The sequence below is a fragment of the Xyrauchen texanus genome, chromosome 39 (assembly GCF_025860055.1).
Source record: "Xyrauchen texanus isolate HMW12.3.18 chromosome 39, RBS_HiC_50CHRs, whole genome shotgun sequence".
Lineage (NCBI taxonomy): Eukaryota > Metazoa > Chordata > Actinopteri > Cypriniformes > Catostomidae > Xyrauchen > Xyrauchen texanus.
In genome coordinates this window covers 10,715,545-10,776,492 of record NC_068314.1, presented here as the reverse complement: position 1 = coordinate 10,776,492, position 60,948 = coordinate 10,715,545, and the positions used below count along the sequence as shown (strand labels likewise).

At 38.6% G+C, this 60,948-nt stretch overlaps 2 protein-coding genes and 2 long non-coding RNA genes across 5 annotated transcripts; 1 reads left to right on the top strand and 3 right to left on the bottom strand.

Annotated features, from left to right (window-relative positions):
- Window positions 1-7,942: 7,942 nt before the first annotated feature.
- On the bottom strand, window positions 7,943-14,187 carry LOC127632884 (uncharacterized). 2 transcript variants are annotated; one of them, XR_007969145.1, is made up of 7 exons: window positions 13,447-14,187; window positions 13,226-13,258; window positions 9,575-9,619; window positions 9,378-9,398; window positions 9,074-9,218; window positions 8,624-8,696; window positions 7,943-8,023 (listed from the first exon to the last, which is right to left on the bottom strand). It is a non-coding gene; the product is annotated as an uncharacterized LOC127632884 (long non-coding RNA). The 2 variants fall into 2 exon arrangements; XR_007969144.1 differs by lacking the exons at window positions 13,226-13,258; window positions 13,447-14,187 and having other exon boundaries at window positions 9,575-9,712.
- A 347-nt stretch (window positions 14,188-14,534) lies between these two features.
- Window positions 14,535-15,262, bottom strand: LOC127632886 (uncharacterized). Its single transcript, XR_007969147.1, has 3 exons — window positions 15,073-15,262; window positions 14,753-14,946; window positions 14,535-14,645 (listed from the first exon to the last, which is right to left on the bottom strand). It is a non-coding gene; the product is annotated as an uncharacterized LOC127632886 (long non-coding RNA).
- Window positions 15,263-20,210: 4,948 nt separating this feature from the next.
- Window positions 20,211-38,845, bottom strand: cnpy2 (canopy FGF signaling regulator 2). Its single transcript, XM_052111706.1, has 6 exons — window positions 38,708-38,845; window positions 38,390-38,483; window positions 36,402-36,517; window positions 36,090-36,287; window positions 32,813-32,909; window positions 20,211-21,901 (listed from the first exon to the last, which is right to left on the bottom strand). Exons 2-6 carry the CDS (start codon window positions 38,481-38,483, stop codon window positions 21,858-21,860), a joined length of 549 nt encoding a protein of 182 aa, XP_051967666.1. The 5' UTR covers window positions 38,708-38,845; the 3' UTR covers window positions 20,211-21,857.
- Window positions 38,846-58,073: 19,228 nt separating this feature from the next.
- On the top strand, window positions 58,074-58,984 carry LOC127632880 (zinc finger BED domain-containing protein 4-like). The gene is made up of 3 exons (XM_052111704.1): window positions 58,074-58,233; window positions 58,328-58,516; window positions 58,624-58,984. Exons 1-3 carry the CDS (start codon window positions 58,119-58,121, stop codon window positions 58,947-58,949), a joined length of 630 nt encoding a protein of 209 aa, XP_051967664.1. The 5' UTR covers window positions 58,074-58,118; the 3' UTR covers window positions 58,950-58,984.
- Window positions 58,985-60,948: the final 1,964 nt, after the last annotated feature.

The window sequence follows — 60,948 nt, the reverse complement described above, 5'->3', positions numbered from 1 at the left end:
GTTGAGCAGATAAAACAGATGCAAGATAATGGCATTATTCGTCCATCATGTAGTCCGTGGGCAGCACCTGTGGTTTTGGTCAGAAAGAAAGATGGCAGTCTTCATTTTTGCATAGATTATCGGAAACTAAACAACGTTACAAGGAAGGATGCATACCCCCTTCCTAGGATTGACGATGCTCTTGATAGCTTAACAAATGCCTGTTGGTTCTCTACTTTAGACTTGGTAAGTGGCTACTGGCAGGTGGAGGTTGACCCTCAGGATAGAACGAAGACTGCATTCATTACTCGTCAGGGTTTATTTTAATTTAACGTTTTGGGTTTTGGGTTATGTAACTCTCCAAGCACTTTTCAACGTCTTATGGACGTTGTTTTGGCTGACCTGCAGTGGACCACTTGTTTAGTGTATCTAGATGACATTATTGTCTTTGGGCGAAGTTTTCAAGAGCATCTTCAGAGATTGGATGAGGATCTCTTGAAACTTCGTCATGCTAGTCTTAAGGTTAAACCTTCCAAGTGTACTATTTTTTCCTCCCAAGTGCAATACCTGGGCCATGTGATATCATCTGAGGGAGTAATGGCAGATCCATCTAAGGTAGAAGCAGTACGGGCTTGGCCTACACCTAAAACTCAGACAGAGGTGAGAAGTTTTTTAGGATTAGCCTCCTATTATAGGAGATTTATCAAGGGGTTTGTGAAGACTGCTCGCCCTTTACATCAGCTCACCGAAAAGGGAAAAAGATTTGGTTGGGGGGAAGAGTGTCAAGAGGCCTTTCAGCAATTAAAAGTAAGTCTTATTAGTGCTCCAGTCTTGGCCTATCCAGACCCTAAAAAGCCATTTATTTTAGATACTGATGCCAGTGATGTAGGAATTGGGGCTGTATTGTCTCAAGAGGATGGGGGTTTGGAGCGGCTGGTGGCGTATGCGAGTAGAGCCTTGACTAAACAAGAACGGAAGTATGCTACCACAAAGAAGGAGCTGCTTAGTGTGGTAAATTTTATGAAGCATTTTAAGCATTACTTGCTTGGGAGGGAATTTTTGTTGAGAACGGATCATAGTTCATTGCGTTGGCTGCATAATTTCAGTGGGTTGGAGGGAAAGCTGGCTCGCTGGTTGGAGCAACTGGCCAATTTCCAATATAAGATCATTCATAGACCGGGGAAGCAGCATGCTAATGCTGATGCTCTTTCAAGGCTCCCCGGATCTGTGAGTGAGGGAAATTACCACCACCCTCCCGGTTGCCTCCAGTCTAAGGTGCAAGCTACAGTAGTTCGAGTAGTGAGGGAGGCTGATGATATACAAGAGAGTGAAGATGATTTGGTTAAGGCGCAGAAAGAGGACCCAAATATTCAGCTGCTTATTCAGTTGAAAAAGGGGTTAGGGGATGATCGTAGGGAGGCTGAGCTAAACCCGGCCCTTGTGAATTATTTGCCAGTGTGGGACCAATTGCAGATTAAAAATCAGCGGTTGGTGAGGATACCTTCAGCAAATTCGGATGCAGCTTCTGCAGTACAGGTGGTTTTACCTAGAAGTCTGGTTCCAGGGGTGTTGTCCATGTTGCACAATACATCAACTGGGGGGCATTTAGGGATTCAGGAGTTACAAGCTAAGGTGAAGGATCGTTTTTATTGGCCTGGGTGGTTCGGGGATGTAAAAAAAATGGTGTAGGGAGTGTCATGATTGCGCATCCCGAAAGGCTCATGGAAAGGCCCCTTGTGCTCCTCTTCAGATGTCTGTTGTATCCCGCCCATATGAACGTGTGGCTGTAGATATATTGGGCCCACTACCAGAGACTCTAACAAAAAATAAGTACATTCTAATTATTGGTGACTATTTTTCCAGATGGACTGAAGCATTCCCCCTTCCTAATCAGGAAGCTCAGTCCATTGCTAGAGTGTTGGTAGAGGAGTGGGTGTGCCGGTATGGAGTACCCCGCAGTTTGCATTCAGATCAAGGAAGAAACTTTGAGTCTAATCTGTTTAAGGAGCTGTGTAGATTGCTGCAAATAAACAAGTCTCGGATTTCTCCGTATCGTCCTCAGTCCGACGGACTAATAGAATGGTTTAATCGCACTTTATTATCAATGCTTTCATTGTTTGTGGATGAAAACCAGATGAATTGGGATAGATTGTTACCGTATGTGATGATGGCCTATCGTAGTAGTGTGCAGGCAAGCACCGGGTTTACACCGTATAAGGTGTTATTTGGGCAGGAGATGGTCCTTCCAGTGGATATTATGTTGGGAGTAGATCATATGCAGAAATTTCAGTCTGTAAATGAATATGTGACTGGAATAGCAGAAAGTTTATCTACTGTAGTAGAAGCAGTGAAAAGGCATCAGAGTCAAGCTTCTCAGCGACAGAAGACATATGCTGACGTTCGAGCAAATTTCCACTACTACGTTATTGGCGAATTAGTTTGGATTCAAAACAAAGCTCGTAAACGGGGGGTGTGCCCTAAGTTGCAGAGACGATTTAAGGGGCCATTTCAAATTTTAGAAAGGGTGTCGGATGTGCTGTATAGAGTGCAGCTATCAGAGGGGGGTTCGGAGAGTGTTGTGCATTTTAATCGAATGAAGCCTTATGCTGCTTGTTCTGTTTCAGAGTCTATGGGGCAGGATAGCCAAAGGACCCCTTTGGACCGGACTGTTGAAAGGCACCCGGAGTCCCAAAGCCGTGTAGAGGGACATGAGTTCGTATGGGGGTGCCATCAACCTGCGGTTCCAGAGGTTGTCCAGACAAGGGAGAGGGCTGCTGCAGCTAGCAGCAAAAGCAATCCACTATCAAAGTCTGCTGTGGAAGGTGGTCCTTCCGGTGGAAATTCACACATTGTTCCTGTGGACGCCGGTCTGGGTGAGAGACAGCAGGGGAGTGGGGACCAGAGGACGGAAGTGGGAGGCTCCCGTCCAGAGCCGTGTCCACAAAGGATGCAGCCAGCTCGTTCTCGGAGACCACCAGCCTGGGCAAAGGATTATAATTTGATGTGACTCGAGGACGAGTCCCGCTTACCTGAGGGGAGGGGATAGTGTGATGAATGGTGGGGATTTATATTGTGTGTGACTTTGGTCCCGCCGATCTGAACGTTTTGCAGTACGTTCTCTTTGCATGGACTGGAGGTAGAGATAATTGAGCTCACCTGGAGTAGATGATAAAAAGAGAGGGAGACGTGAATGGCGGGAGTGTGCTTGGGGAAAAACGGGGAAGCTTCTGGTTGCTCGAGACCGTTAGGGTTTGTCCGGCAACGAAGATAGCTAGATAGATAGAGTATATCTGTGTAGTAAGTAATAGTGGGACGGGGTGGGTAGCAGCGCTGGCCACATGTTCCCGGAGTGATTTTAAGAGCTGTGTTTTCATAAGAGACCGCAGTCAGCCCTTGTGATTCCCAAAGAGAAGTTGTATAAGGAGGACTCATTAATGCCCGCGCCATTGTGATCAGCTGTGACTGCGGGACAGGAATAACGCGAAGAAGAGCGCGTGCTTTCTCTGTGGACAACTTGGCACGGCTGATTCCTTTCCCGAGAACCCTGGGCGGGGTCTTGCTTCCTGAAAACGGGGAAGTGTTTTATACTTTACTTATTTCATGTATTTTTGTGTATGTGTATGTTGTTGTTGTAAGTTTTAGAGGTTGTATGAACATTGTCTTGGGTACGCTGGACTGGGGACGCGCTAATGTTTTCCACGTGATAAATGGATTGCTGTGTAATCACGATTTCTATTGTGCTGTGCGGGGCTGGGGAAATTTATCAGAGTGCAGTGTAGTGACGTGGAGTGTTCATTTGTGTGTATCACCGGTGGTCCTAGTGTGAGTGTATCAAGTAAATGTTTGGGTGAACCTCGTTTTAATGGTTATTTATATCATGGTAATATTTTGTTACAAGAACTTAAATAAAGTGATATTTCTCCCTAATGGTTGGTGTGTGATGTAACCTCTCTATTTAAAAAAATTAGAAAGGTTTACTACAGTACCAAGATTGCAGTATACCTACTTAGACTTAGCAGGTTTACATAAACTTCTATACCTATCTTATGCGTTTCTTTCACCTTTCACCTGGGATGTTCAGCATACCTGGAAAAACAAACTATACTACACCACTGATTGCTGTTAGTGAAAACATAGTAGTAACGTAGCACTAAGCGTACACTGGTCGTTTTTAACGTGAATGGGGGACATGGTCAACCAAATGAACATGGTTAACCTAGAGCAAAGAACCAAAAAGAACATGATTAACCCAGGAACATGGGTAACCATCTTAACGCTACACTCATCCTACACTTAAACTGTGAGGTGGTTTAGATCGGTCCATTGACGGATGACATAACGCCCTCACACACACTACTGTCACTGGATCTTTCTTGGACACTGAGAGGAAATACAAAACCCAAATTAAATATACACAACCAGTTGATAATCATATCAACATAACAAGGTATTTAATAACACTAATAAAGTATGTCGTAATATTGACACGATTTGATGTGAGTTAAAATACTAGCTAGTCAATGTCTAACAGCTGATCTAGCCGCTAACAGCTGAGGTAACGTATCGCTACTCACCCTCAAAGTTGTGGATGTAACTTGATATCCATCCATCCATCCATCCATCGTCAACCGCTTATCCTGTGTACAGGGTCGCGGGGGGCTGGAGCCTATCCCAGCTAACATTGGGCGAAAGGCGGGGGACACCCTGGACAGGTCGCCAGTCCATCGCAGGGCCACACATAGACAGACATACACTCACACTCATGTAACTTGATATGTACAATCTAAATCCTTTTTCACGCTTGCAACCGGGTGCAGGTGAACAGTGATCGACAATCCTGTGGACGTCAATTTTCGGGAGGCCTTGTAGACAACGGGTGAAATATGCCATCTTTCGCAATCAAAACCTGCAGTCTCGCTGCTATAGCAATGTAGCCTATTGGTTGTATTTTGTGAAAAGAATATTACCAGATAATTGAGAAGGAGCAAGGATCTTTGATATTACTGTACTGAAATCGTAGCCAGCTAACGTTAGCTAGGCTATGTTTACTGCACCAGCCAGTGTTCACCCGGCATGGAGAGGTGGGGTAAAGTAATAATTACAAGAGCTTCTCGGTTATCAGATACAAGCATTCAACGGCCCTGTTGTATAAACATAGGTTATTTGTGTTTGCGCACGTGATATCAGGAAGCAATGTAACTTAATACACGCATGACGGCGATGCGCAAATCGAGTTACCCCTCCCACTTCTGCTAGTTTTATTGATAACCTATATTTATTATCCTGTGCGAATTGGCCATTAATATTACAGACGTCCTGTGGTAAAATTACATTATTACTCCATCTAACGTTACCCTAAAGTTAATCCCGAATCCGAATAGGGCTTTAGATTACAATTGACACAATAATTCTATGTAGGAATAAAACAATTATTATTGGTATAATAACAGTGGCCAGTGAATTTTACACAAGTGTCATAGACTGTATTATTGGGCAGTCACTATTTGTAGCTTAGCTAGTAACGTAGTATTTTGTTGTTAGCTATAGTTTCTTCAACTAATTAAAATATCTTACTTTACTGATTCTTTATCATATTTATAGTGTGTGATTTATTAAATACCTTATATCCTACATCACATATTTTGATTTTGGACATCTGGTCACTTTATCTTATATCAGAATATTATATATCACTATAAAGTGCCTTTGGTGTCCTCATCAGAATTGCTCAGTCATCATGATCATAATGCAAAATAATGAAATTCTGAGGTTTTATTATAAATGTCCAAACACTTACACACATACAAGTACAATGATAAGTCTCTTGAAATGTGTTTTTCTGATTTTATACCATTTTCTTTGATTGGATGTATGTGATTTTGGCATGTCCCACACGCTACTCAGCTAAATTCAGTGAGTGTAAAAAGTGGTTAAATGACATAAAATTAAAATACTTTTTGAATGTTCTTATTGTCCTCATCAAATTATTTAATAAAACAAGTCATTTTGATTATTTATATTTTATTTTCATAATAATATTAAGCATTTTGCATGTGTCCCTGAAATTGCTATCCACCCTGTCATTATTGGGGAAACGCCCCTTTAAGAAACCAACTGATGTACACAGTGACATCTCCTCCCCCATTTGGTCTTTCTTCAGTGGAGGTTAAAACATCTGATGCACACACAGTAAATATCTACACTTATATTTCCTAATTTTCATCATATTGTGTTTGTAGTTGCGTGTTGTCAAGCTTAATATGTCCACCCTGTCATTGTGAAATATTAATTAATATAAAAACATTTCAGAAATTCAAAATATATATTTTAAACAGTGCACAGTCAGCTTCAGTCAGTGAATCACTTTGCTAACTGCTACACACCATGTGCTCATTAAATGCTAACTTTAGCCAAAAAATGTCCACCCTGTCATTGTCCACCCTGTCACCAAGCCTTCCAATGACAGGGTGGACATGGTTCATGACAGGGAGGACATTTACAGTTTTTGCCACATTTTTATTTTTCATATCAGAACAGTTATAACACGTTATAACACATATTATAACAGTAGATTATATACATGTTCCAGTCCATAATCCAACGTACTCCATAAGGGGCTTTTGCACCGCATAGCTCTAGCAGGGTGGTAGGGGTAGGGTTAGGGTTAGAACTAATTTCCCCCTGGACCATATTTCTGGTTGCATTTGCACTGGCAGTAGGAATTAAGGGTTTCTTGTTGTTCCTGTTGTTTCTTTAATGTTCCTGTTCTCTTCTAGTTCACCCATTAAAGCATTTGTCCACCCTGTCATGTTCAACTTTTATGAAAATAAACAAATTATTTTAACTAATTAAGTTAACAAAACCTTGTGTGTAATTTCTTAATAAACAAATGAGGCCCAGTTAGTATTGTTTTAAAGTTTGACTAAATATATTTGTTGTTAGATTTTATTTAGAAAAGAATCCCTGCTGAAAAATCCAGCTTAAACCAGCCTAAGATGGTCAGGCTGGTTTTGGCTGGTCTCCCAGCCTGGTCATAGCTGGTTTATCAGGCTGGTTTTAGAGGGGTTTTGAACACTTTTTTTAGCTGGTCAGGCTGGTCAGTGTTGGTTTTGGCTGGTCTTAGTTGGTCAGGCTGGTTTTAGCTGGTCAGTGTTGGTTTTAGCTGGTCTTAGTTGGTCAGGCTGGTCTTAGCTGGTCAGTGTTGGTTTTAGCTGGTCAGGCTGGTCTTAGCAGGTCAGGCTGGTTTTAGCTGGTCAGGCTGGTCTTAGCTGGTCAGTGTTGGTTTTAGCTGGTCAGGCTGGTCTTAGCTGGTCAGTGTTGGTTTTAGCTGGTCAGGCTGGTCTTAGCTGGTCAGGCTGGTTTTAGCTGGTCAGTGTTGGCTTTCCCAGCTTGCCAAATTACGTGACCATTACGTAACGGCAACATAATCACGTTACAAATCTTTCGTCGTGGCAACGTAAGTGGTTACGTCGTGACAACCGGAAAAGTGAAATTCCTGGATTCGTCGCCACAACGTAACTTTGTGACGATGCCTGTTTGTCGTAGCAACGTTGTGGCAGCGTCATGAATCAATAGTTGTGTGTTGGTAACCAGTTGGTAATTTTAATCTTAATTAATATTATATGGGCGGACTTGCAGTACCAATCTAATTTCTGTCCTCATTTGCCCAAAACTATCTTTTGGGCAAATGAGTCTTTTTCAAAATATACAAAAAATATATTTGCTAAAATATTTGTCTTAATACATTTACAAATACATTTTTTGGGCATTTTTGAAAATATATTTTAAAAGCATTTAAAATATATTTTGCCCTCCATATATTTCAATACAAGAAAATACACACATGTAAGATTTGAAGAAAATCTTTATATGATGTCTAAAATGTGAACATGTATGTAACACATTTGAATAAAAATCAAGCAACGAACATACTTTACATTTCTAAAAATTAACTTTTTTTCAAGCCATCTCAGTTCCCCCATCTTAGAATACACTGCAAACCCCAAAGCTCCTCTGGACACACTGGGAAACTTCTTCACTGCCACTGTGAGAGACAAAAATCACAGCTATATTTTAAAGGGATGGTTCACCCAAAAATGAAAATTCTGTCATTAATTACTCGTCCTCGTGTTATTCCAAACCCATAAAACTTTCGTTCATCTTCGAAACACAAATTAAGATATTTTAATGAAATTTGAGAGATTTCTGTCCCTCCATTGACAGTCCACGGCAATTTAACTACCAATTTAACGCTTCAAAAAGTTAATTCATAAAAAAAAAAATCTTCATTTGTGTTTTTGAAGATGAACTAAATAAAGTCTTACAGGTTTGGAACAACATGAGGGTAAATTATGAAATTGTTTTAATTTTTTGGTTGATTTAATCCTTTAACTGAATTTTTCTAGTAAATTTTCCTTTCACCAACTCTGTATCCAAAATCAAATACTTATCTACTATACAGTATTCGAAAAAAAGTATGCCGACATGGTAGTATGTCCGAATTCATAGTATTTAAAAAATAAATAAAAAAAAAAGTCAAAATTTAATTCATATAGAACATACATTTTTAATGGTTGTGAAGTAAATTCAAATACAAATGTAGTACCTACTCAAACAGTATGATGCACAGCAACTATTGACTTACCATATATTGCTGCCATGGTGTCCTTGTCAAGGGCATTCCTTCTCTCTGCACCAGTCAGTTTTACTCATTCCTCCTACAAAAGACAATACACGATACATGAACTTTTGAATAGGGTACAGAGGGCATGCACCATTGTCTTCAAACTAGTTTTAAATTTCCAAATATTTTTGTTCACCTTAACAGTGGAACTGAAGAAAAATAACTATAGGTATGCTGGATTTGATGGATGTTTTGGACAGTAAAAAAAATAATGAAGGAGAGGTAGAATTAGCCTTTTTTTAAACTACTCTGTAGTTTTTACCCAGCAACGCTGCAATGACATAATTTGTGTGCGAACCTTCGGCAACAAGCAGCTGCGTAGAGCAGGCTTAAGCATTGATGCAAACTTCACAATTTTGTTGCTAGATTTAGCAACTTTTAAACTATGACCTGGCCTTCGAAACTGTTTACCTTTCAAATTGCTGTGGATCAGAATCTCCAGTGGGAAGGAGGCCATTAAAAGAACATGTACCATTGAAGTGGCTGTTTGGGTCTGCACGGCAGAAGTCCATTGATGCTTTAGAATGGTTATACCTGTGCCATGTGCTAACTCCACCTGTGGTTGTGATCACATAAAAGAGATTTACAATATACATTATTTTCAAATAAATTATTTAAAACTCAACTTAAGTTTTTATTCAGCCATTTCATCCATCACAGAAATGCATAACAAATCTGTATGTACAGACCTAAATCCTCAGCAAAAAGTACTTACATAATTAGCATCACTGCAACACTAATAAAAGTAAAAATGACAAAAAATTATAAAATTAAATGTTATTACAGATGGACAGTTTACAGACAGGAAGAGCTTACCTACAAACATTTACACACTTTATTAAGAATTAACAAAGCAATGACACTGATGTAACTGCACAATGTATTTTTGCAAGGTGAAAACAAAATACTTACTTTGGCAGAACCAGACAGAGAAGACTTGGATGGAGCCTTTGGCACCTGTGAAGCAAAATATTGATAGATTAAAAACAATACACATAACACTGAGCATCATAAAATCTTTGTAGAAGTATCAGAATATCAGAACTTTGCCCAACTATCTAAACATTACTGCTTTTAAGTCATGTGACTTATATTTTGATGGATGTATGATGTGAATACACCCATAAAATGCAAGTGAATAGGAGTTTCATGTTCTGAAAAAGACAAAAAGCTTAATTGTAACCATAAGACTCCAGTAGTTTAATAAATGTGTTCTGAAGCAAATGTCTTCATGATTTTGGGTGAGAACAGACCAAAACATTCCTCCAAAATTTACCTCTACTGTAAATCTTGACATCAGCAATCAACTTAATGATCATGATTAATTAAATAACTTCCTGGTTCTACCTAGTGCTCTGTGCATGTGTTAAGCACTAGGACTGTATGTCTACAGTGCATCCGGAAAGTATTCACAGCGCTTCACTTTTCCACATTTTATGTTATGTTACAACCTTATTACCAAATGGATTAAATTCATTATTTTCCTAAAAAATCTGCAAACAATACCCCATAATGACAACATGAAAGAAGGTTGTTTGAAATCTTTGCAAATTTACTAAAAAGAAGGAAAAAAAATCACATGTACATAAGTATTCACAGCCTTTGCCATGACACTCAAAAGCTCAGGTGCATCCTGTTTCCACTGATCATCCTTGAGATGTTTCTACAACTTGATTGGAGTACACCTGGACATGATTTGGAAAGGCACACACCTGTCTATATAAGGTCCGACAGTTAACAGTGCATGTGAGAGCACAAACCAAGCCATGAAGTGCATGGAATGGTCTGTAGACATCCGAGACAGGATTGTATCGAGGCACAGATCTGGGGAAGGGTACAGAAAATCTCTGCAGCATTGAAGGTCCCAATGAGCACAGTGGCCTCCATCATCTGTAAATGGAAGTTTGGAACCACCAGGACTCTTCCTAGAGATGGCCGCCCCGCCAAACTGAGCGTTCAGGGGAGAAGGGCTTTAGTCAGGGAGGTGACCAAGAAACCGATGGTCACTCTGACAGAGCTCCAGCGTTTCTCTATGGAGAGAGGAGAACCTTCCAGAAGAACAACCATCTCTGCAGCACCCCACCAATCAGGCCTGTATGGTAGAGTGGCCAGACAGAAGCCAATCCTCTGAAAAAGGCACATGACAGCCCACCTGGAGTTTGCCAAAAGGCACCTGAAAGACTCTCAGACCATGACAAACAAAATTCTCTGGTCTGATGAAACAAAGATTGAACACTTTGGCCTGAATGTCAAGGGTCATGTCTGGAGGAAACCAGGCACCCCTCATCACCTGGCCAATACCATCCCTACAGTGAAGCATGGTGGTGGCAGCATCATGCTGTGGGGATGTTTTTCAGTGACAGGAACTGGGAGACTAGTCAGGATCAAGGGAAAGATGAATGCCGCAATTTACAGATACATCCTTGATGCAGAGTGCTCTGGACCTCAGACTGGGGCGAAGGTTCATCTTCCAACAGGACAACAACGCTAAGCACATAGCCAAGATAACAAAGGAGTGGCTACAGGACAACTCTGGGAATGTCCTTGAGTGGCCCAGCCAGACCCCAGACTTGATCCCGATTGAACATCTCTGGAGTGATCTGAAAATGGTTGTGCACCGACACTCCCCATCCAACCTGATGGAGCTTCAGAGGTCCTGCAAAGAAGAATGGGAGAAACTGCCTAAAAATAGGTGTGCCAAGCTTGTAGTATCATAATCAAAAAGACTTGAGGCTGTAATTGGTGCCAAAGGTGCTTCAACAAAGTATTGAGCAAAGGCTGTGAATACTTATGTACAGGTGAAACTCGAAAAATTAGAATATAGTTCAAAAGTTCATTAATTTCAGTAATTCAACTTAAAAGGTGAAACTAATATATTATATAGACTCATTACAAGCAAAGTAAGATATTTCAAGCCTTTATTTGATCTAATTTTGATGATTATGGCTTACAGCTTATGAAAACCCCAAATTCAGAATCTCAGAAAATTAGAATATTACATGAAATCAATAATAAAAAAAAGGATTTTAAATACAGAAATGTCGGCCCTCTGAAAAGTATAATCATGCATATGTACTCAGTACTTGGTTTGGGCCCCTTTTGCATTAATTACTGCCTCAATGCGCGTGGCATGGATGCTATCAGCCTGTGGCACTGCTGAGGTGTTATGGAAGACCAAGATGCTTCAATAGCGGCCTTCAGCTCTTCTGCATTGTTTGGTCTCATGTCTCTCATCTTTCTCTTAGCAATGCCCCATAGATTCTCTATGGGGTTCAGGTCAGGCGAGTTTGCTGGCCAATCAAGCACAGTAATACCATGGTCATTGAACCAGGTTTTGGTACTTTTGGCAGTGTGGGCAGGTGCCAAGTCCTGCTGGAAAATGAAGTCAGCATCTCCATAAAGCATGTCTGCTGAAGGAAGCATGAAGTGCTCTAAAATGTCCGGTAGACGGCTGCGTTGACTCTGGACTTAATAAAGCACAGTGGACCAACACCAGCCGATGACATGGCTCCCCAAAAAACACAGACTGTGGAAACTTCACACTGGACTTCAAGCATCTTGGATTGTGTGCCTCTCCATTCTTCCTCCAGACTCTGGGACCTTGGTTTCCAAATGAGATGCAAAATTTGCTCTCATCAGAAAAAAGGACTTTGGACCACTGAGCAACAGACCAGTTCTTTTTTTCTTTAGCCCAGGTAAGACGTTTGACATTTGAAGCCCATGTCCAGGACCCGTCTGTGTGTGGTGGCTCTTGATGCAGTAACTCCAGCCTCAGTCCACTCCTTGTGAAGCTCCCCACACATTTGAATGGCCTTTTCCTGACAATCCTCTCCAGGCTACGGTCATCCCTGCTGCTTGTGCACCTTTTTCTTCCACACTTTTCCCTTCCACTTAACTTTCTATTAATGTGCTTTGATACAGCACTTTGAGAACATCCAACTTCTTTTGCAATTACCTTTTGAGGCTTTCCCTCCTTGTGGAGGGTGTCAATGATGGTTTTCTGCACAACTGTCAGGTCAGCAGTCTTCCCCATGATTGTGAATTCAACTGAACCAGACTGAGAGACCATTTAAAGGCTCAGGAACCCTTTGCAGGTGTTTAGCTGATTAGAGTGTGACACTTTGAGCCTACAATACTGAACCTTTTCACAATATTCTAATTTTCTGAGATTCTGAATTTGGGGTTTTCATAAGCTGTAAGCCATAATCATCAAAATTATATCAAATAAAGGCTTGAAATATCTTACTTTGCTTGTAATGAGTCTATATAATATATTAGTTTCACCTTTTAAGTTGAATTACTGAAATTAATGAACTTTTGCACGATATTCTAATTTTTTGAGTTTCACCTGTACATGTGATTTTGTTATTTTTAATTTTCAGTAAATTTGCAAAGATTTCATACAGACTTCTATCACGTTGTCACTATGGGGTATTGTTTGTAGAATTTTGAGGAAAATAATTAATTTAATCAATTTTGGAATAAGGCTGTAACATAACAAAATGTGGAATAAGTGAAGCGCTGTGAATACTTTCCAGATGCACTGTATATGCATATACTCACCATATCTCCATCAGAAAATATCTTGCTGTTATGCTGAAGAAAAAAAGTCATACAAACTTGAAACAACACAAGGGTGAGTAAATGATGAGAGTATCTATTTTAGGTGAACTAATCTTTATCTACCACAGTCATGTTCAAATCACTAGGATGCTATGAATAATGTTCCTAACTTGTACAAGTATATTTATAATAAAAACAATAGTTAAAAATGCATAACTTACATCAAGGAAATCTGCATTTGATTCCAAAAGCTAAAATTAATACAGTAAATGGATATATGTTAGCAATAGTACTGGACAATTGTTGTTACAATATAAGTTTATCTAATGATCTCAAGAAAACAGTCATTATTTTAATAGCTATGCTTCGTATGTGACATAATAGCATGTGGCACAGACATTACATAAAAAGCAGCAAATACTTACTTTATGAGCATGTGAGATGGGAACATGAGATGGAATCTTTGACATTTGTAAGAGAGAAATTCATATATTCGAAACAAGTCACTTAATACTGTACATCAGAAAAACCTTTAGAAAGCAGACTATTCCTTGTTCAGATGCAAGAACAATCAGGGACGTCACAAGCATGGTGCGGGGCCCAGTGCAAGGGCCCTGCCCCATCCATCCTTTGTGATCGTGGTCCTGAGTACAATGCACAAGTTTGTTTTGTTTTTTATCTATATCATATGTTCATAGATATGAACAACATGTAAAATGTACATCATGAACATCTGCAACAGACTCCACAAGCTATTGTAAACTGCACCACAACAACAACAACAACAACAACAACAACAATAATGATAATGACAAACAAATTAATGAATTAGATTTAAATCTTATTTCAGGGACATCTGCACTTGATTTCATGGGCTGAAATAAATAGGCAGAAATATTACTACTGAGCAACCAAAAAACTCTAAAGGTCTTAAGTTTAAAAAGGCAAGGAAATGTGGAACATTGTCATTAGTCTGTGCTTTATATTATAAAACAATTCTAACCTCCCTAAGTGGTCTATAGCCAGAAGGAGAGATGGGATTTCTGTGAAAGTAAAATTAAATGTGAATATATTTTGAAAAAAATTAAAAAACAAACAAAACAAAACAAAAAACAGTTGAACACTGTATATACTGTACTAATACAATTTTTTTTGTAGTACAGTATATACAGTGTATATATATATATATATATATATATATATATATATATATATATATATATACTGTATATACTGTACTAATACAATTTTATATATATATAAAATTGTATTAGTACAGTACTTACGTTCAAGCATTTCATTTTTCAGCCTCTCATTCTCTTTATTTAGATTCGTGTTCTCTTCTCTGATTTATCACAAGCTGTAGAATTTTTCTTTCATTCCATACCTTTAGATCATTTGGTAGGTCTGTGAGGTGTACCTTAAACATACATCATTGACTGTAAACAAGTACAATTATATGTAATTATAATTATGTAAATATATATCTGTACACACACACACACACACGTTCTGACCAACACTAACCTTTTTCTTAGCTGCTGGTTCCTCTCTCATCTCTGCGGCCTCTATGAGATTCATTGAAGGTTTACTCTTTCTCTTCAGTGTCTGACTTGGGTAGCTGTTCTTCAGTTTCCTTAAGTTTCATTTGTAAAGTTCTTTCCCTTTCTGAGGAGGTAGAATAACGCTACATAGGCCTACTACCTATTAACTGATGTTATCTAAAATAAAAAATAACAAAATGAATAGTTTACTGACGTTTTGTTATAAATCTACAAACGGTATACAGAATAATAGATGATAATATAAGAGTATTATATTGGAAATAGCATAATAAAAATAGGCACCTGCTATCTTGATGATGGAGGCCTCATAGGACGGCCACCCACCCCCCTTTCGGCTCTTCGACGCCTTGGCGCAACTCCACCAAGTAAACGTAATTTTCGTCCATTCCCGCTGTGTATTCATCCTCATAAAATTTTCTAATATGTTCAGTGGGCAGCATTGGGAATTTTTCATCCTCCACCCATTTAATGAACGCGAACATAATCGCCTTGTGTCTTCCAGCGTGTGGTCACTGTCGGAATTCGCGCCTCAGGCAACGGTTATTTAAAAAAAAAAAAAAAAAAAAAAAGTAGTTAAACGACGTAATCAAGCTGCTTTTTTTAATGAACGGAAATTTTGATATTTTGTTTTCCTTTGCATTACATTATTTTATTTTTTTTGGATTCTATAAGCATTTTATTTTTTAAATCTAATTATGTCTCTAACATCACAAGACAATGCGAATGCGCACACTGTGCTGCGTGCGCGCATTAAGGTACGGATCCTGATCCTGCAATCATTAAAGTGTATCCCTTTAAGTAAAATTTGTGTACATAGCAATTTTGTGCATCGTGGTTCCTTTTCAAAATGTCATATCATACAGTATACTTACTGCCTTGTTATCATTAAATGTCCTACTGTATCCCTGACAGTTAATGTCAAAGTCAACTTTGTTCCCCCACACAAAGTTAATGTGTGGGGGAATGGTAAAAATGTCAGTGGGCACTCTTACGTGTGAAGATCCTATACATTGCCTAAATTTAGGTCAGACAATAGGGGGTTAAGTTGGCCAATTTTTTTACAAGTTACTACAAAGCACACACCTGTAGCAAATTAATATGTGGATCATATCAAGTGATAAATATATTTCAACCTTTAAGAAGCCTGTTTGATACAGAAATTGTGTATCCTGGTCTAAATAAAGTGCCTTCATAAAGTTGAATATATGTGTGTGTTGTCTTTATCCAGAGGACCTCCACATAGCATAGGAATTTGACATGTCAGGATCCCAAATTGTGGTTTGTATTCTGTTGCAGAGGATTAAAAAATGTAATGTCCAAATAATTAATCGTCTGAGACTGTAAAGCAAACGGATACAAAACAAAGAATGCATGAAATACATTACTATTAACATTTTATTTCATATGACCCCTTTTTGCAAAATGTAACTGTCTTCCAGATGTACAACACTTGGTGTTATGCAACTGCTACAGCAACAAAAACAAACAAACAAATGCAATTTGTCTTCAGTTATTACGTGAAAGGTGGTAAAATTACGGGCCTGGAACATTGCAGTCTCATTGCCAGTAAGTCATACAATTGCACACAAAATTACGAATACATTACGTAACTGAAACGTTCTTGGTTATCTTGCAACATTAGGAGCCCTGCGACGTTGTAGTTACGTTACCAGTTAGTAAGTCATGAAATTACCAAAAAGTACAGAAAAATTACGTAACTGGTACTGTGTTAGCTGGGTTAGCTGGTCTTAGTTGGTCAGGCTGGTCTTAGCTGGCCAGGCTGGTCTTAGCTGGTTTTAGCTGGTCAGGCTGGTCTTAGCTGGTCAGTGTTGGTTTTAGCTGGGAGACCAGCTTGACCAGCTAAGCCAGGCTGGGAGATCAGCTAAAACCAGCTAAGCCAGGCTGGGAGACCAGCTTGACCAGCTAAGCCAGGCTGGGAGACCAGCTTGACCAGCTAAGCCAGGCTGGGAGACCAGCTAAAACCAGCTAAGCCAGGCTGGGAGACCAGCTTGACCAGCTAAGCCAGGCTGGGAGACCAGCTTGACCAGCTAAGCCAGGCTGGGAGACCAGCTAAAACCAGCTAAACCAGGCTGGGAGACCAGCTGACCACCAACTTGTCCAGGCTGGGAGACCAGCTTGACCAGCTAAGCCAGGCTGGGAGACCAACTAAAACCAGCTACTTCCAGTTTAAACCAGCTAAGACCAGCCAACCAGCTTAGGCTGGTTTTAGCTGGATTTTTCAGCAGGGATGTGCAACTATCGCATATTTTATTGGGCAAAACATATTTAGGCAGTAACTTCATTATTATCAAAAGACTTTTACCATTAACTAAAATGTTTTGTTGGGAAAGGGACACATTATCTTTCTGCAGATCTACATTTTATAATCACTATGCAATGAAAATGTATTTATTCTACTTTGAATTTGTCCATGACAGGGTGGACATATTTTATGGTTTGGTTGTATATTGTCAGCTTGCAGTTAATTTATAAAAAGTGCTGGAGCTTGACCAATATGCATTTCTAACAGCCTAAGGTCTCCTTAATACAAAACATATAAAGTTAAATGGAAAATCTCAGATTTTTTTTGTGGAAATTGTGAAGTCTCAAAGGCACTTTATGGTGATTTTGACCCATGAATATTAAAATACGCCGAACCATGTATCATAGCTACATGAATGACCTTTGCAGCAAAAAAACTCAGTTCGGTATTCAGTGAGGTATGATTAATTAAATGCGCTGACAGTTCATTGCACCTGACATACAGATTACACTGAGTGGAGCGGGTGACCGGTCTAAGATGGCGGCGCCGCGGCTCGTCCGCGCCGCGTCGCTGTACTGAAACCCCTGTACTTTAGTGAATGCCAGGCAGGCGCGGTCGATAGGGCGTGTCTATGCCCGCCACCGTGTACAAACTTTTCTTCTTCTGTTTTTTTTCCAAAGAGCGGTAAGGAATCAGTTTAGTATACGCATTAGCGCAGCGTTTGCTTCGGAGGTTGAATCAGAGAGGAAAAAAAATTATCCCTGCAGCTGCTCAACACTTAAAGGGCACCTATTATGGAATTTTGAAAATTACCTTCCATGTAGTGTGTAACATAGATTTAAGTGAACAAAAACATCCTGCAAAATTTTATATATGAAAGTTCACCGTAAAAAAAGTTATTGTCTCTCAAAAGTAGGAGTCGACTCTGAGTCAATGTAATGAATCGTTTTTCCAAAGAGTCATTTTCCTTGTGACGTCAAGACGAAAAATTATCAAATTGGCCGCGCCCACTCATTGCGCGCGCAGACACCAGGGAAAACTTGAAAACATCTTGTCGACAATAAGACGCTGTGTTCTGAAGTGCATATCAAAAGCAACCTTTTTTTCACTGCCCAGGGACGAGCATGTGAAGAATCAGTGGCTAGAGTTTATATTTACAACTATACCACACAAGTATAGCCCGAACCTTGTGCTGTGTTCGCGTCATTTTAATGACGATTGCTTTACGAACATGAATGCTTTCAAGTGTGGATTCAGTGAGTCGGTTGATACTGAAGGAAGGTTCAGTACCAAGTTTATTTGGATCAGCTTCCTCCGACGAATCACAACCTGTAAGTATTATTAATAATTGTTGCTTTTATGTGTTTTTTAGCATGCTTAATAAGTATTTGTGTGTGTTGTGTACGTTACACTCAGCACAGCTTCTAGGTCTCCAATGTCAATTTTTTTGAAATATGTGAAATGTTTGTCGATGTTATTGGAGTTGTCATAAAGAATAGAGCAATAACTTGTAGTAATGCAGTGCTTTATCAATATGTTTATGCGTTGGGCTAACGCAAACAATAACTGATTGGGTGTTTACCACCGAACTTTGGGCTATGATCGCTAACATAAATCAACTCAAATTCCTTCTCTGATTTTTATTTTTTTACTACAAAGCGGTGATGAGCGTTCCGTTTCCGACAATCTCTGCACAGAGTATACCAATCACAACTGACTGGGTCATCTGACCAATCACCGCAGATTAGCGTCACGCAAAGGAGGGGTTTGGAAAAATGAGTCGTTGAACAAATCATTTGGGAGTCGGTGAGCAAATCAGGTAAACATAAATGCATATTATAAGACCACAAAAGTGTTTTTTTGTCATTGCATGCATGTAAAACGGTTGTTGGGGACTCCCAAAACAATATTAGGAACATTTTAAATGCCATAATAGGTGCCCTTTAAGTAAAAAAAAATAAATAAAAAAAAAATATATATATATAGGCTACATTAAACTGAGGACAATAAAAATACAAAAAATAAATAAAATAAATAAATTTAGTCTTCCACTAATGTCTAATGCATTTCAGACCATTTGCCATAATCAAATTGTTACTGTTTTAAAAGGCTATGATTGCAATTTATTTGTTATGATCGATTTTACTTATTTGGTGAGGCACTTTGAGATTTTAGCATGTGCTATATAAATTAAGTTTATTTTTAAATCATCCCTATTGGAAACAATAGAAATAACAGGACTTTATCATTCTTAGCATGTAATTACTTAATTCTATTAAGTTGTACTTAAGTTATGTTTTGAAGTTATGCTTACTTATACACAAAATAGTTCCATTTAATCAAAAATTATTAGTTAAAATTACTCAAAAAGGAAGAACATGTTACACCAACTTGTCATAATTAAGTTAGTAGAACTGTTCTATAACTTTGAGTAAACACTACTTAATCTATTTAATTACTTTGAACGTTCGGGTTTACAGTGAATCAAGTTTATCTATTAGGGCTAATAGTGCTGGGCTATAACAAGCTGTCCTCTTGGGTGGATATCCAACCAATGAATTGTCATTATTAACATTAAATCTCATAACATGAACAAAAATGAAATTAAGAAAGGTAAACTGAGTGAACCAAAAACATACACTCACTCAAACCACTACTTCACTCAAAAAAGTGCAAACACAACTACCACCTCTTCAGGAGTGTAACTGCGTGTTGTGTCGACGCAGACCAGGACAAATGTGATTGGTCCACTTTTACCTGAGACCACCTCACAGAAAGATAACAAGGATGCCTGAGGGAGTATCACATTTTATCCAAGATTATTTTAATATCTATCATAGGCTAACACATTGTATTTGGACTCATGACCATTAAGGCAATTGTCTCAATCAGGAGCATCTGCTGTTTTTTTTTTTTTTTGTATTTCATGAAGTTACAAGCGAAATGCGGGTTTACAGCTTATAAACGCTAAAAGCTTTTTTCTCCGGGGAAAATATTAATTGATTAATATTAATTTGATATGAGAGTTTTGTTTTCTACTTACGAATTTACAGATGAGTTGACCTAAAGTTTGACAGTACAGCAAATAATCATATTTTATTAGTTATGGAAAAATTTGTCAACAAATTAAAAAGCACCTGGTAAGAGTTGGTTATATTGTTTATGTGCATTGTAAAATCTTTAAAATTACACCCATGTTGTGTTATTCATGCGACTAGTTAAGCAACTCAAAAACAAGCATACAGTAATTTCCCTATTTATTTTCTGCCTGCAACACAGGTAACATGTATAATAAATATGTACCTACATTTCAACACGTTCACATACTTTGAACTCATTTTGGATGGCATAATAAATTAATAAATACTTTTGAATCTAAATACGTTGCTTTTGTTTATTTATGAAACATGGTTAGCATTTGGCCACATACTCACGGAACGATGCATACACATCAACGCAAAACTATAAATAACTTGGTTAAACTTGATCAAATCTTAACACTTATAAACTTTATGTTCGACACTTGTTAAATCTATGAATAACAGCAAAATTACGTAATTCTTAGAATTTGGCACACCCAAGTCTAAAATTTTACTCTTGAGCGGCTTTTTACACACAGGCCCAGATCTACTTGGAAGAGAAGTACTTCTAGATATATTTACTAATTCATGTGTAACACCTTAAACTGCACACAGTCAACATTTCTGAAAAATATCGAGCTTTGTACTGGTTAGTGGCAAACATTATCATAATGACATATGATATCATCAACACTAGGGGTGACCAACCCTGCTCATGGAGAGCTACCTTCCTGCAGAGTTTAGCTCCAACCAACACACCTGCCTGTCATATTCAAGTAATCCTAAAGACCTTGATAAGCTGGTTCAGGTGTGTTTGATAAGGGTTGAATCTAAACTCTGCAGGAAGGTAGCTCTCCAGGAGCAGGGTTGGTCACCCCTGATCTACACTATCACACAGTAAAACACAAATAATACAATAAAAGTTCCAAGAAACAAATATTCTTGTTGGCACTGTATATGTGATTTTTCTCAGCAGAGCCACACATGGATATAAATACATTTTAAAAGGTCACAGAACATAACATTTCAAAAAGAATGTCAACATCCATGGTTAAGAAACATTTAAACTTCAAAGAATTAAAAATCAAAAGAAGAAACATGGTCAACAAACTAAACTGCTTATGAATAAAGAGAATAAGGCAATAATATGTGGGAGGAAAAATAGAAAACACATAATCTTTATTAACAAGTCACCTGAAAAGGGCGATCACTGTTCATACCCAAGTTTTTGATTCTTAAAGCTTTAAATACACCTTTACCACCCTATGGGGGTGCCAGTGATCTTCTAGATCTAGACTACAAATCAATGACCCGAAATATTGTGAACCCTAACCACCTCTGGAGCCAGGCACTCCAGAGGGACTGTATTTGCAGTAAATGAATGGTTAGAATGAGTTTGCTAAACGAATAGCAATAGCAACAAATAAGAGCACAAAAATAACTTTGAATATAAAATTATGTAATTGAAGAGACCTATAAAGCAATCTCCTATTAGCTATAGAGTCATGTTTTCTTAACAACAAACATTTTGTATCGTTACACCATTAATGTAGTTGAAAAGGTAAGCCGTTAACCCATGGGGTCAAGAACATCATTTTTCCAAACATCGAATCAGTAGCTCCGTCACTCAATGCTGCAAAATGTGATAAGAATCTGTTTACTGAAATGTAACAGTTTAAAGTTCTCAGATGGTAAAGTTGTCATGATGTGTTCAGCTCATTCAGTTATAATTCATCATGAGGTATCTTCAGGGCATGATCACAAAGATCTGTGAACAGAATGAAATTTGTTTTATTACTTTAGTATTAAAAGAGATGCAAGAGCATATGTGTGAACAGGTTACGCCACTTCTAGCTGTGGTGGAATAAATACAACACTGACCCCATTTGCATGCAGGTTCATCTGGGTTTTGCAGAAAGCAGCATTATGAAACATCACGTAAATTATAACACCGCTTTCCAAACATAGTTTAAGGGATTCAGAGAAAGTGGTTTCACGGGCTTATGTGGTAATGTAAATGCATAAGCAGCATTCTAACATGTTTTTGAAGAATGTGCTTGGAACAGATCGGATAACATCATAGGATGAAGCCCTACATCATAAATATGTTAGTGCACTCAACAAGGCTGAGAAACTAAATTCGAATTTTCACTGAAATATTTCCAATATTTTAATTATATTAAAATACATTATTTCAGGTAGGGGTAGTAATCTACAAGACATATGGGCCTATATACACAAAGATTTGTATCTTACCTCTAGGAGTTCTCAAGAGATCCTAGCTAATAGATTTTGCTTAAAATCCATTCACAAAACTGCTAACAGCAAATTTTACAAAGGAAATAAGAGTAAGGCGAAGTTGACCTCGTTGCTATGGATGGAGTCACATTTTATTAGGGTGCTCTTTAACATTGCTCAAAATGATTGAAAGACTGGATGGAAAGACAAGACGGAAAGATTGTTGGATGGAAGGATGGATGGATTGTTTGTTTGTTGAATATTTCTTCATCCTGTGTTTGTGCAATAAAACAAACATTCGTCCCTTTGAGATCAGCTTTAAAGGCTAAGGGGCGCTATAACCATAGAATTTCAAAGGCCAGAGCTGAACGCCTCTGTGGAGGTCAAGGCATGGTCCAGCTCCCATCTGGGGAGAGAGAAAGCGGTAAGGACATCCACCCGAGATGAATGTTCACAGTGAGAGTCGGGGGTCCCACTGAAAGGGAGAGAGCCCAGCTGAGAAGCTGCATGTTTGTTGGCCGCTGCCATTGTTCTTGTATATTGAAGCACCTTGAGTTTGTGTGTGTGAAGCTTTACCATTGCGCTCTAAACCTAACATGTTTTTGAGTCTAAAAGACATTCCTGAGTGGGAATCACTGTCTTCCGCTTTTGCGCTTATGATCCAAATACGAACATCTGTTACAGATTCAAAGCTGTTTCTCGCAATGTCACGACCATTCAGTTTGAGGCAGTACTGCTTGTTTTACCAACCAACATAAGAAGAATTAGAAACAAGAACAACAAACACTGATTTGGTGGAGGGATGCAGCAATGAAGACCATGATAAACACTATTCTTCAACATTTAGCGTTCACGAGGACATCCACGCATTTGTTGAACGAGCATCATTAGGCAGCATATTCAAACAATTGTAACTTTCGAAAACTGTAAAGAAGCTGAGCCTGTACTTTAATTGAATGTGCTGTTAGGCTAGCCCATTTTTCTATTTTTAAACAGGATTATCAAATGTAAATTAATTAATATAAACTCAGTGAAAAAGAAAAGTCCTTTCAACTGCTTTTATTTTCAGCAAATTAACGTGTAAATATTTGTATGAAGATAAAAAGATTCAACAACTAAGACATAAACTGAACAAGTTTCACAGACATGTGACTAACAGAAATGAAATATAGGGAGGGTCAAAATCAAAAGTAACAGTCAGTATCTGGTGTGGCCACCAGCTTCATTAACTTGTGTAGTGCATCTCCTCCTCATGGACTGCACCAGATTTGCCAGTTCCTGCTGTGAGATTTAACCCCACACTTCCACCAAGGCACTTGCAAGTTCCCGGACATTTCTGGGGAATGGCCCAAGCACTCACCCTCCGATCCAATAGGTCACAGACGTGCTCAATGGGATTGAGATCCGGGCTCTTCGCTGGCCATGGCAGAACACAGAAAATCACGCACAAAACGAGCAGTATGGCTGGTGGCATTGTCATGCTTGGAGGGTCATGTCAGGATGAGCCTGCAGGAAGGGTACCAAATGAGGGAGGAGAATGTCTTCCCTGTAACGCACAGCATTGAGATTGCCTGCAATGACAACAAGCTCAGTCCGATAATGCTGTGACACACCGACCCAGACCACGACGGACCCTCCACCTCTAAATCGATCTCGCTCCAGAGTACAGACCTTGGTGTAACGCTCATTATTTCGACGATAAACGCGAGTCCGTCTATCACCCATGGTGAGAGAAAACTGCGACTCGTCAGTGAAGAGCACTTTCTGCCAGTCCTGTCTGGTCCAGCGAAGGTGGGTTTGTGCCCATATGCGACCTTGTTGCCTGTGATGTCTGGTAAGGATCTACCTAACAACAGGCCTACATGGGGGGGGTTTGTGCATTCCTGGTGTCCCGCAGGTGTGATATATGGATGTACCGATCCTGTGCAGGTGTTGTTATACGTTGTCTGCCATTGTGAGGATGATTAGATGTCCTTTCTGTCTCCCTGTAGTGCCGTCTTAGCCATCTCACACTACAGATATTGCAATTTATTGCCCTGGCCACATCTGCAGTCCTCATGCCTCCATGCATTATGCTTAAGGCACGTTCACGAAGATGAGCAGGGACCCTGTGTATCTTTCAATTGGTGATGTTCAGTCAGAAGAAAGGTCTCTTTAGTGACTTTAATTGCCTACCATCTGTAAGCTGTTAGTGTATTAATGACCATTCAACGGGTGCATGTGGTTTAATTGTTTATGGTTCATTGAACAAGCATGGAAAACATTGTTTAAAGACCTTCATAATAAAGATCTGTAAAGTTATTTGGATTTTTACAAAATTATCTTTAAAATACAGAGTCCTGAAAAAGGGATGTTTCCGCTCAAAGGTGCTCCAAGCGCTAGGAGAGAGCTTGCTCCGCACCGCTGCCAATCCTACGATCCACCTTGCGAGCATGACGCTCTGCTTTCATAGGAATGAAGTGAAAACGTTCTCAGCTTCGCTCACAATGCGCCAGTGGTAACGTAGGGTCAGACTGGATGAACTTGCTAATGCTAGATGCCTTGCTAACAATTAGGTTACGTCGGACACCGCAAGACTTCATGACAACGGTTGTGCCGATGTTGTGCTCATCATCTCTAGTGAAGAGTGAGACAGAACAACAGTGATGTGGACAACAGCTCTGATCTTTCTGCATTGTAATCTTGAATTTTGTTCTCTAGCAACAAACATGCATAATTTCTACCCTGTCCAAAGCACCTTTTAGACCATAAAGGTTTTCCCTTCTAAATGTATCTTTATTAATCAGCATGTTACGAACCTTTAATAATAAACAAATCAATTTTTGTTCTAATTTTTGAAAATTTATTAGATGTCTGGAATGGATAAGGAAAGACTAAAATTACTAGTTGGTAGACTAGTCTCTCACTTTAATGAATATATACAAATGTTTTTTTAAATAAATAAAAAAATGTTTTCAAAATTATCTCAGGACACCCCTGAACCCACATTCAGAATCATTCCACAGTCACAAGGGCTTCTATGTCCCATACTTGGGTATTTGAATCTAAAGAAATATAAAAAATGTCATTTTAATGTAAAAATATTCCAACAAATACTGGACTGCTGTCACTATGCTTCAGAACAAACAGATGATCTTTTAACATTCATTTTCAATTGATAAATGGCAAAAGACGGTAAAATTGGTAAAATATCCTGCAGATCTCTCTGCTTTGGCCGTCTCTGGACCCCCTGTGCAGTTTTGTAGAGACTGTTTAGAATGTTTTTTTTTTCTTCTGTCAACTTTGAAATAAAAAAAAAGAAAGTGCAATATGTAAATGTATATCGTGATAAATATCGATATCGAACAATATGTAAAAGATTATCGTGATAACAATTTTGGCCATATCGCCCAGCCCTAATCCTCTGTAACTTTAAATAATATCATACGAGCAAATATACTGTATATTTCATTATGCATATAAGCAGGGTTTTACTTGTCCATTCTATTTTAGTCTATCACTACTGACATTTTAAAAACAAATTCTATATACCAACTCATGAGCTAACTAAGCTTTAACTTTTATGCTGCTATTAATTTTGCATTGTCTGATCGCCTTCTACACATCAAAATGTAAAAAATACAGTATAATACAAATAATAATATTAACAATTCTTCACACTACTGAACAATGGTGACAAAAGTGTCCCTTTTCGCCTCCTCACGGTGATTTTGCTCTACGAGTCTCACATGTGGGAATTTAAAGATTTTAGGCAGCAGTACTTCCCGAGGTAAAGAGGATCAGTTTCGTTAAGTACCTACTGTAGCTCTGTTGATCCTTTTAATGCCAGTAAATGAGAAGCAGTGAGAGAGAAATCATTATTTAAGTCCTTTTTACTATAAATCTCCACTTTCCCTTTTCTAAGGGCTCTTCTCTTCTAAGAGTTCTTTCAGGGGATTTACATTCTTCATGTATAGCCACCTACTTGGCAGGGATGAGAAATTATGGTACTTTAATATAGATATGTTTCTCACCCACACCTATCCAGGGTTGGAAGGGTTACTTTTGAAATGCATAACACTACAGATTATACACACTGTGAAATGTAATTTGTATTGTGTTAGATTACTCAAGGTCAGTAACGTATTCTAAATTCTTTGGATTACTTAAACACTGGTAGATTTTTTTCACATGTTTTGACTATAAAAATTCTGCCAGTACAGCAAGACAAAATAAACATTAAAAATACATTCTCAGAAAAACCTAAATATCTCATGCTGTATTATTTCTAAAACAAGATCAATCTAACTGATCTTGTTTTAAGTATTTTCAGATATTTTTACAAGAAAACAATACAAAAATGATCATCAAGAATATGATTTTTCCCTAATATCAAAGGTCTCACTAGAAAAAAAGAAATTATGATCCATCGTGCCTGGTAACGTGCATGTAAAATGTCTAGAAATAGCATTTTAGCTTAGCGTAAAGCTGACACTTTACACAAGGTTTATTTCTATTTCTTCCGCTCCAAACTTCAAACTGTACTTCAGATGGCATCATTAATATGTATACATTTTTCCATCTGAAAGGACAAAATATTAAATTAAAGAAATTACAATTAAATGCAAAGTAATCTCTTTAGTAATCAAAATACTTTTTGAATGTAACTATTCTAATTACCAATTATTAAAAGTTTAACTGTAGCGGAATACAGTTACTTATATTTTGTATTTTAAATAAGAAATCCCGTTACATGTATTCTGTTACTCTTCAACACTGCGCCTATCATATTGCTTTTGAAGACATGGATTTTACCGCTGGAGTCATATGGATTACTTTCATGCTGGCCACCATTCACTTGCATTGAATGAACTGCAACAGAACTGAGATATTCCTCTAAAAATCTTAATTTGCATCTGCAGAGGAAAGTCATACACATATGATATGGCGTAAGTGTGAGAAAATTTGATAATTTTTATTTTTGGGTGAATTTTCCATTAATATCAAGTTTATTTTAAGCTCTACCAAGGCAAATAATAACAATAGAACTGTAACTGTACATAAATATTTCAAAATGCACAGACTCACAATTCAAATTGTCAGTGCTTTGTATTTGAGATAATTAGCAAAGCAACAGATCCAATGAAAACATGTGCAGAACAAATGCTCAGAAAACATTGAAGGTTGTGATTGTCTTTACATTCTTACATGTCAATGAAGAAAAGTGCCAGTTACCAACATTAAAGATTGAAAAAAAAATATACCAAAAATAACTGCCTTGGAGATTAAATTGCAGGGTTGAATATGAATCCCACTCCGGACCTGACAGCAGGCATGTTTTGGATCATTTGTGACTCACTCTTAGAGATATTAACGAAGACTTCTAAGCCAGTCGCTCCAGGATTTTGCAAAGAATTCTTGCAAATTCAACCAATCTTCATTTAATGTGGCTTAAATGTACTAAAACAGTGATATTTAAAGACCAAATTCTGATGATTCATACTATATATAGAGAGGCAGATGAGCCCAGAATCTGAACGCAACACACAAAGTCAAACGTTAAGTGATTTTCAGCCAAAGAAAACTGCTATAAAGAAACTTTTCACATTGCATTCAAATTCTGGGCTCATTTGCTTCTCTGTATATAGTATAAATGTGATGTCAAAATCCTGCAGATCACTGATTGGTCAGGGAGAATCGTCACTGGACTTCCGACACGTGATATCAACCTGCTACTTTTAAAGTTCTAAACAGCGATAACAGTATCATTTGTTTATGCGACTTTCGAATTGTGAAAAAAGAAATGGCTTTTTTCTTCTGTAGAACACAAAGATTTTTATAAGAACGTTTCAGCTCTGTAGGTCCATACTATGCAAGAGAATGGTGACCAGAACTTTGAAGCTCCAAAAAGCACATAAAAGGACAAATATTTATCTGTTTCTCACCCACACCTATCAAATCACTTCTGAAGACAAGGATTAAACCAGTGGAGATATATTGATTACATTTATGCTGCCTTTCTGTGCTTATTGAGCACATTCACTTGCATTGTATGGCCTACAGGGCTGAGATATTCTTCTAAAAATCTTCATCTGTGTTCAGCAGAAGTCATACAAATTTGGGAAGGCATGAGGATGTGTAAATGAGAGAATTTTCATTTTTGGGTTAACTAACCCTTGATGAGATAATGCCATTGAATCACACCAGTGACAATAAAATTGTCATGAAGAAGTTCTTGAAATATTGGTTAAAGCTTAAGTTTAAAGCGTTTTGCTTAAGTTGCAAGCATTAATTAAATAATTGAATAGATATTCAGTGCAATATTAGTCATTTGAATCCACTTAAAGGTGAATTGCAGTAAAGTGTTTTTTAATTTTCTGAATTTACAGATACTCAAGCATTTCAGCTTCCTCTTTGCACCAGAAACAGCTGCCAAACTGATTCAAAAGTGACTGACCTTTTAATAAAGAAAAAAATCTTCAAACAAGCAGCGAGTTCTCTTACGAGTGCTTAAACCTTTGCTGACGTTTGCCAGAAACGAATAAAATGCTGAATCCATGGATGAGCGTTCAGGTACAATGTTAATGACCAAATATGTATTTATTGTTTAGTGAGCTGAATCATACTCAATATTTAACACATCATTTTTTAGAAATAGATCATCTAGTTGTTTTTCACAGGGGGTAATAACAATACTTACTGAAACATTAAAAATAACACTGAATTAAAATCATATAAGATAATGTTAATCTTTTAAGGAGCCCATAGGAACATTGTAGGTGCCTCATTGGAATCTCGATTTTTGCTTTGAGGAACAAGTTTTTTTTTATTTATTTTTTTTAGTTAACACTATGCCACAAATTCTGTGGATGGACCTTAACATGTATTGAATCCAAAACATTCCTTTAAATTACCTCAGGAAATACACATCTCTATGCTTTGTAACTTTATGCTGTATAAAAATGAACCGATTTAGTCTGAGTAAAATGGTATGTCTGCTTCCATTCATTTATTCATTAACATTAGTGACTGTCTATATGTGGATATTTCTGACATTACCCTTTTTGCTGTGCATTAATTATCCGGTTCCATGACTGAATGCTTTTACTACAAGTATGATGAAACATCACTTGTGAAGAGTTGCATTTGACAGAGGTCTAAAGTTTGTTAGATCTGTAATATTATTATGTGACCGAATATTTAAACTTGTTGCATAATGTACTTTGTAAAGGCAAATTTTTTAGAATTGGCCAAATTAAATACTTTTACCGTCACTATGAAGTTGATTTGAGTGTAAACATGTGTTTTGGTGTGCTTGCACACCAAACGGCCGACATTAATTCCATATAAATTATGTACATAAGTCACTTCAGACTTCAAGTTGATCACTGTAAAAACTGAAATTACATTTTATCCAGCTTATGGGAGTAAAATGTAAATTACTTTGCATCTATATAAAAACATATGTTAGACCAACAATATTCCCCCAAATTGTGTTTCCAACTATTCTAACAGAGTTGTCTGAACAAACAATTTCATATTGAACAGAGTTGCTTAAATGTGTGAGTTCCCAGCATGCATTGCAACATGAATAAATTATTTGGTTAGTGTTCTTATTTCTTGCTGATTGCTGAATTTATTTATGCTGGGTGGGTGTGTGGCACTGTTAGTTAAAAGTTGAGTGATGTTAGGAACTCATCTTTTAACTTGAAGAGACTTGATTGTCACCGTTATTGAGGTTTGATTGTTAAGGGTTGATTGTACAATTATACTACCATGCAACACAGAGGCAAATATTGCAGGTAACTTCATATAAAAGTTAAGACAAAATTAAAGTTCTATATTGGGAATTGTTAGTTGGCTGAACTAGAAATTAGTAGTACTCTCAACAATATATATATTTTTTTTAATTTAGCAAACAAACAAATTCACATTGACTAAATGCAATGTTACTGAGGATAATTATTAAAACTTCGTTGAGAGAACCCAAAAATCTTACTGCATCAGGTTGCGTTGAATTTAAGTTTGCTCAACATTTATTTATTTTTTACAGTGCAGGACATTTCAGATGATGGGAAAAAAAGGAGACTTTTATTCTGGAAAATATGGAACTCCATTGGCCACTAGGGCTGGGCGATAAGGCAAAAAAGAAAAAACTTTTTCAAGACGAATCATGATTCAATTTTACAACATTTAAATTTACTCAACTAAAAGGTAACTCAAACATGATTCAAATGACCTGTTCTTCATTAGAATGCAAGTCAACGTAGAGATAAAGTTCTTTTCATTATACAGTAGGTGTGCGAGAAAATTGCACAAAAATACTTAACCACACAGGAAATTGTGAAAATAGTGTAAATATAAAATAAATTAAAATCTAATAAGCCCAGATGTTGAGAAATAATAGTAAATAAAATGAAAATATAGGTATACATTTTTAACTGAACCAAGTCTAGAGACTTGTCTAAATCTAGAGAGCTATCTAGAAATTAATATCTAGAGCTCAAGTTTAATCATCATTCGCTGCTGCTGAGCAGCACAGCAAAGGATGTTTGATTCTCCCATTCATAGCCTATCCATATGATTTGATATGAAGCACCAGTAACTGTCATGTAAAACTTTATTATGGTTATTAAAAGAAAGGAGACCACTCATCAAGATGTGTAGAACACCAGGGACAGTTTTGGTCTCAAGCCGGTATATACATCCGTTATGGACGAAGTTAAGATACCATCACATTGTACGATCGCACTGGAAATATTACCGGTGTATTTTATATCAGTCTCCATGTTGTTAACCTGTTCCGTTCATTTGGAGCGCACATATGTGCAGCTGATGAGATTGGATGCAGCACCAAGCTCAACGAATATTTTCTCTACGTTTCTAATTACATCGACATAGGATGGAATTCTTCACTGAAATTAACTGCCACCAGCTTGAAGCTCGGACTATAAGCCTTGTGGATTACAAGACTACATGCCTGACCCTCTGAGTTAAGATGGACTTAAATGCCACAAACTTCCAGCCGGACTGTGATGCACCTCACTGCCCTCTGCCAGCATCATCTTGATCATAGGATAGACTACACCAGGGGAACATAGGATAGACTACACCAGGGCAAACCTTTTGACATGGAGTGCAATTTTTTATTTTCCTGGTCAATGGCTGTGCCCAAAAAAACAAAAACAAACATGCGCATGTATGTGATTTTTAGAAGTTTGAGTCAATTTTTCAATATTTTTTATATATTATGTCATTGTAATCATGCAATCACTAGAGTGCAAGCAACAGCGAGAGAGGAGCAGGCTCTTATATTTATATGAATTTTTTCGCACCTGCATTTCAAACTACATCTCGATGCAATCCTTCCTCATGATCGTGCAGCGTGTTTTCATAAGATGAATGGGAGGATAAACACTATTAAAGTGTGACAAGACTCTTATCTTGTGTGTGTAAGCCATTCACCATTACAATCCGATCAACTATTTAGCCCTTTTCGGTGAATCACATCTGCAAAATCCAAAACATTATTATACATATTGTTATGAGAAAGTTTTTGGACCAGTGCCAGTTCGTAGTGGGCAGGGTTTCTGACTGTGAAAAATAGAAACCAAGCGATAGACAGTATGTCCCATCACTCATCACGGCAGATTAGGACAGAAACTCTGATTAACATCGAAAATATCTCTTTTATCATGTGGCGTTTGCCGTCAGGTAAGGACACGATGACTATAGCTGCCTTCAGCCTCCTCGGTCTCTATCTCTCCGTTTAATTGAGTATTCCGTTTCAAACAAATGAGGCTGGGCATAGAACTGCATCTATTCTCCGACTACAAACTCATCAGGCATATTTAGTACGTTTGGTTCACTGGTTTGTGTGCAGCTGTGTTGTTTCTATCGCTGTGGTGGACCTGTTTTTGGATAAAAAAAATTGGGTTTTCACTTGAACGCCCCATTTTGTGAGCAGAGGCTTTGTGCTCTTGCGCAGTCTCATGAACGTGCAAAGAGCAGCAAAGGTCGGCCAACATTTTCATTAAATAATACATTAGATTTTGGTTTGTTTCTCATCAAAGCTTTTAGATCATGAGTCACATAGAATAATTTATTAGACTTAAGAATTTTTCATTTGCATCTTTTTGAAGCTTGAAGAGGTGGTCAACATAAACTGCCATAATATGACATCAATGAGCACACTTATTTTTCCCACAATTTCTCCCCTTGTTTTAAGAAAACGATAGAAAGAAATATTGGGTTAGAACAACACAGTGGTGAGTAAACATTGACTATATTTTCAAATTAGGGTGAACTAAACCTTTAAGCAGGTTTCTCACAATAAAGGATTTCTGGTGTCCATGTAAATGAGCTCACTGCAAGACTTGCCATTGAAAAATCTAAAGACAAATATCAAGTTACATTGGTTCAATGTTAAATGAATCATGTTTCTTCACTTATGCAGCATTACCTGTCCTCTTACTGCAGAGCTTGTCTTTAACGTTGTCTGTCTCATGAGCAAAGAATTCAATAATTTCATCCTCATGCTGCTCAACAATTGTTTCACACTGAAAAAAGAAAGAGAAAATGACTATTTCTTCAACAAAGTTAGATTATTAATTTAAAAGGAAGAGTTCAGCCCAAAAATCTTAGGAACCCATTTGACTTTCTTCCATGGAATAAAAAAACTAACAAAAATATAATGAAAATCAAAGATGACCATGACTTTAAAGCTAGATTTTTAGCAAAGAGTGAATTCAATTAAGTCACTCAAATCTAGTTAATGACTTCGGAATACTTAGAATACATCCTACAATAATATGGACTACTTTTATTATGCTATCTTTTTTCCTCTCTCTCTCTCTCTCTCTCTCTCTCTCTCTGAAGCCCCTGGTGCAAATTTTACTGAAAATGAGCAATGCCAACATTCTGCTTTTCTCCTTTGGTGTTTCACAGAAGAAAGTCATACAGGTTTGGAAGACATGAGGGTGAATAAATATTTTTTTAATAAGTTAGGTCAGTGTTTCTTAACCTTTTTTCTGCCATGGTATGCTTTTTACAACTAAAAAATTATACAGCACACCATCCCACATAGGCTAACCATTGTCAATATTTTTCCTTTTCAAGAACTTGTCCATCTTAGTAGCGTGTTTACTTGTAATGTGTGAAATTACACAATTAATTTGTTGGCAATGCAAAAAAAAAAACTAAAACAACATTCGTTAGACATTCTCATCGTCCGTCATTTTGACGGACAGGGTCGTAATCTATTATATACTATTATTATAATTTTCATATTTTAATGATGTCATTTAATAGCTTTTATTTTCGTTCACATTTTTAATCATGAATTTACAGGACGAGCATATATCAGATTATGCATTTATTTATTAAGAGAACAGCTGAACAACAGAGACACGAAGCAGATTAATGTTTTTTTCCCCGCAGTGACACTAAAACACGACACATGAACAAAGCAATACTACAAACAACAAATACTATTAAAATATGAACAAAAAACGTAAAAAAAAATAACTGAACAGAACTCAATCGACAACTCAAACCTTCCTCCTTATCCGCATCGACTTAAACTGGGTGCTCGTCTGTTCATAAACGCATTAAGGGAAACTGATGGAGAGGCAGTTGTCATTAGATTTTGTGTCTTTGCCTCAGACAGATAACTTCTCGTGGCAGTTTTAATTTGGTTCTGGAGGCTGAACCAGCGTCAAGCGGCGCATTGCCCTCCACATGACAAGAGTTGCAGAAAACGTCAAAGAGGGGCGATTTTACGTGATTGCCACGTAAAAAAAGCGGGAGGTGTGCATAATAAACATTGAAAACGTGTATTTAGAAGAGAGAAAAAAGCTTGCAGAAAATAATAAAATGACTAGTTTATGTTTAGGTCGAAGCGTTTTCTTGGAGAATTTAAATTAGTTAAATAACTGGGGTCTCTGATATTAATAAACGATAAGGTAATATTTAATTAAAAGAAATTATGAGACATTTAATGTCTCTTCAAAAATGTGGACCGTTTTAAAATATTTCTTGTTGCTTAGTACTCTCAAAAGACACTATTAGTGAAGCTACATGTGTGAAAAACACTTTGGTGTGACGTCACTTCATAGATGACGCGGGTCATAACGCATATAGGGATGCACCGAATTTTCGGCCGAAAATGGCACTTTCGGTTTTCGCCCGAAAGAGAAAAAAGGCCGAAAATATGAGCCGAAAATATATACCTCCTCGCCCCGCCCCTCAGTGCTCTGATTTCACTCTGGATCGATCTAGCCCTTATCACGGCGCTACCCAACAAAGGCCGATCATGCCAGCGGTGTGGAAATTCTTCAAAGTTTCTGATAAGGACATCACATTTGCGATCTGCAGTGTTTGTTCAGCAGAACTTTCAAGATATATATATATATATATATATATACACACACACACACACACACACACACACAGTACAGCAAGAGATTCTACAGGAAAGCGCCCAGATCCACAGCAGTGCCACAACTAGCGCAGCTACACCACAACTTGAGACGTATCTAGCTGAACTACCCGTTGCCAGAAGCGACAATCTCCTTGACTACGGGCGCATAAACAAAGACCGCTTTCCTTTGCTTGCGCGAATTGCGCACAGGTATTTATCTGCCCAAGCACCAGCACAGAATGTGGGAGACTGTTCAGTGCAGCATCTCATGTTCTTGATGAGCTTTCAGACAGGAGAGACTGTCAGAAAGTTTAGCAACTTTTGTTCTTGAAGAGAAACCTGTCACTTGTACTTAAATAGAAAGCGGTCCAATATGATGTGTATAGCAATTACATTACACTTGTTCTTCACTTGAGGATACATCTGTCGTTTACAGTTGAGGTTGGATTTAGTTCAATTACTGCTGTTTTGCACAATAATGTTCACTTAAAGTGTACATACGTTTACATAAACAGAATAGAGCACTGATCTATATATATATATAATGATATATTATAGTTATATATAGATCAGTGGAATAGAGGCCCTCTGCCATTCTGTGTTCTGCCTTTTTGTTTTAATTAAAATTACTGTTGCATATTTAAACTTTTTGAAAGATGTTAGCTAAGTTCATTACTTCACTCTTGTTTTGCATATAATAGTTTCTAAAGCTTTACATTATTTGGATAATTGTTAATAATATCTGTAAAATTAGATTTTTACAGAACTGAAAGAATAATATTTAATATAGTTTTAATATATTTTTTGTCCAATTTTTGTGTGTTATTTTCAATAAAAGTGTGATTTATTTTATTGGTTTGTAGTTTTTCAATTCAGATTCATTAAATTCATGAAATTAATGAAAAAGTATAAAATTAATACAATTATACACAACATATTTAAAAAAAAAAAAAAAAAAATAGGTAAAAATTTCGGTTTCGGTTTTCGGCCAAGTGCATCCTGGATTTTCGGTTTCGGCCCATAATTTTCATTTCGGTGCATCCCTAATAAATATCAGTCACTTTTGCACATTAATCATTAATATTCACAATAACAAAAGTGACCGATTATGTGTGTGTGCTAGTGCACCACTGCACAGTGGTTGGGCAACACTGTGTTAGGTAATACCCTGTAATAAGGGCTCTGTAAGTCGCTTTGGATAAAAGCGTCTGCCAAATGCATAAATGTAAATGTAATACTAAATTACATCTTTTGTTAAATGTGCTCAAGTCTGTTTTGGCTTAAAAACAAAGGAGACAATTGAAAGTGACATTCTTACAGCAAACTTTAAACTGGAGTTGACTCTAGAGTCAAAGGCCACATCAGAAAGATCCATGGCAGTGCCATCACGGGACGTATGTCTCATGTATGTCTTGCGATTGGTTGTGGGGTCAACGCGTTCACCATAATCCTTCATCTTCTCACAAACCTCTTCCATCAACTCGAGCAAATGACCCTCAGAACGAGCAAAAGGAACCTACAGACATCAAAACATTTATTTCAAATGAAGAGGAATACTCTTCAAAATGCATAATTTGGTGCACAAACAACACTGACACTGCCAGCATGATAAAACACAGAAATCCATCACCTCTCTTACTGACTGACTGCCATCAGGATTGATCCTAAATGATCCAGTCTGGATAATTTTCTTGGAATCTATTTGTGATATGGCCCATTCCATTTCATCAACTAATGCCCTGCATGCTGTGAAACAATAGTAACATAAATAGCATAATTTATGGCATAGAATGATTAAGAAACATTTGAGATTTCTAGGTCACTAATCAGATTTTACCAAATATATGACCTATGTTAACATTTCTTGCTTTCTTTGAAGGACACAATATTCTCTTTGGAAGATTCACAAATCATGCTAAGACAACATGAACCTTCATCGTTTCGTTTATGCCAGCTTGAGTGCGTGGCATGCTGTCATTAAAATAATATTCTGGGTTCAATACAATTTAAGCTCAATCGACAGCATTTGTGGCATAATGTTGATTACCACAAAACATTTATTAAGACTTTCTTTTTCTTAAAAAAACTAATTGGGCTACAGTGAGGCACTTGCAATGGAAGTGAATGGGGGCCAATTTTTCATCAATGAGTATAGCCACAAGACAAACAATATCTGTGTTAACATGTTGTTATTGTGATAAAATCACTTACTAACAATTTCAGTGTAAAGTTATGGCCAAATTTACAACTTCTTTGCCATGATGATGTAATGTCAACAAACCCAAAAATGAAGATTTAAATCATTTTAAGCTCAAATAATACATGACTTTTAACAGAAGTATTAATTTAAGTGCTTTTATATAATTATAAGCTTTACATTTCAGCCTTTAAACCCTCCAAAAAATTGGCCACATTCACTTCTATCGTAAGTGCCTCACTGTCAACTGACTTGGACGTTCAGTTAAAAATATTTTTTGTGGTGCAAGGAAATACAGTTATACCCATGAGAGACACCAGTATGTTACAATGATGACCAGGAGATAGAGTTGAAGTTCCAGTCAGTTGAGAGAGTTTACTGAAGATATAATTCTACACATTTCCAAACGCAAAAGACAGAAACAGAAAATTAGTTGATGATCTAACCTCGAACCAACTTAGATTACAGAAACAACAGTAATTATAGGCATGAACAAATAAACTGACATGATTTCTTACAAGTTTGGAGAGCTTATAGGTGAAAAATACAGATAATTCTAGAAATCTTACAAACATGGTGTTCTGTTCAACTACGTGAATGCAATCATTCAAAGATTATATTTTTAAGACACTAAGTCAAGTTGGTAAGCAGAAAGGCGAGTCTTCTCTTTAGATAAACTGCTGTCCAGTTCCTCTGACTTCCTCTCACATGATTCTCAAAACTACAAACAATCCCTGCAATGACATCATTAGACAGAGCACAACATTTCTCTCAAGGTTGGGACACAGGCCTTATCCAGCTGAAACAAACATGGCAAAAGAACAATACGTCCAAATGCAAAAGAGCAAAGTTAGGCAGAAATATACTTTTAGTGATGAATTCTAAGAATGTATTAGTGTCAGTAATTAATGACAATTTAAACCCAATAAAATTCTTACTTAAACTGAACAAGTGATCAATTAAATAAATTATAACTCACATGTATAGTTGTCCTCTGGGAGCCGGGCTAAATGAGAAAATACTGTTTTGCATTCCTGACATGGGTCAGACCCTCAGACACACCTCAGAGGACAAATTTACAAGTGACGTGCAACATTTATGATTATAACATAACCTGAATAAATGTGCATACTTAAAAAACACGTTAATTACCTTTGGATTATAACAATTGCTAGTGAATGTATTCAAGTCATCAACAGGCCGAAGAGACAGGGGTAAAGCCCCTTCAGTGGTAATCAAATTTAAGCCACAAATGTTGTCGATTGAGCTTAACTTGTATTGAACCCGGAATATTCCTTTAAACTAAAAGAGGGATATTTCAATGGGAATGTATTTTCTGTATTCGTTGTAGGGATATACAGTACAGTATTCATGCACACAGATCTTAATAAATTCTAAGAGGTATGACAAAGATAAAGTACCTCCACATTTGATGTCTTGTCTGGCTCCTTGAACTAACATTATGTGCAAAGGCAACAATGCACAGAGAACAATAATGTACAAATGTTTTTCCATCTACAAAACAAACAAAGAAAACATTTTTTGCTGCAAACAATTGTACTTTTGATTAGCTGGAATAGCCTCTGAATGTCAGCTAACCAAGAGTCTACAACCTTTAGCAAAAACCTAATGGGCCAATAAAACATGCACTGTATCAAAACATGCACTGTATCAAAACATCAACTGATAGCACAACACCACTTCCAAGCATATTTTAAGTGTTGTGTGATCATACAAACCTTTAACAGTAAAATCGCTGCACACGCCACATCCGCGGCTCTAAGCTGACTGATGACGTGCACACAGGGCTGCCTCAAACACCCAGCGTGCCTGCCACGTTCTTCTTCTTCTTCTTCTTCTTCTTGGATTTTATGGTCGATTGAAAGCCAGACGGTACATTACCGCCACCAACAGGAGATGTTTAACCTTATGAAAAAAAAAGAAAAGCATTGTTTCAAATCCTGGCACTAATGCCAGAAGACATAATTGTGTTACTGCTATTCTGTTATTCTAACAGATTTTGATGTTTCACTTAACCCCCCCCCTTCTGACCAAGGAATGTGGACAGGTGTGGTTACACCAAATTAATTTATAAAATAATCCCTTCCTTGCTTTACCAAATTTTACATCCACATGGGATATGGTTTCAGACACCCTGAGTCTGCAGACTTCTCATAATCCATCAAATGCTTTCCTATCATGTAAAGACAAAGTCCCTTTTAAGGCAGGACAGTCCAGTTGGCAGCCACCTTTGGAATACTCTCAGGCAGGCAAGGCAGCTATTTTTTGTGTCAACAAGCAGCATACAAGCACTCCAATCTGCTTGAATGAGGAAATACCAAAATCTCCAAAAACGGTTGGTCAAGAATTACGATATTTTTTTTTTTTACAATAATAAAACAAAAACACATTCACCATAATACTTAATCTTCTCACAAACCTCTTCCATAAACTCGAGCAGATGACCTTCAGAATGAGCAAAAGGAATGGACATCAAAACAGTTATTTCAAATGAAGATGAAAACTTAGCCAGCGTGCTAAAACACAGAATTCCATCACCTCTCTCACTGACTGAATGCCATCAGGATTAATCCTAAACGATCCAGTCAAGATAATTTTCTTGGGATCTATTTGGGATATGGCCCATTCCATTTCATCAGCTAATCCCTGCATGCTGTGAAAAAATAGTAACACATATGGAGTAATTTATGGCATATAATGATTAAGAAACATTTGAAATTTCTTGGTCAATAATCAGATTTTACCAAAATATGTGACTTATGTTAACTTTTCTAGCTTACTTTGAAGCACACAATATGCTCTTTGGAAGATTTTCAAATCATGCTAAGATAACATGAATCTTCATTGTTTCGTTTATGCTAGCTTGAGTGCATGCTGTCATTAAAATAATATTCAGGGTTCAATACAAGTTAAGCTCAATCGACAGCATTTGTGGCATAATGTTGATTACCACAAAAAATTTATTTAGACTTTCCCCTCCTTTTCTTAAAAAAATTAAATAAAATCTGGGCTACAGTGAGGCACTTGCAATGGAAGTGAATGGGGGCCAATTTTTCAAAAGTATAGACACAAGACAAACAATATCTGTGTTAACATGATTTATTGTGATAAAATCACCTACCTTTTCTGTGCCAATTTTACAACTTACAACAGCCATGACAATGTAATGTCAACAAACCCTAAAATCCAAAAATGGCTGTAAAAATGAGGATTTAAATAACTTTAAAGCTCAAATAATACATGAGTTGTAAAAGAAGAATAAATGTAAGTGCTTTTGTTTATATAATAAAATAATAATATATAAATTGATCAATTGTCACACATTATACATACATTTCTGCATATACATGGTGAAATTATTTATTTTTCACATATCCCAGCTAAGCTGGGGTCAGAGTGCAGGGTCAGACATGATACGACACCCCTGGAGCAGATAGGTTCAAGGGCCTTGCTCAAGGGTGTAAGGCAGGGTGCCAATGTGTTTGCATTCAAAGGCAAAGAGCAAATGTATGATCTTTGAGAAAATCAACAAACTAACTTTCTCGCAATTAGCAACTCTTCCTGAGGCACCACACCCCACTGAGCGAAGACTGCAAATTCACACCTCATTGTTTCCCTTCCACATCTGTCCCATTCTCTCCTCTCTCCCCCATCCAGCTCAGAATCACCTAAGATCTGTATGTAACAAAAGTCTATATCTGATGTATACAAATAATGTAACTAGTGTAACATGTTTGGAATCATTTAAAATGTCTCAGAGCGTCTGGTATAGTGCTCTTATTCCCAGGTTTGTAAACTTAATGACAGCAAAGTTATAAGGTCTTTGCCAAATGCTTTATAATTCTGGAGGTCTGTCTCCATCCCTGCTTGTATGTTAATGAAGTATGTCCCCAGGACTTCCAAACCTAACCACTCCCAAAATCCCCTTTGTCCATGGTTTGGGTATTTAAGGAAAGGCGACACATTGCTCAGGGCTCTCTGTAATCAGACGATCCCAAACAGTTTACTGTTTGTAGTTTATTTCAGGTGATTGCAATTCGAATTTCTTATGTTTTGATAAAATGTCTAACTTTGACTTATCACTGTCTAATTGGAATTGATGAATTGATTATGTTACCTGATCAATAAATTGTCAACATTTGATTTTATTCTGACTGACTCTGACATTGTGTACCGCAAGTCTGCGTCAGATTAGTGACGACTAATATTTGGCATCGATTCAAGTGTACTTGGTTTGCAAAGACAAAAAGGGAATTTCCGTTTAGAACAGCAAACGCTGCTTGACCAGTCTAAATCTGGGTGTGTCTTACCTCTGTTTTAATTTGATGTTTCTCCAGATAAGTGTACGTGGGAAACCACGCATGGCCAATCCAAAGCTATTATAAGAGAAGTTATGTTGGTCAACTTACATCTGTAATAGTGGCCCGCCGTGACCTCTACTGAAGAAAACGTTAAGTTACATTCAAGTGTATGCAATTCCATGGGGGCTATACTGAAGTATCTTTGATTGTGTATACGTGAACGTAACCGATCTCAGGTATATAGCAATTACCTCTGTTTGATGATCCAATACTGGCCGCTTGTGATCGTGAGACCCGCGGTGTAGAGAAAACACGCGAGGACCTCAAAGCGACATAGTTTCTTAATCTAAACGGGTAAAAATATAATTAAAGGAGTTAAAAGAATAATCAAACATTCGCTCACTTTTAATGATACTCAGATATCATTAAAAACCTTTTTCATTTATGGAGTCAGATGAAATAACGAGGTAATACATAAGAGAAAATGTATTTCATTTAATATTGTTGTGTTGCGTAACAAGAAAGACAGTAACACGCAGAGACCTTCACCCGTATTATTGGAGACCGCCATTGGACCGATAAACGGGCTTACAAGGGCCCAACAGTGGTGTCAGGGCTTGAACCCCTGACCTTCTGGTCAGTAACCCAGAGCCTTAACCGCTGAGCCACCACTGCCCATCTTATAAACTGTATTATAAGATTATAATATAAGCTTATTTCAATGGGAATGTATTTTCTTTATTCGCTGTACAGACATACAGTACAGTATACATGCACACATATATCAATACATTCTAAGAGGTTTGACAAAGTTAAAGTACCTCCACATTTGATGTCTTTTCTGACTTCTTGAACTAATAATATGTGCAAAGGCAACAACAGAGCACAGAGAACAATAATGTACAAATGTCTTTCCATCTGCATTAAAAACACGTTTTGAATCAGTAGTAAAATCTGACAACACTGGTATTGTGCTTCTTTACCTCAAATTATTTGAGCTCTGTAGGTTCAATCAATGCCAATCAAAAAGTAATTTGTGGCAAGACCTTAACGAATCCAAAAATCATATAAAGGCAGCATAAAAGCAATCCATATGACTCCATTGGTTTAATCTGTCTTCTGAAGCAATGCAATCGCTTTGAGTAAGAAACTTTTAGAATGTGAAAGTTGAGATATACAGTAAAAAATACGTATATATTGATCTGTTTTTCACCCACACATATCATATCGCTTATGAAGACATAGAGTTAGCCAAGTCATATGGATTACTTTTGTGCTGCCTTTATGGGATTTATGAGAGCTTCAAAGGTCACCATTCACTTGCATTGAGTGGACCTACCGAGCTGAAATATTCTTCTAAAAGTCTCTGTTTGTGTTCTGCAGAAGAAAGAAAGTCATTCATATCTATGATTGTGAGGGTGAGTAAATGATGAGAGAATTAAAAATTTTGTTTGGATTTAGAGAATTTTCTTTATCTTATACAGTTTAAAATTGAGGTTGAGTCTGAGCAAATTACCCTCCTATTAGGCCTTACATCCTCTGCCTAATGCTCATAAAATACTGTTTTAGCTGTGACCACAGAAAGACCCTAATTTAGCCTACTGCCAAATCTCAACCACAGCTGAGAAATAAATGCGGTACATTTAGTCTGGATGAGATCTTTTGAGCAATCTATATAAATATATATAGTCTGTATATAATATATAGCTGTCCTTTTCTGCATATCGCGGTGGCTCATTTTTGCTTATCGCGGCCCATTCGGCATGTTTCACGGACGCACCACCAGCCTGCTCGGTTCTTCTACTGGCCAGTCCGTCTCTGATCGGCCTCAAAGTGCGTTGGCCCACTGGGAAAATACCCAGAATGCCAGATTGTCAGTCCACTGTGAGGTTGGCAGCGTCCTGCCCACAGATAATACTCATGTAACAGACTTAATTTTGGATTTAGTTCATTGTTGTAACATTGAGTGCCTATACACTGTATGGTGTATATGTGTGTGTGCAGTACATTATCCCCTCGGGGCTTGCCGTAAATGGTGAGTGGGCATGCGCACAGAGGGTGTGGTTGATCTGTCGTGTGCTTATGTCCGGTTTGTTCCACTACTTGTGTGTAAGCTAATAAAGAAAGAAGCACAGATTAAAACTCTGGCCGCAGTTGTTTGTTATTTTCTTATTTCTATGTATCTAGGCGAACTCCACTCGAACGCTCGGTTACATTGGTGGCAGCGGTTTTGGTTTATTTGCGTTTGCGTGGTACAGTGTTGCGGCGGGTGTTTAACTAATTAGCTTAGTATTACAAGTTCATAGATAGTGCAAATTCATCGTTTGGCGGTCATCATGTGGTGTAAGAACGAGTATGACTTCCATCCGAGATGGGATCGTGACAAGAGAAACAGACACGTGAGAACTGAGCTACCGCTGCCGTTCTCCGGTGATGAGAAGCAAAAAAATGTATGCTGGGCGTGTCAGTTCGAGGTTGCGATCAGGGCGCTTACAGAGAGTGATGGCGCTGCTTCCTACAATTATGAGCTGGCAATAATTCTACTGACACATTTGAGCAACACAGCATTTCTTCTGTGGGACAGTTTTCCTGATAATGGAAAAATGGATCGTTTCAGAGGTAGACTATCGGCCTGCCCTCGTGCACCATGGGAAAGTTTCAAGGTGTATGCGGCTGAAATCAGCAGGTTGGTCGACAAATCTTTTCCTGAATATGGTGATATGGCTCAACAGGAAGAAATGTTTTGCCGTTTCGTGACAGGTGTCGATCCTGTGCTCAGAACAAAATGCCTTGAACAAGGAGCAACAGATTTAGAGGAGGCTGTGATAATTGCAGGTCGGTGCGAGAATGCTAGAGATGTGATAAAGACTGATTACATGGCTGTTAATGCTGCTCACGGTCATAATGATGGAGGGGAAGTGACTGCTGTTCACTCTGGAATGTTGGACTGTACAGAGCAGTGGATAGATTGGCAGAAGAAATGAGGGATATGAGAATGGTGCTGAGACGTTTGGGTGATGAGAACCAAGTACTGAAAGCGAAAGTAAGTCCTAAAGCAATTGATGAGTGGGGCTGAAGCTGCCCTCAGTCTAGTTGAACGTGCCAGTGCTGCTGTGGGGGCCATGGATGCCAGTCACTTGTCTTTGACAGTGCACGGAGGGGCCGTTCACCTAAGAGGGAATTGTTCCAACACAATGATGAGCATAAGTCAGGTACAGATTTTCATGTTTATAAAGACTCATACTCTACAAAATTTTCTACAAGACTCAGCCCCAGTCCTCGCAGATGGAACTGCTATGAGGAGGACTCTAGGAAGCGAGGAGTACGTTTCATGTCTCCTGATGCAGGGAATGACGCAATGGGCCAGGAAATGGACTGTAGCTGATGTCGTGGGCCTTCAAATGGATGACACTAATGACAGTAATTAAATTTTAAAAGACATTAATGAGATCACGAACACTGACAAGGAACAGCTTGTGTCGTATGTGAGAGGAGTGATTGAAGGTGTGGAGGTTCAAATGTTAGTGGACGCTGGTTCCAGTGTGTCTCTCATTTGTGCAGATCTCCGCATGTCTATTCCAGCACTTCGTAATCGCCCACTGAAGAAGGAATATGTGGCAGCCTGTGCCGTGAATGGACAGATGCTAGATACATTGGGAACCATCACATAACATTCCAGCTCGAAACTGAGTCATGGCAGCATGTATTTCATGTGGTGAGAGAAACCACACAGCCTGTGTTGTTGGGTGGGACTTTCTGTTGAGAAATCATGCCTTACTAGACCTTAGCCGGGCAAAGTTGCAACTGTGGAACATGTCTATCCCTCTTCTTACAGGCAAAGCCTTTGTTCCTAGGTACTGCAACGTATCTCTGGCCACCACAATATACTCACCGCCCCTCTCCGAGTCAGTTGTACCAATTAAAGTGGATCCACCTAATGTGGCTCATTTGTCGAGTGACTTTGTTGGCTATTTGGAACCCAATGTGGCAGATTCTTCCAGTCTAGTCGTGGCTCACACGGTAACCACTGTTCACAATGGACTGACAAAAGCTTGGATTTTGAATCCTACCGGACAGAACATTTAGTTAAAATGCACCTTGGTGAGTTTTATTCAGTTGATGACTTACACGTTCAGTTAATTCATGCTCCAGTTAATATAGTGGCAGCAACGTCTAATAGAACAGCACCTCCTGTATTGCTGGATGAGTCGCCTATTTCAGAATCAGAGAGAGTTGCGCTCTCAGCATTGCTGTTGGAATACAATGACATCTTCAGTTCCTCCATGCAGAATGATGGTAAATGTAATCTAGTGAAACATTACATCAGAACCGGTGAACAGACACCTATCAAACAGCGGGCATATCGTGTGTGTCCCGAGAAATGTGCTGAAATAGAGAGACAAGTAGCCAGTCTACGAGCAGATGGTGTCATTGAGGAGAGCTCCAGCCCCTGTGTGTCACCGGTCGTTTTGGTGAAAAAGAAATGTGGCACCTGGCGTTTCTGTATCGACTACAGACGCTTGAATAGTGTGACTGTAAAAGATTCTCACCCTCTGCCCCGTGTGGATGATACATTGAATGTGTTGGCAGGCACTGCGTGGTTTAGCACATTAGATTTTTCGAACGGCTACTGGCAGGTGGAATTTGCTGAAGAGGACAGAGGAAAAACGGCATTTACGACTAGACGGGGGCTCTATGACTGTCGATTCATGCCAATGGGCCTCTCAAACTGCTCCGCCACATTTCAACGTCTAATGGATCTGGTCCTCCCGTGGCATATCTGCATGGTACTGTATATCTTGATGATACTTTGATTTTCAACAAAACATTTGATGAACATCTGTCTAGCCTGCAGGAAGTGTTTTTGAGAATCCAACCGGCAGGCTTGAGACTGAACCCCAATAAATGCCACCTTCCTGATAATGGAAAAATGGATCGTTTCAGAGGTAGACTATCGGCCTGCCCTCGTGCACCATGGGAAAGTTTCGAGGTGTATGCGGCTGAAATCAGCAGGTTGGTCGACAAATCTTTTCCTGAATATGGTGATATGGCTCAACAGGAAGAAATGTTTTGCCGTTTGCGTGACAGGTGTCGATCCTGTGCTCAGAACAAAATGCCTTGAACAAGGAGCAACAGATTTAGAGGAGGCTGTGATAATTGCAGGTCGGTGCGAGAATGCTAGAGATGTGATAAAGACTGATTACATGGCTGTTAATGCTGCTCACGGTCATAATGATGGAGGGGCAGTGACTGCTGTTCACTCTGGAATGTTGGACTGTACAGAGCAGTGGATAGATTGGCAGAAGAAATGAGGGATATGAGAATGGTGCTGAGACGTTTGGGTGATGAGAACCAAGTACTGAAAGCGAAAGTAAGTCCTAAAGCAATTGATGAGTGGGGCGGAAGCTGCCCTCAGTCTAGTTGAACGTGCCAGTGCTGCTGTGGGGGCCATGGATGCCAGTCACTTGTCTTTGACAGTGCACGGAGGGGCCGTTCACCTAAGAGGGAATTGTTCCAACACAATGATGAGCATAAGTCAGGTACGGATTTTCATGTTTATAAAGACTCATACTCTACAAAATTTTCTACAAGACTCAGCCCCAGTCCTCGCAGATGGAACTGCTATGAGGAGGACTCTAGGAAGCGAGGAGTACGTTTCATGTCTCCTGATGCAGGGGAATGACGCAATGGGCCAGGAAATGGACTGTAGCTGATGTCGTGGGCCTTCAAATGGATGACACTAATGACAGTAATTAAATTTTAAAAGACATTAATGAGATCACGAACACTGACAAGGAACAGCTTGTGTCGTATGTGAGAGGAGTGATTGAAGGTGTGGAGGTTCAAATGTTAGTGGACGCTGGTTCCAGTGTGTCTCTCATTTGTGCAGATCTCCGCATGTCTATTCCAGCACTTCGTAATCGCCCACTGAAGAAGGAATATGTGGCAGCCTGTGCCGTGAATGGACAGATGCTAGATACATTGGGAACCATCACATAACATTCCAGCTCGAAACTGAGTCATGGCAGCATGTATTTCATGTGGTGAGAGAAACCACACAGCCTGTGTTGTTGGGTGGGACTTTCTGTTGAGAAATCATGCCTTACTAGACCTTAGCCGGGCAAAGTTGCAACTGTGGGACATGTCTATCCCTCTTCTTACAGGCAAAGCCTTTGTTCCTAGGTACTGCAACGTATCTCTGGCCACCACAATATACTCACCGCCCCTCTCCGAGTCAGTTGTACCAATTAAAGTGGATCCACCTAATGTGGCTCATTTGTCGAGTGACTTTGTTGGCTATTTGGAACCCAATGTGGCAGATTCTTCCAGTCTAGTCGTGGCTCACACGGTAACCACTGTTCACAATGGACTGACAAAAGCTTGGATTTTGAATCCTACCGGACAGAACATTTAGTTAAAATGCACCTTGGTGAGTTTTATTCAGTTGATGACTTACACGTTCAGTTAATTCATGCTCCAGTTAATATAGTGGCAGCAACGTCTAATAGAACAGCACCTCCTGTATTGCTGGATGAGTCGCCTATTTCAGAATCAGAGAGAGTTGCGCTCTCAGCATTGCTGTTGGAATACAATGACATCTTCAGTTCCTCCATGCAGAATGATGGTAAATGTAATCTAGTGAAACATTACATCAGAACCGGTGAACAGACACCTATCAAACAGCGGGCATATCGTGTGTGTCCCGAGAAATGTGCTGAAATAGAGAGACAAGTAGCCAGTCTACGAGCAGATGGTGTCATTGAGGAGAGCTCCAGCCCCTGTGTGTCACCGGTCGTTTTGGTGAAAAAGAAATGTGGCACCTGGCGTTTCTGTATCGACTACAGACGCTTGAATAGTGTGACTGTAAAAGATTCTCACCCTCTGCCCCGTGTGGATGATACATTGAATGTGTTGGCAGGCACTGCGTGGTTTAGCACATTAGATTTTTCGAACGGCTACTGGCAGGTGGAATTTGCTGAAGAGGACAGAGGAAAAACGGCATTTACGACTAGACGGTGGCTCTATGACTGTCGATTCATTCCAATGGGCCTCTCAAACTGCTCCGCCACATTTCAACGTCTAATGGATCTGGTCCTCCCGTGGCATATCTGCATGGTACTGTATATCTTGATGATACTTTGATTTTCAACAAAACATTTGATGAACATCTGTCTAGCCTGCAGGAAGTGTTTTTGAGAATCCAACCGGCAGGCTTGAGACTGAACCCCAATAAATGCCACCTTCCTGATAATGGAAAAATGGATCGTTTCAGAGGTAGACTATCGGCCTGCCCTCGTGCACCATGGGAAAGTTTCGAGGTGTATGCGGCTGAAATCAGCAGGTTGGTCGACAAATCTTTTCCTGAATATGGTGATATGGCTCAACAGGAAGAAATGTTTTGCCGTTTCGTGACAGGTGTCGATCCTGTGCTCAGAACAAAATGCCTTGAACAAGGAGCAACAGATTTAGAGGAGGCTGTGATAATTGCAGGTCGGTGCGAGAATGCTAGAGATGTGATAAAGACTGATTACATGGCTGTTAATGCTGCTCACGGTCATAATGATGGAGGGGCAGTGACTGCTGTTCACTCTGGAATGTTGGACTGTACAGAGCAGTGGATAGATTGGCAGAAGAAATGAGGGATATGAGAATGGTGCTGAGACGTTTGGGTGATGAGAACCAAGTACTGAAAGCGAAAGTAAGTCCTAAAGCAATTGATGAGTGGGGCGGAAGCTGCCCTCAGTCTAGTTGAACGTGCCAGTGCTGCTGTGGGGGCCATGGATGCCAGTCACTTGTCTTTGACAGTGCACGGAGGGGCCGTTCACCTAAGAGGGAATTGTTCCAACACAATGATGAGCATAAGTCAGGTACGGATTTTCATGTTTATAAAGACTCATACTCTACAAAATTTTCTACAAGACTCAGCCCCAGTCCTCGCAGATGGAACTGCTATGAGGAGGACTCTAGGAAGCTGAGGAGTACGTTTCATGTCTCCTGATGCAGGGAATGACGCAATGGGCCAGGAAATGGACTGTAGCTGATGTCGTGGGCCTTCAAATGGATGACACTAATGACAGTAATTAAATTTTAAAAGACATTAATGAGATCACGAACACTGACAAGGAACAGCTTGTGTCGTATGTGAGAGGAGTGATTGAAGGTGTGGAGGTTCAAATGTTAGTGGACGCTGGTTCCAGTGTGTCTCTCATTTGTGCAGATCTCCGCATGTCTATTCCAGCACTTCGTAATCGCCCACTGAAGAAGGAATATGTGGCAGCCTGTGCCGTGAATGGACAGATGCTAGATACATTGGGAACCATCACATAACATTCCAGCTCGAAACTGAGTCATGGCAGCATGTATTTCATGTGGTGAGAGAAACCACACAGCCTGTGTTGTTGGGTGGGACTTTCTGTTGAGAAATCATGCCTTACTAGACCTTAGCCGGGCAAAGTTGCAACTGTGGGACATGTCTATCCCTCTTCTTACAGGCAAAGCCTTTGTTCCTAGGTACTGCAACGTATCTCTGGCCACCACAATATACTCACCGCCCCTCTCCGAGTCAGTTGTACCAGTTAAAGTGGATCCACCTAATGTGGCTCATTTGTCGAGTGACTTTGTTGGCTATTTGGAACCCAATGTGGCAGATTCTTCCAGTCTAGTCGTGGCTCACACGGTAACCACTGTTCACAATGGACTGACAAAAGCTTGGATTTTGAATCCTACCGGACAGAACATTTAGTTAAAATGCACCTTGGTGAGTTTTATTCAGTTGATGACTTACACGTTCAGTTAATTCATGCTCCAGTTAATATAGTGGCAGCAACGTCTAATAGAACAGCACCTCCTGTATTGCTGGATGAGTCGCCTATTTCAGAATCAGAGAGAGTTGCGCTCTCAGCATTGCTGTTGGAATACAATGACATCTTCAGTTCCTCCATGCAGAATGATGGTAAATGTAATCTAGTGAAACATTACATCAGAACCGGTGAACAGACACCTATCAAACAGCGGGCATATCGTGTGTGTCCCGAGAAATGTGCTGAAATAGAGAGACAAGTAGCCAGTCTACGAGCAGATGGTGTCATTGAGGAGAGCTCCAGCCCCTGTGTGTCACCGGTCGTTTTGGTGAAAAAGAAATGTGGCACCTGGCGTTTCTGTATCGACTACAGACGCTTGAATAGTGTGACTGTAAAAGATTCTCACCCTCTGCCCCGTGTGGATGATACATTGAATGTGTTGGCAGGCACTGCGTGGTTTAGCACATTAGATTTTTCGAACGGCTACTGGCAGGTGGAATTTGCTGAAGAGGACAGAGGAAAACGGCATTTACGACTAGACGGGGGCTCTATGACTGTCGATTCATGCCAATGGGCCTCTCAAACTGCTCCGCCACATTTCAACGTCTAATGGATCTGGTCCTCCCGTGGCATATCTGCATGGTACTGTATATCTTGATGATACTTTGATTTTCAACAAAACATTTGATGAACATCTGTCTAGCCTGCAGGAAGTGTTTTTGAGAATCCAACCGGCAGGCTTGAGACTGAACCCCAATAAATGCCACCTTGCCAGAGATCATGTAGTCTTTCTGGGCCATGTCATTTCTCAAAAGGGCCTTCAGCCTGATCCCAGGATCACAGAGATAGTTCAAAACTGGCCAGTTCTCCGGTCTCCTTCAGAGGTCAGGGCATTTGTGGGTATTCTTATGTTCTTATTATAGACGATTTGTCAACGACTTTTCAAATTTTGCTGCTCCATTGAACCAGCTTGTTGGAAAGAATGTGGCCTTTGTGTGGACTGCTGACTGTGACAAGTCGTTCAACTTTCTGAAAGGAGCGTTGTCATCTGATCCAATAGTGATATTGCCTGACTTCAACGTGCCTTTTAAAACCCATTCGGACGCCTCTAACTTGCTCAGGATAGAGATGGACCTGAACATGTGGTTGCTTATGCCAGCAGGGCATTGAACTCCACACAGAGGCGTTGGTCCACCTTTGACTGTGAGCTGTGGGCCATTGTGTGGGCTGTAAGAGAGTTGGGGCCCCAGCCTCTGCCCATTTCTCCTCTGAACGTGTGTGGGAACGGGCGAGACAATTCTGTTACTGGCCTTCCATGTACATTAAATAGAGACATCAAAGCATGGTGTGAGTAGTGCAGGGCATGTCAAACTCATTGAGGTCCTGTTCCAGTCCATCGAACACCTATGGGTGGGTCCCAGATGGTTTGGCCATTTGAGAGAGTGGTTATGGACATCTTGGAGCTGCCTACGACCAAAAAAGGAATCAGTATGTGCTAGTCATTAAGGACTACTTTACCAAATTTGCCAATGTGTATGCGTTGCCTAATCAAAAACGGCTCAGACAGTGGCGCATTGCCTGTTTGAGGACTACATATTGATTCATGGCATTCCTGAGACTTTACATTCAGACCAGGGTTGTCAGCAAGGGCTAGACTCAGCACCCCTAAAAAGGAGCTAGAAATGTTGTTATTCTAAAATTTGTTCGTCTTTGACAAGGTTAAATAATGTCCAAAACATACTCCGTAGTTTGTGGTTTAAAATGTATGTGTTAAGGATGAAAATGAAAACATCCTCTTCTCTTCTTCTACTTCTCCTCTGTACCTGCACCGCTCAGCACGACCGTCATCCAGCGCGAAACACACGTAGAGTGAGAACTCGTTATGTAGCGTTGTGAATCAACTAAGTTGCTCCAAAGCTGTGTCTCACACTTCTTTCCTTTTACCTAGAGTTGTTCCGATTCTGAAACCATATCGGTGAGTACTGGAGTCAGTATCCTGAATCACCATGGTACACCTATAATAAGTGTTTATTTTCGGACTATTTTAGTCCAGCGGATCGCCGCCGCTGTGGAGTAGCACAGGACCTGGGTGACTCGTCCATAGTCATAAACGGAGAGAAGTAGCGCCGGTTACAATGTTCTTCCGCAAGACGCGTGCAGTTCACTGATCTATATATATATATATAACTGGATCGCTCTGGATCGCTGTAATCTGCCAGCAGTAGGTGAAGCTACCGGAAGTGCTCTGGCGGACATCTTATTCCCTACCGACAGAGAGCATCGCGGCATGTGCAGCGTTTAACCGCGAAACAACACTCACTTAAGGATGTGGCTAAAGTGCCCACAGGTTGTAATTTATTTATTTATTTATTTTTTTTTATTCAACTTTCATAAAAGCTTACAATGACATTTAACATCAAACATAAGACAAACAGATATTGGGGGAAACATAAAACAGATCTTACATTATACAGAGTAAAACATTAAATTCTACAGACAATTTTTTTCAAAATATGAGATGTTTTTATGCACTTCTTATTTGTAGTGATTGACTTCAATGAGTCATAAAATATTTTAAGATCTTTACAAAAGAAATTAAATGAGGGTGTTATAGACATTACTTTAGCTTTATGTATATGAAACTTCCCGAGAAGAATTATTAACTTTAATGTGTTATCAATTATATCTGAGCCAGTATTACAATCCAAGAAGAAGATCATAGCCTCATCTATTCTGATAATTTTGTAGAATGCATCAAAAACCATCATAGATACCTGCTTCCAAAAGTATTTACAATTACAAAATAAAAGAATGAGAGTTTCAGATTCAAGATTACAAAAACAACATTGTGATGAGAAGTCTTTTTTAAACTTATTAAGAAATGCATTACAGGGATAATACCTGTGTAGTATTTTGAAATGAGTTTCCTTGACCTTATTTGCCAGTAAAAATGTATTACTTGCGGACCAGATTATCTCAGAAGAGGGTATAGAAGAAAAAAATTGTTTCCATTTCAGAATTGCTTTAGGGTAGCATCTGATATCTTGATTAAGACACTTTCTGATGTAAGAATTATTACACTTCATATCCAAAATATTAACACCTCCAATAACAAGTTTAGGAGTCTGCCGCAACACTGAGTTGTAATTGAGATGCGCTTTCACAAGCTGAAGCAATTTTATGGAAATGTTTTTAACAACCATATGGTAATCTCTACATGTAGATTCAATCCCTGAAACAGCAAGAAATTGTTGATAATTATAGATCTCACCATTACAATTTAATAAGTCGGAAATAAAAATAATTCCCTTATCAAACCATTCTTTTTTATATATACTTTCTCTATTAGATAATATATGTTGGTTATTCCATATTATACATGTGTGAGGGGAGAAATTATGTTTAAAGGCTATTTTCCATGCATCTAGTGATTGCTTGTGAAAGTTAGATAATTTTATGGGAAGTTTACTACATTTAAAGTCACATGATAATGAAAAGTTTAACCCACCACACTTTTCAAAAAACAAATTGGGGATATAAAACCATATAGAATTATTATGGGCCAAGCAATGTTTTATCCAGTTGATTTTAAAAATGGTGTTAAGAGTACTGAAATCAAGAACGTTGAGCCCACCCTCCGAAATAGTTCTAATAATTGTTTTTCGCTTTATATATTCTGTCCTGTTTTTCCAAATGAACTTAAATATGGCCCTGTCAATATCTGTGCACATTTTAGGGTTAACATACAAGGAGAGAGCAGGATATACCAGCCTCGAAATTCCCTCAGCTTTGGAAAGCAGAACACGTCCATGGATAGACAGGTTTCTCTGAGACCAGCAATTAAAAACCATTTTTGCTTTATGTAAACACGTAGTAAAATTATTTTCAACTCTTTCATGTGGATATTTATTGATTATAATGCCAAGATACCTAACCTTTTGTTTTATCTTAATTCCACATATATCTGGGACAGCAGAATGATGAATTGTCATAATCTCTGATTTACTCTGATTAACAGAAAGGCCAGAGGCATTTGAAAAATGTTTTAATGCCTCTAATATAATGGGGACTTGTCTTTTATCCTTCAGGAAAATACATGTATCATCTGCCAGTTGACTGGTTAAGATAGTACGCTCTGCTATTTGGATGCCTTCGAAGTCCCATTAGACAAGGATACATTACTATTGATGTCTTTATACAGGGTCTGAACAGTTTTCATAAATTTTGGACCGAAGCCAAATCGTCCTAAAGCATCATACATAAAGGTATGCTCTACTGTATCAAATGCCTTGTAGAAATCTAAGAACAAAATAAGTGCATCATCATTAACTAACTCAGAGTAATCTAAAAGATCTAAGACAAGACGAATATTATTTGAAATGTGTCGACCTTTCATGAAGCCAGATTGTGTGAGTGAGATAACTTCTTCTAAGCAGGGTTTTAGTCTCCTAGCATATACTGCAGCTAATATTTTGTAATCAGAATTAAGCAACATTATAGGGCGCCAATTATCTAAAAATTGTTTATCTTTATTTGGTTTAGGAATTAAGGTAATAAGACCTTGCTTCAGCGATGCAGATAATTCCCCCCGATCTAAACATTCTTTAAAAACATCTAAAATTAAATATTTTATATCATTCCAAAATGATCGATAAAATTCAAACGGTAAACCGTCAGGGCCCGGACTCTTATTAAATGGGGTCTTTGTAATTAGAATGTCCAGTTCTTCCACAGTTATCTCTCCCTCACAAACAGCATGACTATCTTCACTTATAGATGAAATAAAAGGATCCACCTTCAAGAAAAATGTATAAGAAAATTCAGAATGAAAAGAAGAAGTATAAAGTCGTTGATAAAAGTCAGATACAAACTTTGAAATTTTGCCTTCATCAGAAGTGAGATTACCATTAATATTAAGGGTTGAGATCCTTTTTAACTCGCCTCTTCTTTTTTCTAAATTAAAAAAATATGTAGAATTCTTTTCTCCAAATTCAAGCCATTTTGCCCTTGATCTGATGAATGCACCTTTGGCCTTTTCTGCATAAAGAACATCAAGGTCTTCCTTCAATAAATACAACTTCTCCCTGTCCTGTTCATTGGGAGATGACAAACATAAAATATTATTTATTTCCTTTATGATCGCAGAGCTTCTTGACTCCTTTGCCTTAGAAATTTGTTTACCAAACTGTATAGAGAATTTTCGGCACTCGTATTTAAAAAGTTCCCACTTTGCAATAGCAGAGTCTGAATTAACTTTACATTTTTCGATAATGTTCTTAATGCCTGAACAATATGAAGGAAGTTGCAAAAACGAAGTATTCATCTTCCAGTATCCTGGTCGTCTCTGAAAACTGTTACGAACCTCAGATATTTCAAGATCGATACAGGCATGATCAGTTAGAGGGGCAGGAGAAATAGTATAGGAGCAATTAAAAGAAACTAGGCAGTCAGATATAAGCCAAAGGTCTATTCTAGATTTTTGTGACATGTCTGCTTTAAACCATGTAAATGACGAGATACTGTTTCCATGGACGTGTCTGTAAGCATCCAACAAAGAAAGCCTGTTACAAAATTCATTTATAACTAAATTAAGAGAATTAACATTAAGTCTTGGGGGGAATCTATCTAAATGCAGATCGGGGGCTTCATTAAAGTCCCCTCCCACAATAAACGCTGCTGAAGGAAATTTCAAATTTAAAGCAAGTAATTTTGTAGATAAAGATTGGAAAAGAATATGGTTTAAATTAGAGCTGTTAAAGCCATATACATTACATAAGATAATAACAGCTTCTCCAGGCTGAACAACAGCTATTATCCATCTGCCCTCTAGGGAGAAATGTGACTCGAGAATTTTACCACTAAAATTATGGTTAAATAAAATGACAACTCCCCCTGAGTGAGTAGACCCATGTGAAAATAAAGTTTTACCTCCCCACTGTGCGGACCAAAAAAGACTCATCATTAACACTAGAATGAGTTTCTTGTAGAAAATAAACATCTCTTCTTTTAGAATTACAAAATAAAAATAAAGCTTTTCTTTTAGTAAGATCGCGAATCCCCCGAACATTAAGAGAAAAACAAGAAAAGTTCAAAGACATTTAGGAACAGAAAACAAAAACAAAAAAAAGAACAATCTGCCCTAGGGCAAACGAGTTAAGTATGCGAGAAGGAACAAAAAGCAAAACTAATCTCTTTAACCTTCCATATCAAGCATCAAATGGCTTAGAGAATATCAAACTAACGTTAATAGGCCATCATTCAAAAGGAGATGCCATGAGAGAACAAAAAGGACACCATCTTTGCAGAGGTTACATCCACAGGCCTACTTGTAGCTAAGGTTCAATGTCACTTTTTTGGTCCATAAAAGGATAGAGGGCAAACGTTAATATGATTCACATACTATCCGCTGTAATTTTCTTTCCATCAATAATGGCAACCGATCCCTTGAACCCAGCTCGTTTTCCATCTTTCCTGGCTTGACTTACCAGCGGCCACAGTTTATTCCGTGCCTCCCTCGCCCGTTGTGTCAGATCTTCTGTTATTTTGATGCCTTTCTGTTTGAGGACTTCAGAGTTTTTCGCGTCCATCCAGATGCGATCCCGATGAGTGCGTGACAAAAACTGCACAATAATCCGCCGTGTACTCGTGCCTTCTGCTCTCGCACCGATTCTGTGTGCAACATCAATGGAAGTCTGAAGAACGTCTCTCAATCCCGGTGAGATTCGAGAAACAATATCCATTGCGATCATTTTCACGTTTTCTCCTGCCTCCTCCGGAATACCAGACATTTTCAAATTCCACCGTCTTTTATATGCCTCAGTTCGTCGATTTTTTCCCACATTTGTTTGTTTTCAGTGACCACAGCCGCTACTTGAACACCTAGTTCGTTAGTTTTAGCTACAGCCCTCTCCATTTTGTCGGCAACTGAATCAACTTTGGTGGCGAGTTGGGAGATCAGGGTCGAATTGGATGTAACAGACCTTTCAATTTCCAGTAGCTTCTCCACGAAATCATCTTGCTTTTTTCCCAACCTCTCAATCGCCTTCAGTATATCATTTAGTATTTCCGTATTTAAGGGCTCAGATACCTGCCGTCGTATCTTCAGAAGAGGGCTGTTAATCGGGGTGTCTGAAGATGGTAAACAATCCATACTTAAATCCTCTTCGACTTCGGGGGTGAGTTTAGCATAACTATGCACACGCTTCACACTTTCCACCATTCCTTCCATTTATCTCAGGTTATGTTTCAGTCAACGCACTCGACAGGCCGCGACAGTTCAATTCTAACAGTCCCAAAAGGCAAATATTCTCAATTCCAGCTTAAAAACGTTGTAGCATCATTCAAAACATAAAGACATTTGTAGAACTAACGCAAAAATCAAGGAAGGAAAAAATAGATTAAGTTTTGCACAAAAGTTTATGCGAGACAGAAACGGTTCAGCTATGCAGACGCCATCTTGGCGCTCATAATTTGGTAAATCAGGTTGTAATTTATGACTATGTACATATTAAATACACATTAGTCGTTATCCCCATGTAGAGTGGGCATAACGATCATAATAATCAACAGTAAAAATACAACACCAAAGTGTATTACTACCCCTTTTTAAAGCAAAGTTATCCATCTGCAGATTGTTACGGAATGCAATGTTTCTCTGCCTTCATAGTTTAAATCTGTTGATGCTCCTTGTTCATAATGTTGACAAATTATACATCTGCATAATTTGCCAACATTATTAACCATTTTTGACTAGATTATATAGTAAATGTGAACTAATTTGGGGGGGTGCATGCACATCAACACATTTTAAAGTTGTTAATAAAAATGACTAGCTTTGTGTTGATATTGTAACTAGACAGTACATCTTAAGAATAAATCCAGAAGAACCAAATATAAAAATTTAGTATACACACACACACACACACACACACACACACACACACACACACACACACAAATTAATTTAAAAATTCATTATTCAACAGTCATTGACACTTCTTCAACCATTCAAACTAGCAACAACAGAGATGTCAGAGGAACAGAGAGTGTCTGCTTCAAAGCTCATACCATTGTACAGGATGTTGCAGCACAAGCTTGCACAGAAAAAAGGAAATGCAACGCAGGAATCAACTGTACAATTAGGTAGGACACTATGACCATACGTGTAATTGGCCATAACTCTCATATTGTTGTCATTATTTTAATTAATATGGTTTTCTCTTGTGTTGGCTCATAGGCTCACATCTACAAGAAGGTCTGCACTCCAGATGTGGAGGGTACGAGACTTTTAGAGCCTTGGCACTGGCTACACTGCTGGACCCAAGGTTTAAAAATGTGGCTTTTGGAAATCCTGCCAAAGCCCTGGATGCTGAAAAGCACATCACACTGGAGTGTGCTTCACTGATGCGTTCAAACACAACTCCTGGTGAGTTTCAGTCTATGTTATCTTATGTAATGTGATTCATGAAATTTATACTTCATATGTGTTGTCAGTTTATGATTTGTTACTAATTGCCGTTTCTTTTAATTCAGAACCACAAATGTCAACATCAGGCCCATCATCAACACCAGTTGAAACACAAGACAGTTTATGGGAACATTTTGACAATCGTATCCGTGAGACCCAGATGATACACAATCCTACAGCTGATGCCACAGTGGAAATGAAAAAATACCTCAGCGATGCGTTTTTGCCCAGAACTCATGATCCTCTAACTTACTGGAAAGAGAGAGCAGTAATCTTTCCTCATTTGTATGTCCTAGCTAAAAAATATCTTTGTATGCCAGCAACAAGTGTCCCTTGTGAGAGAATTTTTTCAAAGGCTGGAGAAATTATCTGTAAAAAAGAAGTAGGCTGAGTCCTTCAACAGCAGAGAAATTAATATTTTTGAATAAAAATCTATAAGAAAGGGAGACATTGTGGCTTGATTTATTTTTATTAATATTCATTTTTCATGACCAAAATCACATTATGCAATGTGAAGAGACTACAGGTTACAAGCTTCATATATTACAAAAATACAATAAAAAAAAAAAACCAACACATTTTTTTATTAGCTCTTTGTAAAGGTTGTTTCAGATCAACACCTGCAAGTGACCACTAGGTGTCACCGTGGAGACGGGTTTCGGATTGATTCGAAGCCTCGAAACAAAATGGCACATTTGCTTCGACTGTTTCATTGCTTCACGAAGCCTCGATCTGCCCATCTCTACCTGCCAGTGAGCAATGGACATAGGACAGTTCTTTAAAAGAAAATAGACAGATTCAGGTGAGAGACTAGGGACAGTTTTTTTTTTTGTTCTTCTGAAAAGTGTTAAAGAGCAACATGCAGGTTGAATTTATAACTGAATTAATACATTATATTGTCTGCAGAGGTCTTTTAAAAACACATATGTAGAAATTACTAATGAAATCTCATTTGATGTAGAGCTTTTGATGAAAATGTGCTAGGCTCTGGAATACGCCTTTCCCGCTATCAACGCGTCATATGACGTAGGGCGAGGCAAACAAAAGAGCTCGCGGTCAGCTCTCATTGTGGGTGTTGATGTAGTTAGAGCAGTACAGAAAGTTTTAGAGAAGCCATAATGGTAAATTATTGTGTTTGTGCTGGTTGCACGAATTCCAGCCTGTCAGGACATCGTGTCCATCATTTTCCTTCTAGAAAAAACAAGGCTTTTCGGTCTTGAGTGCGTTTTGTGCAGGTGAAGAGAGCAGACTTCACTGCCGCGTCTGTTACCACACACTCGGTCGTTTGTGGCGCACATTTCACTCCGAGAATTATCGACCTGGAGATTTGTTGGAGTCTCGGATGGGATTTCGGAGTAAGGACCACGTGAGGCTGATTACTGATGCTGTTCCCTCGGTGCACTCGATGGAATCAAGTCCACCGTCAAAGTGTACACCGGATTTTGGCGCAGGCTGGACTGGAGGACAAAGTGCTAACGTTAGCAGACATTCTGTGCTACGAAAACAAGGACTTAGCAGAGTAAGTCTTACTTTTAATTATTTTAACTCTTCATTTGCTCATAATTATAGGCCTGTGTTCCATCATAGGCATGTTCGTCCACACCGGAGAACTCGGTTTCTTCATTCGCATCCATTGTAACCTGAGCTTGAACTTGACCAGACTCCCTCGCCCATCGTCACTTCCGGTTAGTGCTTTATAGACGCGGAAGTTATTTTATCACAATTTATCTCAAAATATCGTTAATGGCTAAATATATATTACTCCAGTTCAGAAAATCTAGTTGTTTTATCATCAACATACACTATGCTATATAGGGGTGTCCAACCTGCATGTTGCTCTTTAAGCTAAAGTAACAGATAATCAAATTACTTATCTAGGCAATGGTTATTTTTTTTAAACCCACAATGGAGAATACAGCTTCTCTTGTGAAAGGAATTTGTGATTTAAAAAAGTTTCTAAGCCCAATAATAATAATAACAATAAAGACATATAAAATGACCCGCCTCTGTGTGCCTTTTGATCATATCCTTAGAATCTGTAAATGGTCTCCATTACATTTTTGTGACATGACAAACTGACCTCAACTCTCCTGCCTACAATATATTTGTGTATGATTGTCAGTGCCAAGGGAAAGAGAGGGAGATGGAGAAGGAGAAAGCGAAAGGGAGAGCATGCAGGAAGAACCAGGTGAGGAAACAACAACAATAAATTGACATATAGTGAATAGTGGCAAGCAAAACAGTAACTACTCATACTCCTATACTAACTTATTGTCATTAAGTAGCCTATATTACATTTACTTTTTGTAACATTATTTTACACCACATTTTTTCATAATAAAGGAGGAGGAAAACAACAGGGAGAGTCCATAAGGGATGAGAGGGAATTG

Coding starts and splice junctions, on each gene's coding strand:
- cnpy2 (XM_052111706.1), bottom strand. CDS start 38,483: ATGGAAAAACATTTGTACATTATTGTTCTCTGTGCATTGTTGCCTTTG. Junction 36,288..36,401: donor GCAGTCAGTCAGTAAGAGAG/GTGATGGATTTC, acceptor TGATGTCTGTAG/GTTCCTTTTGCTCGTTCTGA. Junction 21,902..32,812: donor GCTCTGCAGTAAGAGGACAG/GTAATGCTGCAT, acceptor TTCTGTTCACAG/ATCTTTGTGATCATGCCCTG.
- LOC127632880 (XM_052111704.1), top strand. CDS start 58,119: ATGTCAGAGGAACAGAGAGTGTCTGCTTCAAAGCTCATACCATTGTAC. Junction 58,234..58,327: donor GGAATCAACTGTACAATTAG/GTAGGACACTAT, acceptor GTTGGCTCATAG/GCTCACATCTACAAGAAGGT. Junction 58,517..58,623: donor GCGTTCAAACACAACTCCTG/GTGAGTTTCAGT, acceptor CTTTTAATTCAG/AACCACAAATGTCAACATCA.